The 71646-nt window shown below is 38.8% G+C and overlaps 1 protein-coding gene across 1 annotated transcript; it reads right to left on the bottom strand.

Moving 5' to 3' along the window:
- Positions 1-12557: 12557 nt before the first annotated feature.
- cv-d (vitellogenin-like lipoprotein) lies at positions 12558-62197 on the bottom strand. The gene is made up of 27 exons (XM_089237424.1): positions 61960-62197; positions 42501-42518; positions 39803-39945; positions 39526-39660; positions 39272-39442; positions 38019-38207; positions 37774-37916; positions 35749-35932; positions 35411-35613; positions 35149-35317; positions 34848-35018; positions 34515-34712; positions 32385-32602; positions 30406-30512; positions 26890-27170; positions 25674-25794; positions 25314-25575; positions 24829-25117; positions 24519-24731; positions 24134-24409; positions 23892-24029; positions 23575-23796; positions 21020-21296; positions 19267-19424; positions 18902-19147; positions 15339-15522; positions 12558-13123 (listed from the first exon to the last, which is right to left on the bottom strand). The coding sequence occupies exons 1-27, from the start codon at positions 61994-61996 to the stop codon at positions 12840-12842; spliced, it is 5037 nt and encodes a 1678-aa protein (XP_089093550.1). The 5' UTR covers positions 61997-62197; the 3' UTR covers positions 12558-12839.
- Positions 62198-71646: the final 9449 nt, after the last annotated feature.

Raw genomic sequence — 71646 nt, 5'->3', positions numbered from 1 at the left:
ACGAAAGAAAATCACTGGAAATATGCAAATCAGAATCCTATAAAATGCAGGGTACACTATTAACAATTCATTTCTGAATTTTCTTGTTACTGGCCCTTACATAAAGTTTGCGTTTTCATTGTGATGTTGACCATTGGGGGGGAGAGAGCACTGTAGGTGAAGTTGTTTCATCTCAGCCACGTATGGCCACCTGAAACTATACGAATGTTTCGATTGCAGAAGAGAAGAATTGTAGAAAGGTTCAGGTCCAGAATTCGGGATGCAGAATCGTCGTATTCTCATCTGCTATGATGCTGAAAGTTTTAATTTTCATTCAAGTTAGTCTTTTTCCTGTTTATAACCTGTACCGTGTTTTAAAATATTTATTTTACGCTCTTGTTGTCAATATTCTTCCGCCGATCCCGCATCCATCTTTTGATCGTTTTATATATATATTCCTATGTTTTGTTTATATATACCATTTCCACCTATAATATGTTTCCGATTGAATCGCCCACACCTCTGCCATTTTATGTTACAGGTTGTTCCATCCTATTCATTGCATTTTCCCTCGCTCTCTCCCAGTTCCCACTTGTTCCTTCTTCTCTTGCTTTCCGGATATATCAAATCCTGGTCCTAAAGTTCTCCAGTCGCCCACAACTTCTCAAATACAATCTAGATCCAATTACCGTTCTGAGGTAGCCAAAACACCTGATAATTCAGATTGTTCTATCCTTCTTAATATACAAGATACTCAAATGACTATTCTCAATCAACTGGCACTTACTCACAAAAACAGGATTCTTTTCAGTATCCAACTAAACGGCTTATCTCAACGATTAAGTGCGTCCAGAGGACCTCTCGAACTTGAAAACCCCCTCGACGCTTGAATTATAAATAATTAGTTACTGCTCCGATCTTTTGGACATCAAAATTTCACCTTCCACTATTGACCGTTGCCACAGACTTGGTTCTAGAAGAGACGTCGGATCTAGACTCTCAATAATTAAATTCAATAAATATAAAGTCAAAACCGAAATTCTTAAAAACGCCCCCAAACTAAAAAATAGTAGCATTTCCATTTCCGAGCATTTTTCTCTCGAGACCCGCAGACTGCGGGAACAGATTTGGAGGGCTTTCCAGAAATTCCGCGATGCTGGTTTGGAAGTCAAACTATTTCATAAATTTGCCCTCATCAATAACAATAAATACATTTGGGATCCCAACACTAATTATATAATATTTCCCGATTTCCAATCTCATTGTAGTCCTACCCCCTCCCCCGGTCTAACTTTCAGCAATCTTCTTCCACCTTCCCTTTAGGCCTCAACCCCCGAACTTCGCCACCTCAAACACCTCAAATTCCCAAGTAGCACCTCAAAAAAATTCCTTAAAATTCGATACTATTAAAACAAAAAGCATTGCCAGCAAAATTCATTCTTTCGAAGCTATATTGTTAGTTCATAATCCCAATTTTCTTGCTGTTACTGAAGCCTGGTTATATAGAAATACCAGCAATTCCGGATTCTTACCGCCTAACTACCTTACGTTTCCTAAAGATAGAAACACCCGGGGGGGGGGGGAGAACGTTGACCTCGTCTTTAACAGCTCCATTCCTCTTCTTGACATTGTTGGTGCTGAGTGGCGTTGCCCAAACTGCACTCCTATTTCAATATTTTCTCTTTATTTACTCCCCGACCCCAGATCTTTACTGTTCGAATCGGAATTACTTTTAGATAGATTTTATAATTCGCACCTCCTAATCATAGCTGGTGACTGGAATCTACCTGGAATTGATTGGCACAAAATTGAGTCCCTCTCGGGTAACCATTTTATTAATAACTAGCTATAATACCCGGCAATGCCCGAATTTTCTTCAATGAGGCTTTCTGGATCACGTGATATATCTCCCTCTTTCTTTGAGGAACATACAAACTATGTCTAAGTTAACCAATATGGCGACTTTCATGAAATAAACAAATCTAGAGAGAGATTTAAAGAAACGTGGAAATGAATATATATTTTTTCTTTTTTTAAGAGATGCCAGGTATTGAGATCCCCCCCCCCTCCCCCACTTGAACTTCAAGTTATGAATCTGCCTATTTCTGCTTCAAAAAATGCTTAGTTAAAACTGTGGAATTTCTTCGATGTACTTTACGGGCCCATAATTAATTTTAAAACATCCTATATACAGTCGAATCCCGTTTTAACGAATACCGTTAAAGCGAAAATCTCGTTTTAACGAACACTTTTCTAATCCCCCAAATAAGTTTATATAGGAACAATGCAAGGTAACCTAGAATTCCTTTATAACGAAATTTCGATATAACGAAGTGATTCCTCCGGTCACTTGGAGTTCGTTATAACGGGATTCGACTGTATATCAGTTTATGCAGTTAAATATTAAAAGACAATACTGAGGCATTAATTTTCATGCTTGAGAAGATACAAATAAAAAGTTGAAATCAATGTTATTGCATGGATATCCAACTCAAAAGTAGAGATCCGATTAATTACTTCATGTTTAACCTCCTGGGCTTCGTATATCTATAAACGAACTCAATGTTTCGAAAATCGAGAATTCAATACAATTTTTAAAATTATTGATGAGGCAGGAAATTCCCACTAAATTTCCGCATTTCTACAGTAAAATCGGCCATTTTAACATTGATTTATACATATGTGAATCACCCTTTTTTTTACCTTCAAAGCGATGCTGATGATGATGTCTATTCAAAAAGCCTCATTACTGGGAGTATTGAAAATTGGGACAAACCATTGTAAAGGCATATACACGTCTTAAACGCATTGCTAGGGAACCACGGTAACCAAAGTAAACGTTCCGAAAGTGATTGTTGAATGCCCAGATACTATTGTTGCCTGACAGTTTTCTAACCATTTAGGGCATTTGCCCTGCTGATGAACTTTTAAAGTAGCCTATATTTAAATCCCGGTCCTGTTTGGTATATATGCAAAATTTGGTGATGATCGATCAAAAATTGTAGATTTGAATAGAGAACACACAGACAGAAGTAAAATTTTATATATATATATATATAGATTCTCATTTTCTTTTTCTTGATCAGGAGCTGAATGGACGACCACCCTCAACTTTGGCTCGTAGACTTTGGTACAAAATATGTTTTTAGAGGTTCGCACCGCAGCTCTGGGAACTGCTGTTGTTGAATCGGACCTCGAACTGGTAACTGTTTTGTCTGTGTTATCCAATTCATGTTTCCTCGCCTGTGTTTTGAACATTGTGTGATCGCGTTATTTCGGTTATCACCACTGGACAAATTCTGTGGACGAACATTAACCTTCTTTTGGGCGTGTTTGCATTTTGTGAGGCCATCAACTGTGTAAATACCTATTATATTTATATAATTTTGTTTTGTGATGTGTATAGCATAAACAGAATCCGACCAGCCGCCAAGAAAATCGGGGGCATGGTCGGTCGCTCTTTGTTTCTCGCGTGTTGATTTGAGTTTTAATTTACTTGTATCCTACTACCTACTGTAGCAGAATGCCTCCGCGCGAAACTTCGACGTCATTGAATGGTTTTTTTTGCAGTATATTCAATGACTGTAGGTGAAATGGACGACTTCAATGACGTCACAAGCTTCGCGCGGAGGCTTTCAGCTATAGAAGGTGTTGCCTATACCAAACAGCAGGATTTCAAGGTAAATGATAGGGTTACTCTACTCTTTTCAGAAACTGTTGGAAAATTATCTTTGTTTTAATGCTGTGAACATTAACTGTTTTTTTTTTTCATTTGTATCTAATAATACAGTTGAATCATGCTCATATCCGCAGTTGGAAATGGATGTGCTTGAGAAAGATTCAAGTTGAATGTGGGGATTATGTGCTGATTATTTATTGTGCTGCATCTTGTACGGCATTGTCATATAATCATTAGTTTTTTAGTGTGTGTATTGTTTTTTCGTGATAATCGCTCTTATTTTGGCTAGTAATTTCGTTATGTTTGACACCCATATTTTTTGAGTGCGTCATCTTTCCGGGCCGCCTGGTTGGGCATTTTGCTTGTTGTGGCATATTTAGCGCGAAATTTTTGTGCGTCGCGTATTGCGTTTCATTACGGTAGTGTAACTCGTATAGCGTATTGGGGGGGGGGGGGTGTTGTGGAAATCGCGTGTAGCACTTCAGTATGTAAATGATTGTTGGGTGTCGTGGTTCATTACGTATTGTATCTCGTTACTAAGCGGTATTCTAAAACTCTTGTGCATTGCGCGTATAGTACTTTATAACGTATTCTTGGATGTCGTATCATTTTTGTGCGTCGCGTATTGCGTTTCATTACGGTATTGTTAGATGTTCTTCGTTCATTACGTATTGTAACTCGTATTGGGCGGTGTTGTGGAAATGTGCATCGCGTGTAGCACTTCATTACGTATTGTACCTCGTTACTAAGCGGTATTCTAAAACTGTTGTGCATTGCGCGTATAGTACTTTATTACGTATTCTTGGATGTCGTTGGGTATCGTCGTTATTGATAATTCTTATCGTGTAGCATCGCGTATTGTGTATTTCGTACTGGGCGGTAATATGTGCAATTGCTGCGCATCGCGTATAGCGGTTTATTACGTGTTGTATTGCATCACATATTGTGGTAGGTATTGTAATTCTACAGTGTTTCGTCGCGTATTGTGGTGTATCTCGTACTGGGTGGTGGTGTGGACTTCATTCGCATCTCGTAGTGAGCGTTACTACGTATTGTTGGGTGTCGTTGTTCATTATTATAAGTCTTGTATCTCGAATTGTATTGCATCGCGTACTATGGTCTAACTCGTATTGAATTCTGTTGTTATGCGTATTGGGTGTTGTGTATAGGAATGTAATGCATACTGCAGTTTATTGATCATTGCATGTTGGAATATAACGTGAATTGCGTTGCGAGATGCAGTCCATGTTGCGGCGGGGGGGGGGGGGGGGAGGCAAGTCAATGTGAATTATTTGTTGTGGTGTAATATATTTTGTATATTCTAATGATATTCTATATATCATTTTCTCACCAAATACCACAGAATTATCTCTAAAGAGGGGAATCGAAATCTGAATGTGCGGCCTGTAAAATGTTGAAATGTACTTACAGTATTTGTTATGCGCGACAAGAATATGAGATGAACCTACACAAATTTTTGTAACAGTTATAATAAGTTATACATATTATCGTTGTCCACGACTTCAGTAAATATTACCAATTCAACTGAACCACGATGAAAAACGTCAGCGGCGTATTTACGGGTGGGCTTAGCGGGCTATAGCCCAAGGCAGAAAGTTCAGAGGGGTGGCAAATTTGAGGAATGAGTGGCCGAGAAAATTAGTAAAATATGAGAAGGGCTGCATAATTTGTATAACCCTAAATAAAGCTGCTTCTGCCCAGACAGCTAGGGACTAGATCAGTGAGCGACTAAAAAGTGATTATGGGAGTTTGCAAGCACGTGAGTAAGCAAAAGAGTGACTTGGAGTTTGAGCAAGCATGTGAATGCCCAAAAAAAAAAAAGATTCACAGAGCGAAGGACCTGGTCAGTGAATGACCTAGAGCTACTTCTGTGTATTAGCCGCTCCATTATTAATTGAATTAATTAGTTAGTTATTACATTAATTTCGTCACTAGAAATAAGAAGTTTGTTAATCAAGAAATCTGCTGTTGGAACCGATAGTTCAAATAATGATCACAAATTTAATTTTTTTTCACGGTACTTTTACCTTGTCGCGGGCCACATAAAATCACTTCACGGGCCAGATGTTGGCCACCCCTAACCTAGAACGTAACCCAGAGCAGTGGTTTTCAACCTTTGGAATCCCGCGGACCGGTAAATCTCTTTTGTGTAAGTGAAAGGTCCGGCCATACACACAACTAACGAGCAATTAATGAGAAAAATGAAAGAATCACGTGGCCTGGCGATTGAAAACACCTAGAGATTGTGAAAGTATGTGAATGACCAAAACAGTGACCTAGAACATGTGTAAACGTATAAATGATCGTAAGAGTGACCTAGAGAGTGTGAAAGTATGTGAATGTACAAAAAATGATATAGAGCATGTTTAAATGATCAAAAGAGTCACCCATAATGCAAGCATGGGCGGAGATACGCGTGGAGGGCATTTCCCCCTAGCGTCAAAGGTGGAGTCGACTGATCTAATGTAAATATAAAATGACCTCCCCCCCCCCCCCCCGACTTCCAAGTCTATCTCCACCTATGAATGCACGGAACCATGTCAGTGAGCAACCAAAAGAGTGACCAAAGCAATGTGCTAGCATGTGTGAGTGACCAAAATAGTGCGCAAGCATGTGAATGACTAAAAGAGTGGCAAAGAGAGTTTGAGTGACCTAGAGACACAGTTGTACTTGCAGGAGTGGAGGTAAGCGGGTTATCAGGCAGGGTGGCGAATTCGAGGAAGAGTAGACTAGAATGGGACAAGGGCGGCTAAATTCATGTAGCCCACAGGCGGCAAAACGATAAATGCGCCTCTGGAAAAACCTGAACACATTTTTGAAAGTAGGGACAGAAAAATTACTTGAATATCCTTTAAAATGCGGATCATGCGGTCACCATAGCGAGAAGGCCTTTCAACTCGTATACTTTACATTGTATGGTGAAATAAGTGTACAAAATAGAATTTAAAAAGTAAATAAAACGGTGTCCAAAAAAGTACACAACGTCAAAAAAGAGGATTACGGTTCTTACAAAAAGAAGTGAAATCCTATCAAAAACATTTCGCGTAAAAACTGAAGCTTCAGAGAGAGACAGGTTCTCGAGATTCTATAGCCGTAAAAAGTTGTGATATCTGATCTAGAGCCAAGTCAAATGCTGTTATTAACTGTGACGCTTCGATTCATAAATCACCCCAAGCCTGCACACCTTTAGTTGAAGAACAGATACAGATAGATTAACGTCCTCTATGCCTGCTTAGGGCTCCAGGACAGCTTTAGTTCATAACGTCAGAGTGCAAAGAACATTTTGAGACTTAGCAATTACGCAGCACGAGAATGTGTCGGCCGTGGTTAAGTTTTATTATTCACGCCAATAATCAAATACTGTTTATGTAAGGATATCTCTCTGGGCGGTCATGTCTGTCTGTCCGTCCGTGAGGATATCTGTACTTTTAGCGTTGACTTAATTTCACACAACATAGTAAGATGCAATGTGTGCTGCAGTGGCGGATTACCGCACAGGCGCATGAGGCGCGTGCCTGGGGCCTCGGCAGAGCGGGGGGCCTCCAAATAGTTGTGTGCTTCATCCTACATATGAATTTACATGCGCATCAACAAATCTCTTGAACTAAGTACAGTATCTGCTCTCCCTTTTTTTTTCAACCGCAATTTTTTTTTATTTTTTATTTTTGTTATTTTTTGTATACTGTACGTATGAGTTATGGAAGAAAAACGGGAACTGAAAGAAAAGAACAATTTACAAGACGCAGCTCTCAAGGGCCAGTTCTTCCCCGACAAAGAAAGAAGAGACATTGTAAAGCGATCATTCAGGGAGGGTCATTTTCAAACAGTAAACCGGCCTTGGGCACAAGCAGGAGGAGGGATGAGAACAGCAGGTCCTAATGTCTGTCCGAAATGAAAATTGTAGTGAAGGCATAAACAGATGTCTCATTCCACAGTATTAAATGCTTTCATGGGCGCCGATAATACGACAGCTTTGGTGTAAGCTTTTGTATACAGTATAATGGATGGCTATCGGCAAGCGGCGACATCGACAGGAAGAGACACTCGTACTAATTAAAATGAATGTAGTAGAGCTCTTATTGTGATTTTGTCTCCCACTTGTTTGAATGAAATACTATAAGCTGGTTCAAACAACATATACATTTGCAATCTATGACTGGAATCATACGACCATATGACAAAAAAAAAAGTGGGGTTTGAAATGAATGCTGAATGACATGCATTCTGAATCACGTGATTTTTCTGTTTCTCTTTTAACACTCCCTCCCCGGCTGAAAAAAATCAAGGGGGTTTCTTTTCCTTCTTTCTAAAAAAAAAGAGCTACATTTTTGGATTGATCAAGGAGGCTTGGGTAGACAACATCTTTGTGTCAGACCGAAAAGTGTTTATTGTTAATGTAATTGTAATGTGTGTTATTGTAATGAAAAAAAATTCCATGCCGATCCTCAAGATTTCCTTTAGGATTTAGATGGCAGAATCTCCAAAAATAACGGTAAGCAAAACTAAAAATATAAAAATTATCTGATAAATTTTTATTTGAGCATTTCAATTCAACTACAGTAGTCTCTGGAGAATTCGGTCGTGCTCTAATCCAGCACGTCCAGTAGTCCAGGATATTTAGGTGGTGTGGTGTCACTTTTCTCCTGATGCCCTAACCCCCTTAACACGTTCTAATATTTCTTAATTGCTGATCAAGTCCTGACTATGTCTTTGCACGAAATTTCATATATTATTTCAATGGGTTTCTTCAAAGTTAATCCAGCAATTTTGGTAAAATCTGGCACACCGTGGTGTAATACGTACCGGATTAGCGAGAGTCTACTGCAGGGGTCTTCAACCTTTGAGGCATAGCAGGCCATATTGAAACATTTTATAAAGTACGCGGGCCACAATGTTATACTGTGGCATTTTTCGTTATTAAACGAAACGGGGGGGGGGGCATAATATAGAAGATTTTTATTCACTCTGAATACAAATAATGCAAAGGCAAAGGCCACAACAGGCAGAGTGCCCAACGAGGTGGCTGAAAGAGAAAATAATAATAATCAATATAATAATAGTAAAAATAAAATAGAATAAACAAATAAAAATAATAATTTCTAAAAAAATTTTTTTAAATAATTTCTTTCATTGACAATAATTTTAATTCATTCTGAAATAATTTCTTCCATTAAAAATATAATTCTTATATTTACTCCGATATAATTTCTTCCCTCTATTCCCTCTATTGAAGAAATGTTTTTCTATTAAATATTATCAGTATCTTTATATCAAATCAAATATATTATATTTGAGATATTATCAAATCTTTATTAATCAGTAATATTAAATTATTAAAACTATGACGGATCTCCATTTTTGCCGTGTGGCTGAAGGCACCAGGACGGACATCTTAGATTACTAAAAATATGATGCAGAATTTTACTGTGATTTTTTTTTTTTTAATGGGAGTGTGATTATTTTTCATCTAGTACCAGAGAATATCATTATATTTCCTTATCTTATTTTTGTGTTTATGGTTTTGGTGATGCAAAAATAAAAAAAAAGTTATGATTTTTCATAATATTGTTCATTTTAGTGAACCATCTCGTTCTTATTAGGGCCAAAAGGGTGCAGTGGTGGATAAACGCAAATTTGTGGGTGGGGGCGGTGGTTGTGACCATGTGTTCAATTTTTCAGGACGGTTCTGATTTCTTTTGGAAAAAATTCTGAATTTTCCCCTTTTTTTAAGCAAATTTATTTTCTTGGTTTGTTATTCAGTCAAAAACGTAGAAAACATTTTTCTTTCCATTTAATTTTTCTGATCTCGGGGGGGGGGGGGGGGGACAGCCCCTACCTTTAATCCGTCCCTGATAGGGGGGCCTCCAGATCAGGTTGCGCCTGGGGCCTCCCAAAATCATGATCCGCCACTGGTGTGCTGCGTAATTGCCAAGTCCCGAAATGTTCTTCAACTAAAGGTGTGCAGGCTTGGGGTGATTTGTGAATCGAAGTGTCACAGTTAATAGCGGTATTAGACTTGGTTTTACATCAGATATCACAACTTTTTACGGCGAAAGAATCTCGAGAGACTTGGCTTCAGTTTTTACATGAAATGTTTTTGATGGGATTCATATTTTCGAAATTCGTCACGCTCTCTTGACAGCATTATTGCTATGAAGATAGCCCTAAGTTGAAAACTTGAATCTCACGATCAAACGCACACAATGGGAACGTAAAGTCGCACAGAAATTCTGCAAGTACGCCAGATTGAAATATTCCACTGTATACGCGAGCAAAATGGCATACGTCTCGAAAACAGTCAGAAACTAGCACAGTGTTGCGTTTCGCGAAAAATGGTAGTTGGAACATTAAAAAAAATTGTCATTTAACCCAGATGGCACCACTTGTATAGAGTAAATAAACCTCCCCCCACACTTGATAGGCATGCAATTTTTCTCCCTCGAAGGAGCTTCAATACGAGGAACATGCTAATATTCGACAGACCGGCGACATGACGGTTAGTGTATGTTGTACTTGTTATATGTGTTTGTCAGAAACGTGTATATATAAGCAATGCGTGCTAAAAAATAATGTCCCTATAAGTTAGTCTCAGTGGCTGTTTCCACCTGCACTAGGAAGACACTCCAACACCCTTTATTGATACAATCTTGAAGGATATAATACACACGCATATATCCCATAGATATTGGAACAGGGATGTTTAGTACATCCTTTCCAACCACTTCCCACATCCGCCTTCGACAAATACGATTCTTTTTTGTTTTATCATTACTGTATATAATAAGTGTGATGAATAATTTTCCATTATTCATTACATTATTTAGATTTTTGTAACATTTTCTTTGTCAAAATGCAGCAACCTTGTTTTATCATTGAAAGTTTTATGAAAACTACTATATTTTCTGTATATATATGTTTTTATTTTCAGAAGCGCGGGGTCTGGTGTGACCGCTTCTGTCGCATACCCCTAAGGGCGGCCCTGGAGTTAACAATCCTCCAAAAGCATTTAAATTGGCTGAAATCGGTTAAAAATGGCAAACGTGTATTTACTTTCGATATTTTAATTTTTCACGAAAATATTTAATTTTTTTTCAAATATTTCGTCGGCTTGGGAGAGTAGGGGGACGCCTCTTCCCAATCAGTTAGAGCGCGGTCACACGGTTATAAATATTCAAATATAGTTAAACTTCGATTAACCGTCAGTTTTTGTTATCCGTCATCGTCTAAAAAAAACATACGGAAAACACAGCCCCAGGTTTTAAGATACAAAAAGATCGGATCACTGCTATGGTCTGCGCAAATGCCAGCGGCAATCGTAGATTGCCCCTGCTTGTGATTGGTAAATCCAAAAAAAACACGTGCTTTCAAAATTTTAAATGTGAACGCATTGTCTGTGAACTATTTATGCCCCAAAAAAAGTGCTTGGATGGACCAAACAATGTCTTCAGAATGGTTCCACAACCTTTTCGTGCCGAAAAGCAGTTGCGGCAGGAAGCACTGATGTTAATGGACAATGCCCTTAACACAGCCCCCTCCTTCTCCCAACGTATACAACTCCACTTATCCAGCCTATGGACCAGGGCATAATTGAAAACATAAAGCGCCGTTACAGGAAAGCTTTTATAGAAGGCTTGCCTTCATCTGATGATGCCATGACCGTCAAAGAATTTTGGAAGAGATACAACATAATACGGACATCATTTTCAACGTCGCCACTGCCTGGACTGACCTCATATTCAAGTTTATATTTAAATACAGAATAAATGTATTATTCACTATTGAAGGATTTTATTTCCATTTTCGTCCCAAGCTCGCAGTGAAATCACGTTACTGTACATGTGTATCAAGAGATTTCTGTTATTCGATTATCCGTCACAGCCCAGGTCCGGACGGTGACGGTTAATCGAAATTTTACTACATAAAAAAATTACTAGTAATTTGAATACTAGTAAATACTACTTAATATTAGTAAAAAAATTACAATTTCGAAAGAAAATACCTTTATATATTATTATAATCCATTTCTGTTAATTCCAATGCTATTTGAAGGGTAAGAACTCAAAATTTCTTTTCAAGAAATTCATTGCTACCCACCCTTTAAGCCATATATGGCAAACCCTTGACCCGCAGACCAAATGTAGCCCTGAAGATTATCTGATGGTGCTTGCCCCCTGAAAGCTAATTTTGTAATAATGAACTAAGCTGCACATTTACAAGTCGCTTAAATGACCCGTGGCACAATTCCCGAGAATTTAAGTGGCCCGTGGCAAATTTTCAGATCACTGAAGCAGGCCTCAAAGATCACTTTCTCCATTCAAAGATCACTTGAGTAACCGGCGACACAGTCCAGAACACTTGATCCGTGGCACATTAAGAGATCCTTGAGTGACATGTGGCACAGTTTTAGAGCACTTAAGTGGCCCCCAGTGCGGTTCTACATCACTCAAGTTATCCGCAGAACATTCCCAGATAATTTAAGTGATCCGTTATGCAGTTCCAGAGCATTTGAGCGGCTCGGAAACATTTTCATAGCACTTGAAGGATCCGTAGAACATTTAGGGATCGCTGAAGTGGCTCTGTAAGGGATTTACCATTAGGGAGAATGTTAGTTCAGGTGCCCAATAACTATAGAAAGGTTTTTCTCGTTTTTGGCGCACCGAATAAGATTCCATTAAGAATATTTCATATTTTCATAAAGGGTGGCTGATGACGCAAGCATCATCCAAACCTCCCTCCCCCTTGTCATCAAAAGTCAGCAAATTGGAATCCCCTCCCTCGATGCTGGCGTAATACTTGAATGACCCCCAACCATATCCACGCGAGCGAAGCCGCGGGTAACAGCTAGTTACTCATAAATTGAAATAAACAGAACGAAATATTAGAAAAAGAATTCATCTTTATTTTGTGTAGCAGTAGAATATTTTGTACCTCCACTTTTATGTACACGCGTAGGCTTAAGAGCGGGCTGCTGGACCCGCGATCACAATATTTTCTCTTTAATAAAGCATCTGTAAAGTTCCAAGATGGAATTCGAAACAGCATATGTGTATATTTGTCAAAAAAGTTGAGACACACACAATTCAAAAAGTTCCATAGGAATAACATCTTTTCCCATTTGTGCGAGATATATAATTGTGTGTATGCTATTTCATTATTGGTTTCATTGCCTGTAACAGCCTTCGGGGAAATCGACTTCCTGGGTGTGGTCCTGGCTCTTGCGCCTGACTTCGTACAGGATCCTGGTCTGCTGCTGTCTCAGGAGCTTCTTCGTCGAGTCGTCTTTGGTCGGGAGACAGTGGTAGCCGATCGTCTTCTTGACGTGGGTCTTGGCGACGCAACCGGGCCTGCATTCGGCCACGGGCTGAGTTGAGAAACAGGTCTGGGGAACTTTACCGGATGCGAGTTGAGTGACGTGGGTCTTCAGGTCCGTACATCCGGCTCCACCTGAAAAATCGGGAAATTCAAAAGCATGTACAAATATGTAATGAGATGGCCTTTATATGAGAGTTGAATATACAATGCTTGGGCAAAAAGAAAAAAAGAATCATATTCTAAATACTTCAATTTCCATTTCAGAAAAATTTAGTTCATATTCCATCCGTGACAAAAAAATTATTGTGCCATTAGATACGCCAGGACAAAAAAATTCGTCCGTAAAAGAGGGTTGACCGTTAATCAGGGGTTTGATACTTTTTTTATACAATGGGAAATTATTTTTTGGCCGCAAGAAAGGGGTACCGTTAAGAGAGGTTTTACTATAATGTTGTTAGCGAGGGCTATGAGCTGGGGAGGGGGAGGGAGACAAAGAGGGCAACTGCTTCGGTTAGCAAACATTAAGAGAGCTTCTTAAAAAACAAATTTTAAGAGGCAACAGAAAAACGTTTTAAAATCATTGAAATTTACACCGCTGTCGATGCAGAGAGCAACAGACCAACAATGATACAATTATTCCGATCATTACACTTCACTCACAATTTGATATACGTATAGATAGCACACTAAATATTTACACACACACGCACCACTAGGTGAATACTGAGGTGGTTTGGTACACACGCACCTTTCCAACGCAACTTAATTGGTAGTAAATTGTATTTGGCGATAGACCGGAGTTGGGCTTGGTTTGAAAGAAAGAGTGGTGTTGGAGACACCACTCTGTCTTGGTGTTCAAGACAGAGCTGAATAAACCCTCGCATAACTTTTACATGGGCTCTATATTGGACACTAAGTTTGTCTTACCTATGTTGGAGTCGGCCCACGTGTCCGAATGCTGTTTCATGCTCCTTGGCCAATACTTCGCAGTGCCAGTCAATAAATATATTTCGATCATGACATCGTCTTCAACCCTTAGGCCGGTATTACGCTATAAAAGTTTTCTAAAAGTTCTTTGACAAAATTTGAAAAATTCAACCAAATAGATTATCGGTTGCATTTGCTCAAATGTAACCTATGAGCTTTATTGGTTGGATTTTTCAAGTTTTATAAAAGGGATTTGATAAAACTTTTAAAGTATAATACCGGCTTTACAGCGGCATCTCGTAAAACTTGGTGGCTTGTATTTCGGCAATTACGGAGATATCTCGCCTTCCTAGAACCCCTTATTTCGGCAATCCCGAGCTCAGTTAGGGGTCATACAAGTATTACGTCAGCATCGGGGGGGGGGGCGGGTGGTTTCTGATTTGCTGACGTTTGGATGATGGGGGTGGGGGGTTTGAAGGTTGCTTACGTCATCAACCACCTTTTTTTTTGAAGATATGATTTATTCTAAGCTGTTGACGAAATTTTGCTGACAAGTGTGCTGTGATTTAGAATGCATTACATGAGAAAAAAAAAAAAGTTGAATATGGTCAGGACCAGCTAAGCAGTATCACAGCTCCCCCCCCCTTCGGGCAAAGTGATTATTCTAGGGGTCATCTACCACGCAAGAAATACGTGCAACTCAATTTACATACTCACTTTCGAAAATTTCACAGATCTAACTAACTTTCCTAAGGCCCTTTCTGCACTTTAAGCTCCCCATCCACACGAGCCATGCCCAGGTGCGTCCTGGCATGGTGCACCCATGAGGTCCCCTACAATATATATTTTATAAAGTTTTATAAAATTAAGCTGATCCCTTGCGAATGCGTGTGGATCACGTTATTATTATTATGCAAATTATCTCTTCATCTTCAGCAGCTTTAGCAAGGACCATGAGTTAAAGTAAGCTCCGTTGAAAAGAAGGGGCGTCTTTTCAAATGTAAAAAAAATCGATAAAAAAGGGGAAAAATTAAGAAATTATCCCTATACGTGTCCTTTTATCACCGTAAATTATGATGAATAGTACTGATTAACTGCAAAATTATGTCGTTATATCCGAGGTTGTTGCGTTTTCATTGACGTTATTGGTTATCATTATTCTCTACATGGGAGTTATTCAGAACCACCAATTATTACATTACAACCGAGGTCGCTATAACCGAGTTCATCTGTACACAGCTATTTATAGATAAAGTTGGTCATTAACTATGCTGAGATTGATTATAACACAGCTGATTTGATTTCATTACTGAGCATGGTGCATTGTTGACTTTTGATCAGCACAACCATTTGGCTATGCAGTGTGGATTTTATCCGATTACAAAGCTTTGAAATATTTGAGATGAATCGCAGATCTTACCTTCACCGTAGCAATGTTGTTCAATCTTGGGAACGGTGCAAGTATCCGACGGGATGGCAAAACTGTAAGCGTAGGCGTCTGTGGATGGCAAGTGGCAACCTTCTGTTGTGTCTTGTCCGTCGTACCTTTGGCCGTTGTAGTTTCCGCAAAGTCCGCACAATTTCGATCGGTAGAAGATCGAGTTCTGTTGAGCAAGAGAGACATAACACAAGAATTAATAACGAACTTCATTCACTAGCATTGCAATGTCCATGCAACAGCAAATGTCCAACTGCTAAAAGATTGCAATTCGGCACACCACAAAATAATTGTGAAATTTTGCGGCAAATACTATAGTCTCTCATACTATAGTCGAATCCCGTTATAACGAACTCCAAGGGAAAAATCACTTCGCTATTAAAGAAATTTCGTTATAACGGAATTCCAGGTTTATACATTGTTCCTATGTTAACTTATATGGTGACTGAATGAATGAATGAACGCCAGACGTTTGCCACTGGACTTATCCCGTTGCCGAGATCTCTTCCAGCCCAGCTTCGTGGCAGAGTCTGGAACACTTTATTTTGTGTAAAAAAAAAAGCAACACATGCAAACTTTTTCAACATATTTTCCCCGGACAATTGGGTACTGTCGCGATTGACAAATTTTGTGGTGATTACAGACGAGATAGGATTAGGAGTTGGAGAAGTTTCGGGGTTTAGTTAAGATGAATGTACACATAACTATGGAGGTATGTTTTAAAAGCAATTGAGTGCCCCCCCCCCCCCATGCCATCTCATCTGTTATCTTACTCTTGCCATATTATATACACAGGATATAAAAAGAAATGAGAATCTTATTGTGAATTATAAAATATCCATCGGAGCGAGTCTCACCTCGCTTAACACCTTATTGGTGAGCAAATGGGTTTGATAACTTGCGGACTAGAAGCCAGCATCAGTTTTATTGGGTTGAGTTCACTCGCTCTGGTGGATTTGATGAAAATATACAAAATACAAATATTGTGTGAGGGAATATACAATTAGGGATCCCCGGGGCCATCTCGCTTAGCACCTTACTCCGTCAGCAACATGAATACGACAATATGAGTACGCACGTGTATTGTGGACATGAAATGCATGAAGAACTTCAATAGAGCAAAGAGAAATACACATATACGCACATTTATATCTATATATATAAAATTGATTTTCTGCCTGCCTGTGACTTGAATGATAGGCTACTTTAAAATTTCGTCAGAACAGGACAAATGCCCCAGATGAGCAAAAAACTGTCGGGCAACAATGATTTTTGGGCCTCAACAATCACTTTCCGAACGTTTACTTTGGTTACCGTGGTTCCCTAGCAATGCGTTTCAGACGTGTTTATGCCTTTACAATGGTTTGTAACTTTTTCAATAGTAGTCAGAATCATCATCAGAATCACTTTGAGGGACAGGCAAAGGATGATCGCCATAGAAATCAGTGTTAAAATTACCAATTTTACTGTATAAATGCGGAAACTTAGTGGGGGTTTCCTGCCACATCAATAATTTTAAAAATGGTATTGAATTCTCGACTTTTGAAGTATTGAGTTCGCTTAGAGATATACGAAGCCCAGGAGATTAAATATGAAGTAATTAGCCGGACATTGTCTTTTCATATTCAACTGCATAAATTTATGCAGTTTAGGATGTTTTAAATTGAATTATGGGTCCGTAAAGTACATCGAAGAAATTCCGCATCTTTAATTCCGCAAGCATTTTTCGAAATAGAAACAGGCAGATAGATAACTTGAAGTTCAGGGGGGGGGGGGGGAATCGAAACACGTAGCGACCCTTTAAAAAAGGAAAAATATTCATTTCTACGTCTCTGAATCTAGATTTCTTTACTTCACGAGTCGCCATATTGGTGAACTTGGACACGGTTTGTATGTCCCTCAAAGAAAAATGGAGATATTACGTGATCCACAAAGCCTCATTGAAGAAAACCCGGGCAGCGCCGGGTATTATAGCTAGTACATATATATATATATAACTGCCAGGTCGAGTCGTCTCGCCCTAAACCTACTTTGGTGAGCAATGTGATCTTGGTTTAAATGGGGGATTGTCTGGAGAGAGCCTTAGCTAAGGATCAACTTCGGTCTTGGTGTTTTGGTTGACTCGATCTGGCTGGTTATATTTATATTTAAAAAAAAATGAATATATATAAAATATAAACTACATGTAATGGTTAAGATGAAATCATTCGTGTCGTCCCGCCTAGCTAGAATAGCGGCATGAAGGACACTTGTGGTTATCACATTTACATCATTGTAACGGGAATGTCATAAAAATTCTTAGTCCGGGTCCCGTTAGTACATGCTATATCATGTATTAGTAGTGGCAGTCATGTGGATATGATTTTTGTTGTTGTTTTTATCCATTTCTGTTTTTTCTCCCCCTTATTTGTGTAACATTTAAAACATTATTTTATAAATCTGGTGGACAGATTTTCTTGTTTTTCGTTATCGTGTATATATCTGACAAGGCTTGTAATCCTTGCTGCTATGTTTTTGTTTTTGATTATTTGAGTGAACCATTGTCTTCTATTGTTTTCGGAATATTTGTACATGTGTAGATGTTCAGTAAATTTTCACTCAGTGGCATAGTGAACAGGAGTACCCACCATACCGCAGGCACATTTGCCTGTTCGGCGGCGTCTCCGTTCGTGTAGATATACATATAGGGAATGGGCCGTGTCCTGTTATGAAGATAGTCACCTCCCTATTCCATTTTAGTGTGATGTGACTCGGGGGACAATTTCGTGCACTTTCCTAGCTGTTGTTCTTTGGTCCCAAATTTGCTGCCATTTCTGGAGGGTTGCTTGTTTAACTTGTCGCTTCAGGAGCGTTAGTGGGAAAGGGCTATCAAGTTTATTGTCACAGTTGATTGCAGCTTTGGCTAGAGAGTCTGCTCTCTCGTTTCCAAGATTACCTTCATGGGCCTTGGTCCAACCTAGGAAAAGTTTTGGGTTATCTAATAGACGCCGCCTCTATACACGTACTATTGCGTTTCTATTTGTTGGATCTAGAAGTGCTTGAAGGGAGGAGCGGCTATCAGTTATTATTAAAACTCGCTCTTCTGCTCCCGTTGCGTATTGTGCAGCTGCTTCTATCGATAACAATTCTGCTTGGAAGTTACTATTGTTTTTATCTAGCGCTGCTTGCCACGTTTGCTTTTCTGTATTGTTTGTGTATACACAATAGGCTGCCCCGACGCCTTCATCGGGTTTGGAGCCATCTGTGTATATGTGGGTGTTTGTTAGTTTTATATCGTGGCCGTCAATCAAATGGTTAATCTGGTGACTGGAAAGTGTTAGTTAAAACGGGATTCGACTGGATTGGGGGGGGGGGTGGTCTTTTTTCCGCCTAAGCTGTTAAACAATTTCAGTGAATTTCATACTACCTAAATTTATCTTCTCTGCAGATCTGAACATTCCCGAAACATACAACAGCAGTTTTTTTATTCGAATTCGTATATAGATGGCGTTTACAAAAATATACAAAAAAAGTATAAGTAAACGTCTTATGAGACGAATGCTTACCACGAGGTAGATTAGCTGCCCGTCGTATTCGACACCGACGCCGTATTTTATTGACTGTAGGTTGTAGAAAGAAGCGATCTTGTAGATGTAGAAATCGGGTTCCTTGCTGTCCGGAGTCTCGTAGAAGTAATAAGGCTCGTTTGTTCCAACGGGGACTTTCTTGCCGTCAACCCTCACGATGAGGTTCGAATCGTCGGACACTGGAAGGATCTCAACCTTGTGTTTGCCCAAAAACACTTTGAGTTGCTAGCGAAGGAGAAAGAAAAAAGTTGAAATTATTGGGCGTTTTGGATTTTCAACATTAAGCTTATTGGATGAGTCGATGATCCAGAAAAGTTTTGGGTATAACAGGTAGATCGGCTTACCCTCTTATATTTCGGGTGGTTGATATTTCCTGTCAACACCATGTAGTTTTGTTGAGGTGAACAGTCTTGGGCTACCACGACGTCACAATCAATAGGTGGCAGTTTGTAGATGAATCGGTCGAAGGTGTAGACCACGTCCTGGTCGAGCAAGCAGTAGTCTGAAAATGAATGACACGAAATATGAATCACCACGTACACTAAAGCCCCGTTTACATGTGCCATAAAATATCCCGGTAAGTTACTCGTAACAGGAATTTTTGCTACAACCCGTTTACATGGCGTCAGGACCGTCATTTCAACTTTTTCCGTGGGGGGGGGGGGGCAAAGCATATGTACTCAATGTATGTATGTATATATATACGGGGTGATTATAAAAAAACTATCCCGACATATGGGCCCCTAACTATCATACCATTCACAGAAACTGGATGAAATTTTGGCATAAGGTATTTTGAGGTATGCGCTCAAGAATGATATGGAAAACAACAATGTCACTCTAACAGTTACGGTTACAGTGAGAACATTTCGAAAATATCAAATGGCAACACCAAGTTTTTTGTATTGGAATGTGATCTCCATTGTGAAAAACCCTAAATAGCGTTGGAATGGCACCTGTAGCACGAAAATCCCCGGAGCTAAGAAAGTAAAAAGGACTTTGCCGTGCACCAGAGCATTAATGTTCGTTTCATTCGTCTGAGTTCCCAGCCTGATTAGTCCTCCACAAGGTCATGTGGAAACACAATAAAATGCTTTATTTTATGCTGCTTCTCTGTCCTTATTGGTTGTCCTCACTTTTAGCCTATCTACCGCCGGTGATTTTCATGCTACAGTTGCCGTTCGAACGCTATGTAGGGTTTTTCACAATGGAGATCACATTCCAATACAAAAAACTTGGGGTTGCCATTTGATATTTTCGAAATTTTCTCACTGTAACCGTAACTGTTAGAGTGACACTGTTGTTTTCCATATCATTCTTGAGCGCATACATCAAAATACCTTATGCCAAAATTTCATTCAGTTTCTGTGAATGGTATGATAGTTAGGGGCCCATATGTCGGGATAGTTTTTTTATAATCACCCTGTATATATATATATATATATATATATATATATATATATATATATATATATATATATATATATATATATATATATATATATATATATATATATTTTTAGTGTATTTTCAAAAGCCTGTCCCCCCGTCCCAAATGACGGGCCTGCATGGCGTGTTTAGTTTATGCCGGTATTGCCATCTCTTCTTTCCGGAAGTCGTCACTGGTTACGCGGGTTGAACGGAAGTAGTTGTTCAAGATGGCTAACGAAGGAGCTTACAGTAGTTTTCGCGGCACAAATGATTATGGGAGAGGAGATCGGAGTCACTCCCCATTGTTCCGCAACAAAGATGGGACTCATCTGACGGATCTTCGTCCCTCTTTGTGGTCATGCTGGTAATAATCACCAAAGCGACCCCCCCCCCCAATCTTGCGCATGTAAACGGGGCTTAAGTTGCACACGGAGAACAGATACATGAATACAGATCAATCCGTCTTTACGCATGGGCCCACCCGGGGACCTCAAGGGAAGAGGGCCTCAGAGAAATCAGAACCGGTTGAAATTTCTGGGCCTCAGAAGAATGAATCACTTGGCCCGGGGGTCCACGATGCTCTTGAGACGGCCCTGAATACAGTACACGTATTTTGGAAGAATCGAGTTTTTGAAGGAAAAAAAATGATAGTAAACTGCCTCTCACGTTTGTTGAAAGACCTCTTGATGTCAACGTCCTGGTAAAATGGTGCAGAGATGAACGGTTCGTAATTTGGAACGTACACGTGAGTGTAATGGCTCTCGCTCTTGGGTTTCCTGACCCGGATGTCCGCGACAGGATAAATAGCGGAGAAGTTAGCCTCGAAGTGCAGTTCGTCTTCTGGGTTGTTGACGCCAATGACGTTGTGATCGGCGTCGTCGTACATCAAGTGCCTCAGGAATCCACCGAGTTTGTAGGTGCAGTTCAAGAACTCCGGCGTGAGCTGTAGGGTTAAAGCGAACACATGAGAACTATCACTTAAAGACAAAGCTATAATACAAAAGAATGTCACACGCAATTTAAAAAATTATGTTGGTAATTAACCATCTTTATGTACACAATCTCTTTAGGCAAAATTTTCGACGAAGCGACGTGTGCAGTTGAACTGGCAGAGATAAATCTCCAAAACTGGTATCATTGTTCATATCTATGAAACGAACGGGAGGGGGGGGGGAGATGAGAGGAGAGCATTGCCATCATTCTTTCTCGCTCTCCCAGCCACACTTTCTCTACGTCAAACAGTCGCATGGCAGGAAACATCAAACGATTACGCTGAGGTAAAGGGGGGAAAAAACAACAAATTTTTCTTTCAAAGGGTTACCAATGGAAGGGGGGGGGAGTGAGAGCTCGAATGTATATTTTTTCCTTATACACAGGGCCGAGGTATCTCGTCCTGATCGTTAAGGTGCTAATATCCAAAGGATCCTAAATCAAAAATTGCTGATTTTCTATATTCTCATAAGGGAAGATATTTTTACTCGTTAATCTACCACGTAACATCCTAAATATTTTTAATTGGACCCCGATGTAACGAGCTCCGATTTAACGAATTCCTCGAATTTCTTAAGAAGTTTCCGTCGTTTATTTGTGCTAATATTGATTCCGATATAACGAGTTTCCTCGATTTAAAGAATAAAAATTTTGGTTTCAGTTGATTCGTTAAATCGGGATTCGACCACATATATTTTTCTTACATGTAAATCGTTTTGAATTTATCGTAAAGAATTCCGTAATATCCGTTGTCATAAGCGAGCGTATCCTATAAACGCTTTCTATTCTATATTTATTTCTTATTAACACTTAAACGACCGCTAACGAGATTTCTCGTGTTTCAATGCTGAGACGTAAAAGACCGGCAACGAGGGAGAGATTTCTCGATTTTTAATTTCATGCACTATTTCAATTCAGAATTGGTGATTTCAATGCCCCGCATCCAATCACTATGCGATACTTGTGAGTCAATCAGGAAGATTCTACGACAAAATAGGAAGAATCGAAATAGGGTGCTGCGTTTTAAAATGTGGTAGTCTGAATATGTGCAAGTCTTCAGACTTGCTAGGTAGTCTGAATGACGTTTATGACAAACAGTGCGGAGGGTTTTCCTAGGAGTAAAACTGCGCTGTGAAAACGCTGATTGGTTAAAAACCTGAAATTCAGGGTTTTTTGACCAATCAGCATTTTTACGTTGCGCGCGCGCTGAAGAAACCTGCTCCTAGGAAAACCCGGCTTAGGAGGTGCTGGTGGAATCCAACTCGACACAGATGCCCGTTCTCCCCTCCCCGTAGTCTTGCCAGCGTGCTCCTTCGTAGTCTTCGAAGTCAAAGAAAAGATAATAACGAACAGAATGCCTCCAAATCGTTCATTACAGCAGTATGTTTTCCACATGACCGCCACCAGAGGGAATAACACATTGCAGGCGAGTCACAAATCAACGGCAGAGTGCAGCATTGTCCACATACACGGTCTACACCGGCGAACTGGTGTAGGAGCGCAAGTTCTTATAACCGTCTCATCTGCATATTTCCACCAAAGTCGCTCGTACGAGCGCTACCTATCGGCTGTTTTTTGAGTTGTTTTTTCCTGTCTTAACAAAATTCCCGTGACTTAGTGATACTAACCCTGCAAACCGTTTTTTACTTAGGATATTTTTCCGGTTTTTATTAATTTTTAAAAGTTTCTACGGACTTTTTGCCCACCCTGTACATTGTAAATAAATAGAATTTGTACGATCAGCTCAAATGACTTCTGTTATTCATCATTAAAGTACATGACATTGCTAATAAGTTTTGCACCTTGCATCGCATAAATCAAACACTTTCTAGAGACAGAAGGCCTCTGCAGTCTGCTTGTGACGCCAGTAAGTAGTCCAGTTTCCCTTAGAATATTCAGGCGGAAAAATTCCCTGTTCGTCCTAGTATAATCGATATGAGGAAAAGAAATGATCGGGGCGATTTCTATGCCCTACATCCAATCACTATGCGGTATTTGTGAGCCAATCAGGAAGATTTTACTCCAAAATAAGAAGAAACGGAATAGGATGCTGCGTTTTAAAATGCTTGCTAGGTAGTCTGAATGACGTTTATGGCAACAGTGCAGAGGCTTTCTATCTCTAGGAGGTGCTGGTAAAACGCGATGTCTATTAGATTTTGGTTTTTGTTCTCTCTGTGTGTGTGCCACTGTGATCATAATGTTTGGAGATCTTAAAAAAACAAGCTACTTACTTTCTCATGTTTCACGTGGAAAGTGTACTTATGCACATTGTACGACAGGTATATGTAATCGATGCAGCTCTTCGGGTAGATCTGGCCTTGTTGCTGGTCCTTGCGGCACTGTTGGTAGAAATGTGCGTATGGATTGTAGTGCTCCACAGTGTCGGGCTGCTCCCGATTGCGCTCCAACTCTACCTGTTCGTCGGTCGTGCTGAACTGGCTCTGGACTACGATCTGCAACGTACCACGAGAAGGGAAAAAAGTTTTAAATTTTTCTTTACGGTTAGAAAATTAGTCGACAAGTACGCCATATTATGATTCATTTATACCTTCTGGTCGGAGTGACAGTCTTTTCCGAAGTGGACCTTGATTTTGCCTTCGGCGGTACGATCGATTCCAACGCTGTCCATTGAGTACATCTTCTCGAGATCGTAGTCTGGGTATTTCAGGAAAGCACTACCGCAGATCTATAAACGAAAAAATTGATGTTAAATGTAGTTTCTTGCAGTACATGCAGAAAAAAATAAAAGGCACGTCGCATGAGGAGAGAAATTTTTTTTCGAATACTTGCCCTGAAGTTCTCGGTCTCGCTGCTGGTCATTGGGGTTCTTCGGTAGTACAAGTTCAGCTTGTGATAGAACCTGGTGAAGTCACTCGAGTAGACGATTTCACCTTCGATTTTCCTCTCTTTGGATCCTCTGGCTATGATCTGTCCTTCAAGTATTGAGGTCAAAAACGCCTTGCCGGATTTCGAGTGACCGTATTCCTTGAATTCGGGATCTGCGAGGGGTGATGCAGGTCTCTGGGCATCTTCTCTGTAACATGAGAACTGGAAAGAATTCTCAACCTATAAAAAAAATGAGATGAATGAAAATTATGAATTGGATCTGCATATTTTGTAATTTTCTTTTTTCCCATGGGTAATTCAGTTAGACTATTTGGTAAATCGAACCCACCTCAGTGGTGGCATCCTTGTCAGCAGCCTGCAGGACAACGTCATAGTGGTAGGGTTCGAACTGCGGGTTCGCGTAGAGGTAATAGAACTTTTCTCTGAAGTCCTTTCGCGTCATGAAGTTGAACCAAGATCCGAGGTCATTCCACTCGTTGTCGTAGTCCTTCGTGATATGAAATCCCAAACCTAAGGCATCGTGGAAGAACTTCCTCTCGATCTTTGAAAGCAGAGAAAACAAAAGATTGTCACTACAACGACAATACTGTAAGTAGTTAATGTAGGATTGAAGCGACGTGATCTCTTCCCATTCTCACCTGTTTCTTGTGTCCCACTCGGCGAACCGGCAGGTAACGTTCTTCGGAGTCGACTGGGACGTGGTTGTTGTACTGATCGATGAACGTGAAGGGTTCGTAGTGGAAGTGGTAGATTTCGTGGGGAACGACCGGCCGCCACTTGGTGGTCAGCTTAGTGGTCTGCAAGTCCAGCTTGAAGTCGATCTTCGTTGGCAATGAAACCGTGCTGCGCCTGTTTATTCCAGCACCGAATGTCATCATCTCGAAGGGGACCACAGCACCGATAGATGCGTACAGATTCTTGTCGGCTCTGATCGGATGAAAAACAAAATTATAGAAATATCAGAGTCGCGGCTGAGTTTTTTCTCCGGTTGGAAAATCAGGCAATCTATCGAAGCTGTCATTTTTCAGACTGAAAATCGGTCGAAAAATCGTTATAGGCGAATCAATGTTACTACTACTAATAATTGAGTCGTACAAAAAGATTTAGGAATGTTCACACTCACATGATGTGCCCATCGATGTTTACTTCGACGTCGGTGGGTAGTTTGTTCTGTCTGTCCTCCCCGAAGAAGGATGGGTTGACTTTGAACTCGAGGTTGTTGTTCTTGTGGTAGAAATACATGGGCTGTTTGTAATCGAATATGATCGGAAGACCAGCTTCACTCGGGATCAAATACAACTTGTCGATGGCGAGGAAGAACCTTTGGTAATGGAATTGCGGCAGCTTGCTGTACCTGGCCGGGTAGTTCGGGATTGAAAAACCGCCTGGGGATAAATTTCAAAGGATTATCATATTAGGGCTCTTAAGAATTAGTTTTCCATAAAAATGCCCTTGTGACTGTGCGATGTTTCTCAATACTCACCCTCTTTGAAGAAACTCTCGAAGGTTGACTCGTTGAAATACAAGAAAGAGATGTGGTTACCCATGTACTTGAAGAAAATCTCTCCACGAATCTCTGGATAAGCTTGAGTCTTGACCTGAAGCTGTAAAGTATGGCTTATTAGTAAACTGTATAAGGGGTCATTCAAGTATTATTTCAGCATCAATGGGGGGAAAGGTTTCCGATTTGCTGACTTTTGATGACGGGCGGGGGAGGGGGGGTTTGAATAATGCTTACGTCACCAACCACCCTTTATAAAAACATGAAATATTCTCAATGGCATCTTACTTAGTGCGCCAGAAACGAGGAAAGACCTTTCGTTAGTTTGCGAGCACCTGAACTAACGTTCTTTCTGTTGTTAAGTCCTCTACAGCAGTGGTTCTCAACCTTCAGAAGCCCGTGGCTTGGTTCAATTCTTTATTTGCTTACAAGCACGACTAATGGGAAATGAATGGGGGGTGGAAGAGAGAGTATGGAACGATGAATCACTCGCGGCCCGGTTTGATTGATGTCAGAACCGAATGTTTTGTGAATCCAAGTGATCTGAAAATGTATCCGGGCCGCATAAGTGATCTGGAACTGTGCCACGCATCACTCAAGTGATCCGGACTCCTGCCATGGATTACTTAAATAATTTTGGAATGTGCCGCGGGTAGCTTGAGTGATGTAAAACCGCACTGGGGGCCGCTTTAGTGCTGTATAACTGTGCCACGTGTCACTCAAGGGATGTCTAAATGTGCCACTGATTGCTCAAGTGTTCTGTAACTGTGCCGTGGGGGTCATTGAATTAAGTGATCAGTGAATGTGTCACGGGCCTACTTGAGTGATCTAAAAATATGCCGCAAGTCGCTTAAATGCAATGGAATTGTGCCACGGGTCACTTAAGCGATCTGTAAATGTGCCGCTCAGTTCATTTTTACAAAATTAGGTTTGAGGTTGCAGGCCACATCAGAAATTTTGAGTTTTCAACTGAATTTCAACTGAAAATCGGACGAAAAATCGTTATATGCGAATCAACGCCTGAAATCAAGGTGCGTTATAGGCAATCGAAATGCGTAGGGCCCTGAAAATTTTCGTTATATGTAAAAATCTGGTCACATCCGTAAATTCGTTACAAGCGAGTCCGACTGTATTTACGTACCGTCGTCATACTAATTGATTTTTAAGCAGTATCTTCACAGGGCTTTCCCCGGCTTACCTTCTCCTGGATCTCCTTGCGTTCTTTCTCGACGTTTCCGATGTCCCTCTTGGACCTCTTCTTGAAAAGATCGAACACGGACCTCTTGCCATACGCTCCTCTGGGTCCGAAGATTCTATCGACAAACTTTTCGAGTCCGTATTGCTTGAAGCCGACGCCAAAGGTATCCAGTGACTTGCCACCGAGGAAATCGTTGACTCCTAGGTACACAGTCCTGGGAATGTAACCGGTGTCGCTGGCGAAGTATGCGAATTTTGTATTTCCTCCAAAGTTGTAATCCTCTACAACAATTCAAGAATAAAATGTCGTCGGATCATCAGAACATGATTTATATTTAAGACTAGCTATAATACCCGGCGCTGCCCGGGTTTTCCTCAATGAGGCTTTTTGGATGACGTGATATCTCCCTCTTTCTTTGAGGGACATACAACACAGGGCCGTCATTTCAACTTTTTCCCGGGGGGGGGGCAAAGCACAAGTACTCAATGTATATATATATATTTGTGTGTATATATATATATATATATATATATATATATATATACAGTGTATTTTCAAAAGCCAGGGGAGGGGGCCCCAAATGACGGGCCTGACATACAAATTGTGTCCACGTTAACCAATATATGGTGACTTCCTGCGTGACTCATAAAATAAACAAATCTAGATTTAAAGAAACGTAGAAATAAAAATATTTTCTTTCCTTTTTTTAAGGGGCACTAGGTATTTCGATCCCCTTCCCGAACTTCAAGTTATCTATTTCTGCCTATTTCAGCTCCCAAAAATGCTTAATTAAAGCTGTGGAATTTCTTCGATGTACTTTATGGGCCCATAATTAATTTTAAAACAACCTAAACTATATGTGAATTTATGCAGTTGAATATGAAAAGCCACAATACGGAGACATTAATTTTCATGCTTGAGAAGATATAAATAAACGGTTGAAATATCAATGGTTATTGCATGGATATATATCCAACTCAAAAGTAGGTCCGGGGCTAATTACTTCCTATTTAATCTCCTGGACTTCGTGTATCTCTAAGCGAACTCAATATTTAAAAAATCGAGAATTCAATACAATTTTTAAAATTATTGATGTGGTGGAAAACCGCATCAAATTTCCGCATTTCTACAGTAAAATCGGCAATTTGAACACTGATTTCTTTGGGGGATCATCCTTTGCCTGACCCTCAAAGTGATGCTGGTAATGATTATAGCACCTATTCAAAAAGTCTCATCACTGGGAGGATGGAAAAAGTCGCAAACCATTATAAAGGCATAAACACGTCTGAAACGCATCGCTAGGGAACCACGGTAACCAAAGTAAACGTTCGGAAAGTGATTGTTGAGGCCCAAAAACCATTGTTGCCGGACAGTTTTTTTGCCCATTTGGGGCATTTGCCCTGGTCTGACGAAATTTTAAAGTAGCCTATCGTTCAAGTCGGGTCCCATTGGGTATATATATGCAAAATTTGGCGACGATAGATCTAAAATTGTAGATTTGTATAGAGAACATACACACACAGACACACACACACAGAAAATCAATTTTATATATCTATCTTCTATATATATAAAATTGATTTTCTGTGTGTCTGTGTGTGTGTGTGTATGTTCTCTATACAAATCTACAATTTTAGATCTATCGTCGCCAAATTTTGCATATATATACCCAATGGGACCCGACTTGAACGATAGGCTACTTTAAAATTTCGTCAGACCAGGGCAAATGCCCCAAATGGGCAAAAAACTGTCCGGCAACAATGGTTTTTGGGCCTCAACAATCACTTTCCGAACGTTTACTTTGGTTACCGTGGTTCCCTAGCGATGCGTTTAAGACGTGTATATGCCTTTACAATGGTTTGTCACTTCTTTAATCCTGATAGTATATGTATAATAGTTTATGCCTTTATAATGGTTTGCCAATACTTTCAATACTACACAATACTACTATTGAATACAATCACATTTCAATACTCTCAGTAATGAGGCTTTTTGAATAGACGTCATAATCATCATCAGTATCTGTTTGAGGGTCAGGAAAAGGGTGAGACTCATAGAAATCACTGTTAAAATTGCCGCTTTTACTGTAGAAATGCTGATATTTGGTGGGGTTTTCCGTCACATCAATATTTTTAAAAATTGTATAGCATTCCCGATTTCTGAAATATTGTGTTTGCTTAGAGGTACACAAAGCCCAGGAGATTGAATATGAAGTAATTAGCCGGACCTACTTTTGAGTTGGGTATTCATGTAATAACATTGATTTCAACTTTTTATTTATATCTTCTCAAGCATGAAAAATTAATGTCTTCCGTATTATCTTTTGATATTAAACTGCATCAATTCATATAGTTCAGGTTGTTTTAAAATTAATTATGGGCCCGTAAAAAGTACATCGAAAAAATTCCACAGCTTTAATTAAGCATTTTTTGAAAGCTGAGCAGGCAGATAATTAACTTGAAGTTCAAGAGGGGGAGGGAATACCTAGCGCCCCTTAAAAAAAGGAAAAAAAAAATATTTTTTTATTTCTATGTTTCTTTAAATCTAGATTTGTTCATTTCATGAGTCGCGCAGGAAGTCGCCATATTGGTTTACTTAGACACGGTTTGCGTGTCCCTCAAAGAAAGAGGGAGATATCACGTGATCCAAAAAAGCCTCATTGAAGAAAACCCGGGCAGCGCCGGGTATTATAGCTAGTATAGATATAATATGTTGGAAACATCATATTGGAAGAAAATATTGATTTTTATTTAGTTATTTTTAATGAAATCCCTATATTTGTTGTGATTCCAAAACAGCTTTTGTTTTGCTTGCATAACGCCAAGAACCGAAGTTACGTCCACTTTTGTGTTTTGCGTTTTTACATACGCAATAAAATAACATCCGTGAATAAAATATTTTAACGCATTTAACGAAGAATGGTATTTTCGACATTTCACGAGAGTTTGAAACATGATTTCTAAAGCTCTATCCACTTTATCTATTACGAAATTATAATATTATATTGCGCTGTATATATTTTCGAGGTTATGAACCATCGTCTCAGGTCTATCATACATATTCGGTTAATTACACTGTTTTATAGACAAAATTACAATGTGGAATTTCAAAAAATTCACACGTACATTAACAGATTTGAGTATAACTTATGAGCGTATCGTGCAATCCTTTAAAAATTTTGTTTCATAAGAAACCTGCACCTAAATATATTATAATAACAAAACATACCATTCTCATGGCATTTTTTGCAATCGTGTTTGGAATACCAAATGAATTTTGCTTAAAATTTGACATAAAAATGTCTTTTTTCAAGAGATAAGGACAGATAGGTAGTCCTAAAAATGTATCATTGTTTTCACCATTATGGGACACTTTCTACCAAAAAATGTGATTAAAGTTCACTCCTGTACTATTTTAAAGAAAAGTGACAAGAAAGGCAGTCGGATACCTTAAGTGCGACAATCGGAAAATGTTGTTACAATGAAAAATTTGTTATCATCTTCACGTGTTACTTACCATCGTAACCAGACATATAGTGTTGTGTTGAGAAACTGTAATCGTACTCTTCGAATTCGGGGTTGTAACGTCTCAGAGCAGCGAGTGCGTAACGAGCATCATGGGCGCTATCCACGGAAGGAAACGAAAAAAACATTTGTTGAAACATCTAAGTATAATGCCCGAATACAGTGATGTGTGTGTGTGTGTGTGTGCTGAATGTTCTACAATGATAAGCATATACAGGGTGGGCAAAAAGTCTGTAGAAACTTTAAAAATTCATAAAAACCGAAATAAAAAACGGTTCGCAGGGGTAGCACTGGGTTAAGAAACGTCACTGGAATTTTCTTAAGACAGGGGAGGAAAAAAACTCAAAACACAGCCGATAGATAGCGCTGACGTACACAAGTCAAAGAAAAGATACTCAAATAACGAATAGAATGCCTACAAATCGTTTATTGCAGCAGTATGCGTTCCACATGGCCATCACCACCACACATTTCAGGCGAGTCACGAATCCAGCAACGGCAGAGTGCAGCAAGTCCACATACGCGGTTTACAAAGGTGAATTGATTGTGGATTAGGAGCGCAAGTTCTTATAACCGTCTCATTTGCATATTTCCACCGAAGTCGTTCATACCAGCGCCACCTATCGGCTGTTTTTTTTGAATTGTTTCTCCCCGTCTTAAAAAAATTCCCGTGACCTAGCGACGCTGACCCTGCAAACCGTTATTTATTTCGGTTATTTTTCCGGTTTTTATGAATTTTTAAAGTTTCTACGGACTTTTTGCGCACCCTGTACAACACTAGATTTATTTAACCCTTTAAACGGCAATGACGAGATATCTCGCCTCCATAAAAGCCTCTTATTTTAGCATTGACAAGGACCGATATTTTGTAAAGTTTGTTTCTCCATGGAGAACTTTTCTTATACCCCTTAGTTTGCACCTGCTGAAAATCAACTAAAACACTATTTCATAAAAAAGTATATATGACATTTTGAAAGAGTTTGGTGATTTCTAATTTCCGCTTAAAAGGTCAATAGAACTAAAGTAAGAAATGAAAGTAATTCTGGCCATGCTATAAGCTTCATTGCTATGGCGTGTACATGATAAACTCTTACAGATAATGTTAACAAATTCTTTGAAGACTTCTGCCTTAGAATAAGACTTTGAGGTCTCTACCGTTCAGAATTTTATGACGCGTTTTGTTATTAATCACCGATATCAATTAATATTACAATAAGCGGATTTAAAGTAATTATACAATTATTAAAGCTATTAGTTTCAAATTAAGAACTCGCTGAGAGAGTATAATTGAATCCATTAATTGGAAAAGGATGGAACCAAAAACACTCTATAGTTCAGTGTTCTTTAATTGTGCGGGCCCCTGAAATGAAGTAAACAATTTCGCGGGCCATCATCAGTGAGAGAAAGGGTTTGCGACTTTGCGGGGGAAAAAGTAAGTTGGAAAAACTTTCCTAACTGCTTTGACTCTCTTTCACATTTATGCTTTATTTCTACACGTGCGAGAAACAGCGTTGAGGGACCCCCCTACTATTAACTACACAATATAAACAAAACTATGTGTTATGATTCTTTGAAGTAATTTGTTGTTGGTGCAAAACCGGCGTGCAGCGTGGAAACGGTCTCGCCACAGAGAGCAACAGGCCTACAGCGACTAATTATTCAATCATTACACTTCACTCATAGTTAGAAAAACTGGTGGCAGATGGCGGCACTACGCATAACAAGCATTACACAGAAACAAACTTCACGTCAGGTTTCACTACACATACGTACACACATATTCCCGCATGTACCAATTCGTTAGAGGTTCCGCAGAGGAATATGGACAAGGTACATGTGTGGTGTAGTAGTAGTAAGGAAATGAACAATATCTGGTATAATAAGCTGCTAGTCATCTTTGATTTTCACGTGTAACCAAATACAGATTGAGATGATTAAAGCAAAATGCGTGTGTTTTCACGCTGTACTTACAGCTTGTGATCGCAAGGGTGAGTCGAATTCGCCATCGCCCTCAGAGAGCTGTAGACGTATGACCTGACCTGATCGTCAACCTCAGACCTTAGAGCCTTGGCGACGGTTTCCATCTCGTACAGGCCCGGCTTGTACATCATCAAGAGCGTGAAAGCGGCGAGTCTCAGCTCGTAATTCTCGCTCTGGTTGACGTACAACGGAATCAGGAGCTCGCGAACCTGGCAAGAACCAACAAGCACATCCATTAATATATACCAATGGGAAAAAGTAATGTGACAGTCAAGTTTAAATCCATTTTTGATATGTAAACTACATATAAAATACTAATTTTCATGAATTTGAATGACTAATTAGTTAATTAATTACGATTTTTTATTAGCAACGGGATCATTGCGGTTGATTAATGACAAGCTTTCAAATTTATGAAAATTAGAAAATTCGCATTTTTACTCATTTTCACGAAAGCTAGTAAATGTCAGCATTTACCGAAGTGCTTGGTACAAGTCCGAAATGCAAACGTTTTTCGGGCTTTTACCAACTCGTCTTGGTAAAACCTAGGATTTACAACTCTTCGGGCTTTTCCCGTGACATACCTTTCAAACCCGAACATTCATTTTTTGGAACTTTTAACATATTTCTGCGTAATATAAATTTCAGTAAATCTCTATATATTTTTAAAATTTTATTGAGTCTTATCATGATCCTAACCGAACGGTGACCCAGTCCATATTCCAAGGAATTTATAACTGAAAGGTCACCGCCGGATTATGATATCATCTTTCCCCACGGGGCCCCCAAGATCAGCCACGCAGGCAAACAAAGGACTGGACCCCTGCCCGCTAAACGCAATCCCCTCCCCCCACTAGTGTGACCACGAGCACTCCCGACGGCCCACCAACCAGAAGATCATATATTGTGCTAGAGGAAACTAATACAGGCAGGACTCAGCTGTGGGAGTTGAATAGGGTTCACAGGTCCTGAGACATGGTATTGTTACATGCCAATTACAGAAAACTATCGAAGCATAGTTAACACTGGAAAACATTACAACCGTATTTAGGAAAGAGAAAATTCTGTGCAAGACGCAGTAGAATTTTCTCTCTTCTTCGGAGTTCATCACTATGTGGGTGTTCCAGACAGTGTTTTTTTTTTTAAGTTCCATCAGCATTGCATCAAGTTGTGATTGTTCAAGTGCACGTTTTTCGAATCAAATGCTATTCATCTGTAAACTGCAAGGAACGTAAACAGTTTTCAGTTTAAGGATGCAAAAATGCTGCAATTATTAAATACGCAGGGTGCATAACAAACAGAGGGTGTGACATTTTACTGTGAATCGTTGATATTAGAGGCATACTTCCCGTTAGAAAACGTTGTCAAATAACGTGTATTACTCAGATACGTCATTCATGTTGCAAGGGGTTGTGAAGTCATTAAAAAAAATTATACTAGCACCCTGTGTTCAAGAACCCAATTACAAAGTTGTTGCTCCGTCTCTCCAACAACAAAAAAAATATTTCGCATTTTTTTAAGTGCAATATTCACTGAGATATTCGAATTCGAAAAAGTAGACAATTTGGGGGAAAAAAACAGCGCTAAATGCGGGTAAAAGTTTTTCCGGATTTAACGCTGTTTTTTCCCAATTTCGTCAGTGAGTACTGCACTTGGAACCATGGGAATTTTTTTGGCATCGGGAAACACAATGCAACAACTTTCTAACTGGGGTTTGGGACACACGAGGACTGTCTAAAAAGTTAATTTTTTTTATATATTGGTAACTATACAACCCCTGAAAACATAAATGACATATCTGAGTACTACATGTTAGTTGGAAACTTTTTCTAACTGGAAGTATGCGTCTAGGATCAACGGTTCGCCATCAAAATGTCATACCCCGAGTTTGCTATGCACCCATATATATATATATGTACGCCCCATCTATAAATCATTTTAAGAACTTCATCTTAAACAAACAACATTTCAAATAACCACAGGATGGTTGAGCAGGCAACTATGTTCATCATCTGTGGATGACGCGAGCGCTTTGAGAGAGTTCAATATCGTTTGTGCTTAAACTGTGTGGAAGGAATGGGAAAAGACACTAAAAACATTCGAATTGACGCTGCTTCTCACCAGTTCTGGGTATTTGAATCCAATGTTCTTCAAGGCCCAGATCGCAGTGGATCTCAGATACAGAGAGCTTTCGCCATGCCCTTCGACGTACGGTCTAAGATACTTCAGTGATTCCCTTACGCCAATGTTGCCTGCTGCTTTAATGTACGCAACTTTCAGAAATTCTTCGTCCGTTTGTTCGTAGAGGCGAGCAATATGCTGTAAGGGAGAGAAGAAAATATATTAGAATCATGACCACACACACATCACTTTTAAAATATCCTCTCTCGGGTATACAGAGCAGTTCCAGTACTCCTTTTCGTTATCGCAGAAGAAAGTTAATACTGAACTTACGCTGAAGTATTTCACTGGTATGTCATCGGGGCACGTGTAGGCGTCATTACCCAGACCCGATTCCGGCTGATATTTGGCAACGCATCTGTCATAAACAATGTTGGTCAACGTCGAGTAGCACGATGCGTATAAGTTGTTGTCCGACTTGACGAAGGCGTCTTCGCAAAGATCCTGTAGCACAAATTTACCAGTGTTATATACATAACGGGAGAAACATAACGCGTGAGAATCAACAGTCTCGTATGGTTAGACGACCATTCACATTGCGTGTACCACGATGAGAATGTTTTTTTTTTTTTACCTGGATTTCGTCGAGTAAGACTTCTGTCACTTCTTTAACGTGGTGCTGGGCTTGTTGGATGAAGTACAGGGCGGTGTGGCCTGTAACCAACCTCTGTTTGATGAGATATTTCTCGAAGAGCAAAGCTGGGTTCGTTCCAACGCTTACAAGGACGTCATAGAACAGATTCCTGTAGCAAAAACAAAGAGCATAATTCATCACGTGGTCATCCTTGAGATACTCGTGAATACACCGCTAAATCACTCAGTTTTGCGATACTAACCTCTGTCTTACTTTCACTGGCGTAGCCTGTTCGACACTGAACTCCGCATATTCTTTGTACAAAGCTTCAATGTCGGCGTATCCCAGAGTACTCGCAGCTCTTACCAACTCAAGGAAGATGGCAGGGTAGTTCTTGTCCTTGGCTTTTTTGACGTAGCTGTCGTCATCGTAGACTGCAACCAGCTCTGCGACGAGTGCCCTGATCTGGAAGCAAAGAAAGGATATCAATTTTAAGGAAATTCGTATCATCCTTAAAGAACCTTAGAGAGAACTCTCTCCGTATAAGGAAATGAAAAGAGTGATAATAATGTGCTGAAATATTGATATATAAATATGTACCTGTTCCGCTTGAGCTTTGACGCCATAAATGTGGAACAGGTAGTGAGGCTTCTTCAAGTCAACTTGACCCTTGAAATCGGGCTTGAACGAGAATTCGTATCCCAAGCTCGTCAAGGTCTTGACCTCTCCTTGAAGCTCCATCGCTTCGGTGACTGGTCTCTCGTCGACAAGTTCCATAGATCGACTGAAAATTTAAGTTAAGAAGAATTAAAACATTATTCTGACCGTCTCCTGGAGATAAACACGACGCTGAAGTTACGCTAGAGGCAGTGGTGTATTAACAGGGAGGAAGAGTGTGGTAAGTTCAGAGTGGAAAGAATGAGGCGGTAAAATTTGTATAGCCCAATATAAGCCAGCTTCTGTCCAGAGAGCGAGGGACTAGGTTAGTGAGTGATCTTGAGAACTTGCACGCATGTGAGTGCCCAAAAGGGTGACCTAGAGTATATGCAAGCTTGTAAATGGCCAAGCAAGTGAGCAGGTCAGTGATTGACCAAAAGTGTGACGTAGAGCTTGTGCAAGCATAGAACTTCCACCACATAGAAGCTTTTTGAAGCCCAGGGCCCGGCGATGAAGCCAGGGGTCCGACATTATTTATATAATTTTTGTTATACATAAATTTTTATACAAAAACTCGATCAAATAATTAGAAAGTGCTCCGCCCGAAAGTGGATTGGATATAAGGCGGCCAATTCGGGAAATACGTTAGAGGCCAAGAAAATTAGACTAAAACAGGATGTGAGCGGCGAAATCACGAATCCACCTTTGCTCCCGAATAAGGGTAGATCAGGGTCCTGAATAATACAAGTGGGAGGGGAGCCATGAAAAGAAAATACTATTTAAAGGGGGGCCATGGGGGGAAAAAAGGTTAAGAAACACTGGCCTAGAACATGCCCAAGCATGTGAATCACTAAATTCAGCTACACGCTACGCTGACGTGACGTGAGACCACGCGTTAATGCGTGTGATATAAGATTTCACCTACGAGTCTTCTGCAGTTCTGTTCACACTGTGCTGACGTGACGTGGGAATGTGTTGGATTATGAAATCTGAAGTGAAGTGCCTTGTTGAGTGTCAGAAATAAACCGAACCGTTCGGATTTTCGTCAGTCGTGTGACCGCATGTGAAGACGCCATATTTGTTCTTTTTACTTCGTTCGTGTTTCGACGATGAAAGAGGAACTAATCGAACACGTTCGGCCAAATTCTCTGTAGGATCATTCTACCAACACCGTCTATAGCAGAAAGCCTCCGTGCGAAGCTCGTGACGTCATTGAAGACGTCCATTTCACCTGTAGTCATTAGGTATACTGCAGAAAAAAGGTAAAGATTTCGCATACGTCGGCCTGCTACATCCAATGGACGATTTCAATGACGCCAAAGCTTCGCGCAGAGGCTGTCGATCTGCATTTATGGGAATCAGAGCCTCCCTTAAGGGTGTGGGACTGGTGCTTTCGCACCGGGCTCTGCGTTTTTGGGACCCGCATTTACGTCAGCATCTCTTAAAACATCAGACCAGTGTGCACACGTTATAATGTCTGACATGATCCCACGGCGTCTGACCTGACGTGGCTGGCCTTGAGAGTGACACGAGGGTGTGAGAGCATGGAACCGGCCATAAGAGTGACGTAGATAATGTGCAAGCATGTGAGTGACCAAAAGAGTGACTTGGCGTATTTACAGGAAGTGGTCAAGCGGTTATATCACAGGATAGTGAATTCGAGGAATGAGTGGTCAAGAAAATTAGACTAGAATGGCATAAGGGCGGCAATACTTCACTAGGTTCGTGTTCCTGGCTCTGGTTAGATGCTACGTATGAGTAATCACAGAGACGAGTTGAGTTCTAGCATTAATAATTAGACTGGCCAAGCGTCCCGTTATTTTCATGGTCACTTTTTACTTCAGCAAATTACTCAGTGTAAATTCACTTTTTTGTACCGAAGTGATAGATACAGTTTTTTCTCTTGTCTGTTGTTACCGTGTTGACACTGTTGTAAGAGATTTCACGTTCATCGGAATACCCACTTACTTGGCGAAAATGGTTGCAGATTGTCCTTCCAACGGGTACGGTGTGTATGCGGTTTCGCCCTCCGACATGATCTTCTCAATGATATAATGATGGCGATCGCCCCTTATGTCGTATCGGAACATTGCATTGCCGTGGAGAGTGTGCTGCGGGATAGGGAGGATATCAATCAAGAATCCATACTGGAATAATGCTCAATCTTTCAACGCGAAATTTAAGAATCTTGTTGGAAGAAACAAAATACTTACAGCTCTCTCGTGCACGCTGTCGCCGCATTCGTGGCCATAGAAGTTGGAGTAGAAATGGTTGGGTGTGGAACGGCACTTATGGTAGTTCCTAGCCTTGGTGATATTCAGCACGATGTTGTTGTGGGGTGTCAATTCACTAGGTTCGTGTTCGATCACGTACGTCGTCTCGCAATCTCCGAGAATGCCATCCTAGAGGGATGAGAAGTACATTTAAGAGAAGAGTATATAAAGGTATCCAACTACCTTTCTTAGAACTTTTTTGTATGAAATGGTACCGTGGAGTGAACTTTAATAACATTTTTTGGGAGGAAGTGTCTCAAAATTGCAAAGACAATAATACATTTTGAACCATCTGTGCCATTTTGTATCGAAAAGTCATTTTTATGTCAAATTTTAAGCAAAATTCATGTAATATTCGAAACGCGATTGCAAAAACTTCTATGAATGAGAGTTCCTTTGTTTATTTTCACAGTAGATTTAGCTAATAATGATGGACGTTTTGTAACAAAATTCAAAGGATTTTATGATACGCTTACGCACTCAATTTTGTTGTTACAAGTGACACCCAAATTTGTTGATGTACGTGTGAATTTTTAAAAAAATTTCATTCAGTGTAGTTAGGCAAATACATGTGATAGACTTTTTGTTTAAGGTTCATAACCTTAGCAATATATGGCAGAATATTATATTAAAATTGTGTAATGATACAATCAACGAAGTTTTAGAAATCATGTTTCAAACTCAAGTCAAAAATAGCAGTTTTCGTGAAATGCATTTGAGGGCGGTTGGTACACGCAAAAATTTTCCAAAAAACACATTTTCTTCATTTTTAAATACTGCGAAATTTTCTGCGTCTAACTGTGTTTGAGTTTTTTTTTTCTGCCTGTACTAGAAACATTTCTAAAATATTCTAATATATAAACTGCTGGCACAGGCATTACACATAATAATGTTTTCCACTAGTAAAATGCTCTTTTCTCAAAACTAAGTTTTTTATTAGATAAGGAACATTTTTTCCTTATGTAGACACCTTCGTTGTGGGACAGACAATATTTTGTAGTGGTTGTTTTACTGTTTTACCATGACCCTGTACATAATAGACAGAACTGCATACGCAATTGCAGAACTGCTTTCTCTTCATAAAAATTACTATCTGTAGAAACAAGGGGAAATAAAATTTGTAGGTCAATTTAAGTGTTGGTAAATTGAAAAGCCCTTTTCAATAAAATGTAATTTATGAATAAAATTGTCACCTCGTAGTTCTTGTAGTAATGATGGCTGTCCTCAGGCCTGTAGATTTCATTGTCCTTGTCGGAAGGACCAGAATCCTGTTCGTCGAGATTGATCTGGAAAAGTGAGATGACACCTCTCTTGACGTTGATGGCGAACATCGGTTCATCTGCATCGACCTCGAACTTGGTGACCTGGTGGAAAATATGTATTCAGTGTCATGATTATATCACAGTCTTCAATAAGAATGATCTGGCAGTGAATTAAAGATCATTACCAAGCCGTTCTTGAAGTAGACCCTGAATGGATGAGTGAGGTGAGCAGCGATTTGAGGAAGCTCCTTATTAGGGTCAGGGAACGTATTCAAGTCCTCGATTTCGCCATTGACCGTCGAGTACTTCACGTCGTGAATCTGAAAATTTCCAAAAAAAAATACGGCGTGAGTTTTAATCACGGTGATACCATAATATTCGAGAGTAATTTGTGGGAAATCAAAGCGATATCCCCGAAAAGAGCATCGCCGCCGAATGCGAACAAGGTGTCGCACAACTTACCTTGAATACTGCATATTCTCCTTTGGGCTGAATGGTGAGGAGGGTTTCACAAGTGATTCCCGAATACTGTGCTTTCTTGTCTGGAAATCCGCTGAGCAAGTAACCATTGTGCTTATACACGTATTCTCTGCCCGGTATGTAGCCTGAGGAAATTAAAACGTAAATATATCTATTTCTGAAACTTCAAGAAACGAATTAGTTGATATTAAATGTGTGGATTTCCAGGGTGTAACTAAACTGATGGTCAGAATCATATAGTTGAAGAGTTCATCACCCCCCTTCAGGAACTCGCCAAAACAAACAATTTTCATCATTTAATGTGGTGTGGGAAAATCAAGTGGCCTGCCGCGAGAGAACACTGAAGGCGAATAGTAAAAGAGATAAAGAATCTTTATTATCGGAAACTTCGCAACAAATGCTCAACCAAATGAGCAACCACCAGCTGTAATGTAGGCGTTACATCGGCGACGGAGTGAATTGCATATACGTTGGAAGATTCTTGGCATTTCACAAACGTCTGCAGCTGCGACGTTTATTTGGGCGACACGGTCCTCTGGTGACCCAAATGGGCTTTTTCTAAACGACGCTTTTTAGCTGTCCCCAGAGAAAAAAAACTAGGCAAAGCAGATCGGGAGACTAAGCGACGGGCCCACCAGGGCCAATTCATGTGTGCGGAAAGGCGATGTCCACAGAGTTAGAATAATATTATATCTTTAGTCTATGGCGATGTCCAGGTTGTCTCGCTCAATTTTGAGGAAATGTTCTGTTGCGCTCCATCGTGATGGAACCACATAATCGATCGAAGATTTGCTGGCACATTTCACAGTAAATCAGGCAGCACATGCTGAAGGAAGGTTAGCAGCTGAATCATTCACTCCAGAGAAAGTACCTTCTCGCGCCTTGCAGCTTTCTTTCAAACCCCACATTGTATGGTGAAAGTTGTTGGTTTTGGAGAATTCTATCAAACCCCCCCCCCCCCACCACAACAGTTCTAACCATCAATATAGTTACCCGCTGTATACAAGTGCAATATGTACGCATGGTGAAAAGTGGCTGAAACAAAATAGTTTTCGTATGCTACAAAGCAAGCATTCCCGAACTTTTTACATGCACGACATCCTTGGAAATGAGATATTTCAAATCTGACCTAAGACACCCTTGGCAGTAACTGTTGAAAAACCACAACTGTGTGTGTGTGTGTGCGGGAAATGAACCGCTACTGAAAATCGCAGTAAAAGGGAATATCCTAGGATGACGTCACTCCCCGCTTTCCATACGAAGGTTTTCAACAACTGGCTGATGCGAAGATGAATTTCACATCAGCCAGCTGTTGAAAACCTTCGTAAAAGAATATCCGTTGTCAATTTCGCACATCGGCATAAGTGTAACATCAAAATATTTTCAAAAGCCGGAGTGTCTTTAATGGTTATGATTCTTAAATGTCTCGTGTATATTGGCTCTTTTTTTCAAATTATCTTTACTCAATCAAATTCATTCAAATTCCCATTCAAATTCGAGAAAAGCACAATACAACATAATATATAATGCGATATATTTAAGCATATAAAAGTGGCCGATATACGATATATACAACGATATATATGAGTTGCGAAGGGGTAATTATACCAGTACTGACAACCAATCAACGAAACTAATGATCATAGTCAAAGCAATTTTCACAGTCATATACACTGTACATGTTGATAATAGTCATAAACATAAAGTGGCAATTTTAATTCAAGTACCGCATTCGCATATAGTCCCGTGATATACATTTAAAAAAAAGTCTTCAATGTTAGTGATAGCAGCAACGTAACTAAATAATTCCTTTTTAAATTTAGAAGATATAGATTAGAATACGAAGATATATTTGTTAATTCGAATGGCAAGGCATTGTAAATTTTGAGAGCTAAATAGACGAAGTGTTTTTTTTAACTATCTCTTTTCTATGTAAAGGGGGATTTCAAATATTTCACCAGATATCCTCACAGAAATGAATTTTTCAGGAGAGCATAAATTCTTATTTTTATGAAGTGTCAATATCGATTTGTAGACAACTAAGTATCGTAAACCCAAGATGTCTTCGACGGTAGCACCAGAAGTCGAAACCGAATGATTTAAAAGTTTAAGAAATCTATTTTGAGAGGTTATGATAGGAAGTAGGTTGGTTTTATAATCACATCCCCCAAGTTATTATTCCATATGACAATGGAGATTGCATCCATGCGTAGTTTATAATGTTCGTAAAAAGGAAGGATGGACAATTTTATGAAGATGATAGAACCTACAGAGAAAATATCTAAGTTTTTTGGTTAGCATAGCAAACGTGAGATTTCCATTTCCAGTTTGACTCTAACTGGATTCCAAGATATTTCCATTTTACCGAAAATATCTATTTATTTGGTCTGAATGTTTTCTTATTATCAAATATCATGAATGTTTTCTTATTATCAAATATCATGAATGTTTTCTTATTATCAAATATCATGAATGTTTTCTTATTATCAAATATCATGAATGTTTTCTTATTATCAAATATCATGAATGTTTTCTTATTATCAAATATCATGAATGTTTTCTTATTATCAAATATCATGAATGTTTTCTTATTATCAAATATCATGAATGTTTTCTTATTATCAAAACATCATTTGTATTAACATTAAAGCATAAGTAACAAAACACATAATTAACTTACCACTGGCTGCGGCTACAGCTGCAACAGAAAAGGGAAAGGTCAAAATCAATATAAATGATGAAAAACCATGAATCATTCATACATAAATCATACGATAATCATTATTTCGCACACCTAGCAAAATACTGTCACAACTCAGAAACAATCGTGACCATAATATGGACATAAATAATCGTTTAAGTATAGTTAAATGCCTCGACTATTGCAAAATTTAAGCATTCTAAGAGCATTCACTTCCCATTTCAAAGAAATAGTAACTGAAAATTTGTTTTGTTTCTACTGAAAATTAGCATTATTTTTGAGTTGTGGCAGTATTCTTCTGGGTGTGCGATTTCATTTATAAAATTTTAAATTATATCAGCAACTCTTCCATTTGAAACTGTCAATTCACTCCGACTATACGGGGTGTCCTGTAAGTGCTAGCACGGCTTTTATCTCTTCAACCGTCCGTCGTAAAGGTAAAATTCCAATTTTAAAAAATGCTCAAAATGTGTTCAGAAATTACCCCGTACCAGTTCTGAGAGTGAAAATACAGTGTACTACAAAATAAAAAAAATCTAAATTTTTATACGTTCCCCCCGTGTTCTAACTTCCAACTAGAAACTTGTGGCGCTGTCTCTCTTGATGCTAAAAAGGGGGAAAAAATCCATGTTTGTAATGACCCTGTGTGACGAATGCAGAGACATCTATATATATAAAATTGATGTGTATGTTCTCTATACTAATCTACAATTTTAGATCTATCGTCGCCAAATTTTGCATATATATACCCAATGGGACCCGACTTGAACGATAGGCTACTTTAAAATTTCGTCAGAGCAGGGCAAGTGCCCCAAATGGGCAAAAAACTGTCGGGCAACAATGGTTTCTGGGCCTCAACAATCACTTTCCGAACGTTTACTTTGGTTACCGTGGTTCCCTAGCAATGCGTTTCAGACGTGTATATGCCTTTACAATGGTTTGTCACTTTTCTAATCCTGTTACTATATGTATAATCGTTTATGCCTTTGTAATGGTTTGCCCCTTTTTCAACACTATCAGTAATGAGGCTTTTTGAATAGACGTCCTAATCATCCTCAGCATCGCTTTGAGATTCAGGAAAAGGGTGATCCTCATAGGAATCAGTGTTAAAATTGCCGATTTTACTGTAGAAATACGGAAATTTGGTGGGATTTTCCGCCACATCAACAATTTTAAAAATTGTATTGAATTCTTGATTTTTGAGAGTTCGCTTAGAGATATACGAAGCCCAGAAAAAAAATTAAATATGAAGTAATTAGCCGGACGTACTTTTGAGTTGGATATTCATGCAATAACATTGATTTCAAGTTTTATGTTTACATCTTCTCAACCATGAAAATTAATATCTCCGTATTGTCTTTTGATATTCAACTGCATAAATTCACATTTGGGTTAGGTTATTTTAAAATTAATTATGGGCCCGTAAAAATTCATCGAAAAAATTCCACAGCTTTAATTAAGCATTTTTGGAAGCTGGAACAGGCAGAGATGGATAACTTGAAGTTCGGGGGGGTGGGGCATTCGAAATACCTAGCACCCCCTTAAAAAAGGGGAAAAAACTATGCATTTCTATGTTTCTTCTTTAATCTAGATTTATTTCATGAGTCGCGCAGGAAGTCGCCATATTCGTGTACACGGTTTGCATGTCCCTCAAGGAAAGAGGGAGATATCACGTGATCCAAACAGCCTCATTAAAGGAAACCCGGGCAGCGCCGGGTATTATAGCTAGTAACTTATAATTAGGGATACGTAAATTTTGCAAAAATATTTTTTTAAAATCAGAAATTTCACATTTATTCGCAAAAAAAAAAATTCAGATCAGAAATTTCGCATTTTTTTACAATAACGAATTCCAAATGAAAAATTTCACTTTTGTTCACACACAAAGAAAAAATAACTCGAATAAACGAAACGGTTTAAATAAATCAAAAATTTCAACCTTACTTTTCAAATGCTTTTTATAGTAGCATTTTCCGAAATTCAAAAAAGTTGCATATACAGTCGGGTACACTTATAACATAACCGGTGAATAAAAAAATACGGTTGTGAAATCTTCAAAATTTCTCCCATTCATGTCTATACAATTTTTTTTTCTCTGTTATAACATACCCTGCTTAAAAAACACACTGTGACAAAATGGGCTTAACGAAGAAAAAAAAATCCAGATATAACCCTGCAAAAAAAAAGAAGAACCCAGGAAAATATAGTCAAAAACAGCCTTTTATGGACAGCGTTCCTTGTATACGGGTTACTTAAATTTTTTCAATAAACGCGAAAATACATGGATCGAATAGTTACACTTCCAAATCAACAGACATCACTGAATATTATAAATAACAAACTTTAGTGTCACCTGTCGATAATAAATGTAACCGTTATTTTGGCAATAACATTTTTGACATTTAATAAAATCCCATCTTGCTGTGCAGAACTGTATCGTCTATGCTTTTCGGAATTATGGAATTTGTACTTGTTTTTATTACTTTGTGATCTTTTTATTGGTGGTCTCAATTCAAGTTGAGATTGGTGGCTGATTCAAGTGTATTATTGATTGGTGAATTCATCAACATCAGTGGGATTATTTTTTCTGTATTTTTAATTGTACAATACCGTCAACTTCAAAGGGAAAAACCATTAAAGCATAAACTCAAAAAAAAATCATTAAAATTTCAAAAAATATGTGCATGTTGTTGTATATATATATTATCTCGCTTTCTAAATAAATTTCCGAAATTTTCAGATGACAATCAAAAACTATATTCATGCTACATTATATTTCAATTATGTGAGGCATAAGCTTATTTTTTCCACGACAATCCCAATAATGCAAATATATATATGTCATTGCTACGTAATCTAATTTCAACACCTCCCTTATGACGTACACGTCGGTTATTACATACACTTCTCGAATCACCTAGGGGCTATGTTATAACCGAACTCGACCTTATTTATTGCACAACGTCAAAGAGGAAAGAAGTGATGCTTGTGGTTTCCCTTTCAAGCACGCTCACAAGTACTGATCAAAATTACTTTCGCACTTCAAAAAGTGTAAATTACCTAGATTTCGCGAAAAAGTAGTAAAAAAAATCAAATTTCAGCATTTATTCGTCAAAGTTGGCAAATTTCGCATTTATCGCATAATATTTTTATAGAAATTTACGTATCCCTATATATAATACTCGAGTAATGTATTTTTTTCCTACGTCACCGTAGGTGATCTCTAACGTAGGCAAAAACTAAATTTCCTGCAGGTGGCACAGGTTGCAGGACCTGCAAGTCCACCTTCGAGGCGCAAATACCCTTTACACACAATCCCGTCACGATAATAACCGACCATACAATATTGCGTTCACTCCGAAAGAAAGACTCATTGATCACCTGTTTTGTCTGCAAAAGATAAATGTACCAGTACGCACTTGAACGCGTACTGGGTGGTTGGACGTAAAACGTCTTCGCCGATAAGTCAACTCAGAATTTCGAGGTGTAGGATGTTTCCGAGTACGCGCTCCCCCAATTAGAAGATAAACCTATCTCCCGTGGTTACGGTTACAGCAACCAAATTTCGAAAAATTAAATTGATTGAAACACTCATTTTCATGCATTTGAGAAGTGATCTCGGCGCAGTAAAATACCATAAACTGCGTTACCATGATAAAAGCCGGCGCTAGACGCAGACAAAGGGGAAACGTGGAAACAACCAGTACAGATCACACTACTACCACACGTAGGGCAGGAACCCCTTGTTGAGATATATATATATATATATATTTTTTTTTTTTGCGTATGCGTCCTGTGCCAGCGTTTATGGTGCTACGAGTACCGCCGTTCCAACGCCATTCGTGTTTCTTTTTTCATTGCACGATCACTTTGTTTAAAAAATGAGTGCTGCCATTCGAATTTTTCGAAATTTTGTTGCTGAAACCGCAACCACAAAAGAGAGATGACTTTTTTTCTCTCTCCTCATTCTCGAGCACATAGTCTGAAACATTTATATCTCGCATTCCATCCGCATTCGTTGATCTTTGCGGCCACTAGGGGCTCGTGTATCGGCAAAGTTATTTTATGACCGCCTTCTATATGCACTAATCGTACGTGGGATGCTCAGCAATGTTCCGCTATAATCAATTCACACACAGCCCCCCCCCCACTCCTTCCGGCAGTAAAATTGAGGTAAATTGCTTCTGTTGCGAAAGACCAGGAGCTGCGTACAGAGGGGTACAGAGTAAATAACCCCCCCCCCCTCTTTTAGTAAAATTGAGCCTTATTCATTTAATTGCGTAGTTTCTTTTACACAAACGAAGATAAATTTACAAACAATTTGAATTCAAAAAGTGAACATTCTATCTACAAGTGCTTGATGTTCCGACATGAAAAGCTGTCATGGAAATTTGGTTTAATGTCGTTCTTTATTGCTCTTTGATGGGCTTATTAGAACTTACCGTCGATAAGAGCAAAGCGTAAAACTAATGTCTTTTCGAGCAATACCGTTAGGTCTTACTATAAAAACCCAATTATTTTTTAAATGGCTACCTCGGTACACATTACTTTCTAAATCGGTATTTGGACCCACTGCACTCATTCAAGCCTGAAGGTGTGTAACTAAAATGAAACGATCAAGGGATAATGAAGATTCAATTATGACAGATAAGCCGATAGGAAATTTAACATCTTCCGCGTGTAGTTAAATGAAAACTAACCATAGGCTGCAAAAGAAATACACCGCCACCATGGAAAAAGTGGAGTGAAGTGACTGAGAGTACCGTAATGTGTTTACTATCGTCTTGGATGGCCAAAGACTTATTTGAGTTCTCTGAACCTTTTCGTGGACCTGAACACTTTCATAGACTAAAGAAGACTTTCATGGACTGAACACCTTGAACACTTTCGGGGACTGATGAACACTTTGATGGACTGAGCACCTTGAACTTCTTCATGACCATGAAGAACAAACGCCTTAGGATTTTGATTGTGGGTGATATGTTACTGCACGGTAATACCTGTCCACATATCGCATGTGCCTTGGCAAACAAATAATCTTGCAAAATTTTTCAGAGAGGTATTGAAAAACCGGAAGTATACTGAAGAACCATATTTCGAACCCGTGTTTGACTGGTAAATGTGACGTCACTATGAAGTACATTGACTGAAATTGGATTTCTCTGATTTTCCAACCTTGAGAGAGAGAGAGGAGTGAATGGAAGCCTGTCTCCCATTTGAGAAAGTTTTCCCACCGAAAGAAGGCAAAACTTCAATATGATACTAGTAGAACATGAAAAATTCAAGCATTTACCATCTTCACTTCGAAGTATGGGAACAGATAGTAGCACGAGCAAGAACACGAAACAAGTATAACTCTGACAACGTTGGGGAGGAGGTCCCAAATACATTCAGAACACTCATTCCGGCATGCCCCAATTCATTTGAAATTCCGCAGCGGAATGTGGACGAGGCGAATGGTCGGTTAAGTAGCAGTAATGAATCACATTTATGTGCTCTCAGGGCCGGACTTGGGCAGGTGCAAAGGGTACGATCGCACCGAGCCGCAAAATATTAGGTGCCGTATAAAACCAGATTTTAATACATTTATTACGTATTACATTTTGATTTTATCGGCTTAGCAAACTATATCTGCTTACAGATATGCCATATGAAAATATGTGACTTGCGCCTTATGAACAAACCCACATATGGACACGAACCCGTTTCGTTGGATGGGCCTTTATTTTAAGCAAGACCCTCGGCAAAATTTCAGCTGGCTTTTTGTACTGATTATCCAGGAAATTTGTAGTTCGGCTTAAAGAATTTAAAGTATTTGAGATCGATAGCTGGAGCACACATTCTATAATCGTGTCATCCACCTCCTTGTGAGGGCTATGGTCTTAACAGCAGCATGACCACCTCCCCTGTTCTATAGAGTCCTTACTTAACAGACTTGCCTCAGCCATCTCAAGTTAAGAGATTAGTGAATCAATTTCTTTTTTCATTTTTGTCTCGCTAACACGTGAACTTTTTCTCATGCACCTGCCCAACCTAATAGGTCCCATGCGTCAAAACGGCCATGCATGCAAGAACCCCCTCCGGGACAGTGTTATCCACGGGCTTCGAAGCATAGACTTTTGGCGGGGCTCTCAAAAACTAATTTTTGGTGGATGTATTCATAGCAAAAAAGAAAAATAAAATTTTTTCACTGGACCTATGCACATAACTCTGCCCGATCACACCACCCATTGCGGTGGAGGGCATATTTGGGAGCAGGCATACAGATATTTCAGAGGCCCGTAAAACCGTTTTCGCACCGGGCCACTAAATATTCAAGTCCGGCCCTGTCTGCTCTACACACCAAGCATCTGGAAGAATAGAGCTTTTCTCTGGTGAGCTGTGAAGGATTGTTTTCCTTCTCAATTCAATTAAAAATGAATTATTGAAAGCTTTGCAAATTTTTTTACACTGAACGAAACTTACGCAAAACTCTTTATGTATAGTATGAAATAAACACTATCTCTATGCTAATTCCTTGTTTTTATCTTACTAAAAAAATTAGCTCTTCTATGAACTTGATGATCATTTTCAATCATCAAAGACGTGATGAAGTTTTGCTGAAAGAATTTCTGATAAAAAAGATCAGTAGGAAGATGTATCGGAGATATCTAGATGTATTTTAAGAATAGAACCCGTTGAAGGAAGGGTTAAAAAGAAAAAAACTTTGACTTTGGGACCTTGGCATTGAATGTTAATCCTTCGCAACAGTTGTTTTTCTTCTCAGTTTTAGTGCAGATGGTTTCGAAACACGCAGAGAAACCATCATTTCAACCATCCCATATATAGGGTGTCCTGTAAGTGAGGGCGAGTTGAGAAAACAGTTGAAGGTTAATTTTTCTATAATTGATAAATTTATATGACGAAAATGTTGAAATAATTGAAGTTAACATACGGCACAACTACAATTCGACTTGAGTGTTTAATTGAGTGTAATGGTTTTTTTGTATATTTAATTATAGTATGTTGTCACACAGGCCACGAAAGAAAATGCTATTTGAAAATTCATCAACCTCTTTTGAATCCACCTCGACGTATAACACCTTCGAATTCAAAGAATGGTCGTTCTTTGATCCCACAGGCGCCATATAAACCAATAGCACAAGTACAAACTGCACCACCTCGCCCCGTTCACAAAGAAAAAAAGAAACTGATCAACTATAAAGACTGACTGATGGCACAAGAACAATATAATGCCGTGGAAATCGAACGATTTAAATTGAGGACGAGATCGATTATGAATTTTATATCCGATTTATTATTGATTTCAATATGCAATTTAGGATTTTATATTCGAATTAAGATTTAATATGGAATATAGGATTATATGCTTGATTTCCAATTGTATACGTAGAGAGATTTGTATTGATTGAGAGATACTTACGAGATTGTGATCTCGCAACTGATTTTATACTTATTATGATTGTAATGCATGTTTTTTTATAAATAAATTGCCACATGTATCCAGTCTGTGAGGACAATGAGCCGATATTGCCATATGGCGATGTGGCCTGAGTATCTTGACGGTCGTTCTTTGGTTTTAATAGTTAACGGGAGATTATAAGACTGCTTAGGTGGAAAATAACCAGAAAAATATTTCCCAACGAACAGCCTTTTTTATTTCTAGAATTCACAAAACAAGTTCGAATGCGAAACCAATTCCACAAATAACAATGATAACAACCACGATGCATCTCAAACGCATTTTCTTTTCCTTCGTGCTATATCGAGTCATACTAAGCTCTACGAGCGAAATGTCAGGACTTTGGTGGGATTCGAACCGAACTCCGGCGAGTGCATCTTCCCCATGGAATTCGAGACGACCCAAGTTGCAGAGCTCCGAGTTGCTCCTCGTCTGGTCTCCTCTCCAGAGGATAACGTCAATGGCGGCGTGATGCATTGCATTTTGGAAGACGATTGCGCCGAGTGTCCGAAATAGTCATGGATCCGGGGCGACGACGATAGAGCCAGGACGGGCGTCTTGAACGCGTTCGGATAGGACGACGCATCGCCAGAAAAGTCGCTTGTCGATCGGTCTTGGAGACTGCTCGCAAAAGAATCGCTGCTGAATCCCCTGTTCGTGACGTATTCGACGAAAATCGGTTTTTCGAGCTTGTTTCTAGCGTGGAGTCTTATCGAAGCGATGTGCTCGTCGATGTCGCTCATCAGCGACAGCAGATGCCGGGTGTATTCGTCGTTGCGGTTGCATCTGGAACGCATCTTGTCGATCGCTTTCGTCGCGTCGTCCACGAACGCCGTGGCGTCGTCTTTGAATTTGAGGAGCTCGTTCTCGGCGTTCACATCTTGGACACTCGAAATCTTCGCTTCGAATCTATTGTGGACATCGTTGACGAAATTATTTATGGTCACCAACACTTTCCTAAGTTTATCGAAAAACATCTTCATCACAGAAAGTTAATGAAGAAAAATCCTCACTAACGACGACCGTTAACACTTCAAAACACCAAATGAAGCTAGAGCCTTTTAAAAAATCATTGTGGGGGGAAAAAGTGATGTAAAATACATTTCCGCGTTAATGAAAGGCTTTTGAAATTGTTGAATCGGTTTAGAATAAATTAGGATTGCGATCATGGCCGACCAAAACAAGAATCGTAAGTTTTTCTCCATTATCGGATACCGTTGGCACCGAAATTTTCATCCGCTGACGGGGAGTGTCCGTAATAAAGATGGGGGGGGGGGAAAATACATTTAAGCCATTGATAAAGTTCAAAAAAGTTTTTTAACGGGAGGTGTCCGCTTATGGCAAGTGTTTGTTATGGGAGGTGTTAATAACTTACACTTTATCTAAAACGATAACTCCTTCATAACGATACGTTTTTCTGGTCCCTTGAGTATCGTTATACAGGCATTTCACTGTATATTGATCATTGATCATTTTTGTCGCACCACGGTCATTTTCTGCATATGAGGACTAATTAGACCGGGACCTACAATTTATTGCCGATTCCGAACGGCAGTCTTGTTTTTTATACTCGTCGAGGGGTTGGTGCGCTAACCCCTCGATGGGGGGCTCCTTGCAGTAGCAATTTTTTCTGTGGTCATGTCGCCGTTTCTGTTGTACCCCTGCGGCAGGAAAGTTTTCTGACAAGGACGAACCGGGTATCGAACTTGCGACACCTCTGCACATCCTTTGGTACTTTAGGCGAGTATCTTAATTCACTGTATATCGGGTACATTAACTGAATACGTAATATACATGACTGCTCTGTTTTTGGGATGGAATTCTTATAACAGAAAGTTCCAGCTATAGTTTAACAAGCACAATGCATTTTAACAAAACTTTACCACATCTACCGCGCATCTGAGCTGGAAGACATCTTGACAACGAATAAGTCCATTGACAGAGCCTTGGCATTCACTCATTCATTCAGGTCCACCACCAGGGTGGAGCAAACAGGGATCTAGCCCGGGAGGGGGGGGGGAAGTTGAGACGATTTTTATAATTTCTTTGTTTCGCACACTATAAATTCACTATAGTGGGGCAAATGAAAAATCTGATATGAAGCTCTGCTGCAGTATGTGGGGCCATGCATAAGACACATGCACAAAGTCGGATATAACAAAATTTTACAAATTTACATCGCTTAGGACCAATTTTTGTCATGGGTAGTAAGGAGCAGAGGTCCTGATAAAAGTCTTTCGACGAAGCGCTTTGTTTAAGTGCTCTGGGGAGCCTCAAAAGTTTGAGAACCTCCCCCCCATCCCCCCCCGGTTTATAAGGTATTGTTTTGAACATCGTTAAGTTATCAAAAATTGAAATAACGCGATGAAACAGTATAAAGTCCCATCGGATTTGAATATTTTTAAGACGTCTACTTTCATCCATTTTTGTTTAAAATGTTGCCTCGCTGTAATTCATGCATTGCTTTGAAAGTACAAGGCATAAAAACTAATGTAACTTATCATTGAAAACAGGAGAACCATGCTGATGCGTGTGCCATCCGTAAAACTCCACCGTCGAATAAATAAACGGGTTTACGTATCCAAAGAGTCCAAAACATTTGTCACCGTCGAATCATCTCAACGCGTTTGCGGGCATGCAATTGGCACAGCCTTCTCCCGTCTCTTATTATTATTATTATTATTTTAACAATAACATTAACCGTTCATCGTCCAATGTATATTTGAAAATACATGATAGATACATGGTCGAAACCCCCCGCCCCCATTATACAATTTATATTCTCATTTTGTTTTTGGTATTTTAAAAAGCACATATATTTTAGCGTAATTTCAGTATAAAGTACATTGAACAATGAAGCACCAGACACACCTCACTTCATCTGTCTCAGAGAGATATCGAAGTGTTCCCGAAGGAAGGATGTGTCCGGAAATTTCATTAAACAACAAGTAACAAAGAGCCGCTTCCGACAAAAGTGTAAAATAATACAGCTAGCTATGTAAGTAAACAATCCTTGTGTGTTTTTACCCAGAAAGAGTAGATTCCTTTCCGGTGCCATTTTTTGAGAGCTGCTGAAATTTTCCTTGAGATTTATAAAATCGCTTCAAATTGCAGGAATTTGAAACAAAATTCAATATAACCACTATTCAACTTCGCTGAGCAAGATTTTGTCTTTTTTTTTTATAGACAACAATAAAATCAAGCCAACTGTATATTGTATATGCCCTTGATTAAGCATCTTAGCTAATCAGAAAATCCACTCTAATTAATTAAATTGCTGTGTGTGTTGATAGATTGTTTCGATTGAAAATATTCTAACAGCACCCACTTACATCCGTATCTGTGAAACAAAAAGTCCAATGCATTTTTATGGATGTGAACCAAACCATAGAGGGTTAATTTACTTGACATAAAGTCTTTTCGAACATCTATACTGAACATACTACTACTATTCGACCGTATATGAACCTCGTACACATTCCTTTGCGGATATTCTAAGGAATTGCGTACATACGCAGAAACGTGTGTGCGCGTGCGTGCGGTAAAGTAAATGCACGGCACTAAAATATTCATGTCGTCAGAAATACGCTTGTTTCGTGTTCTTGCAGCTGCTGCCATAAGTGAAGATGAACGTTAACGATGGACTAATTCCGTTATCACCATTTTTTCTCTATCGATGACGATTCGCTAAATAAACATTAAGGAATATATTTGTGGTTTATTTTCATACTAGCAAAAATACCCTGCGCTTTCTCCGGGTTTTCTTCAATTACTGGGACGATTATAAAGGAAAATCCCCATTATAAAGGAATAAACTGCTATAATGGCAGCATTAAAGATGTGACAAACCATTGTAAAGGCCTATATTCACGTCTGAAACGCATTGTTGGAAACCACGGTAACCAAAGTAAACATTCCGAAAGTGACTGTTGGGGCCCAGGAACCATTGTTGCTTTGACGGTTTTTCACCCATTTCGGGCATTTTCCCAGCTTTGACGAACTTTTAAAGTAGCCTACGGTTCAATCCCGGTCCTGTTTGGTATATATATATACGTTACGGTAAAAGCCCGAAGAGTGGTAAAACCTAGGTTTTACCGGTAAATCCTAGGTTTTACCAAGTCGAGTTGGTAAAAGCCCGAAATACTCTTGAAAACGTATTCATTTCGGGCTTTTACCAAGCCGTTTGGTAAAAGCTGACATTTAGTGACTTTCATGAAAATTACTAAAAAATTGCGAATTTTCTTAAATTTGAAAGCTTTCAATATCAATCACAACGATCCTGATGCTAATTAAGATCATAATTAATTAACTAATTAGTGATTCTAATTAGTGAAAATTACTAAAAAATTTCGAATTTTTTAATTTTCTCAAATTTGAAAGCTTTTTATTTATCAATCACAATGATTCCGATGCTAATTAAGACCATAATTAATTAACTAATTAATGATTCAAATTCGTGAAAATTACTAGAAAATTGCGAATTTTATAATTTTCTCAAATTTGAAAGCTTTTCATTTATTTCACAGTGATCCTGTGCTAATTAAGATAATAATTAATTCACTAATTAGTCATTCTAATTAGTGGAAATTACTAAAAAATTGCGAATTTTCTAATTTTTATAAATTTGAAAGCTTTATTTAACAATCACAACGATCCTGATGCTAATTAAGATCATAATTAATTAACTAATTAGTCATTCTAATTAGTGAAAATTACTAGAAAATTGCGAATTTTATCATTTTTCAAATTTGAAAGCTTTTTATTTATTTCACGATGATCCTGTGCTAATTAAGATCATAATTAATTAACTAATTAGTCATTCTAATTAGTGAAAATTACTAAAAAATGCGAATTTTATCAATTTTTCAAATTTGAAAGCTTTTTATTTATCAATCACAATGATCCCGGTGCCAATTAAGATCATAATTAATTAACTAATTAGTGATTCAAATCCATGAAAATTACTAGAAAATTGCGAATTTTATAATTTTCTCAAATTTGAAAGCTTTTCATTTATTTCACGATGATCCTGTACTAATTAAGATCATAATTAATTAACTAATTAGTCATTCTAATTAGTGAAAATTACTAAAAAAATGCGAATTTTATCATTTTTTCAAATTTGAAAGCTTTTTATTTATTTCACGATGATCCTGTGCTAATTAAGATCATAATTAATTAACTAATTAGTCATTCTAATTAGTGGAAATTACTAAAAAATTTCGAATTTTCTAATTTTCATAAATTTGAAAGCTTTATCAATCACAACGACCCTTATGCTAATTAAGATCATAATTAATTAACTAATTAATGATTCAAATTCGTGGAAATTACTAAAAATTGCGAATTTTATCATTTTTTTTAAATTTCAAAGCTTTTCATTTATTAATCACAACGATCCCGATGCTAATTTTTTTTTTTTTGCTGTCCAGCGCTTCCCCCATACGTTAGACGTATGGTTAGACGTAATAAAGTATAAGTGAGAAGCAAAAAAAAAAAAAAAATTAATTGCTCGAGCTGATAACAGAAAAACAGCACATGAAGTTTCAAAACACATAATATAGAAAACTGGAATGCATTAAACATGTAAAAAATTTAATTTAATTGTAAGAACCGTCAGAATGAAAAACATTTTTATGGGTTGTTTTTTTTCAGCCATCTGCTTCAATACAAATACAAAACCACAACAGGCAAAATGCCCAATGAAGTGCTGAAGAAAAAAATCATTTTTTTTTTCGTTGTGCATTCTACCTGTTGTGTTCTTGTATTTGTCATGCAGAAAACTTCTCTGTTCGCAACCCATGAAATTGTTCTCATTAAAAATAAAATTCTCATCACAGTGACCTCCTGTGGGGCAGTGGGAAACATGGATCTAGATCATAGTTTCCCAACCTTTGTCCCATCACCCCCTTCTTCAGAAATTTTTTCCTCTATGGCCCCCCCGCCCCCAACGCAATCTAACCCATAGGATTCTATGTTATACCCGTGGCTTCAACCCCCCCCCCCCCGCCAGAACATTCTATCGCCCACAGGGGACGTTAAGAATCATTGATCTAAATCATAGGTTCCCAACCTTTTTGGAATTAGCGCCCTCCCCCCCAGTAAACTATATTGTACATAATATATTGAAAACAAGGACAAGTTTTTAAATTAATTTATTGATTTCATTGGTGTTTACAATACCAACCTCTAATACAACATGCATAGATGCACTTGGTCCAGTTCACTGTTGCACGCGCCCAGGAAATGCGTGCAGATCTACATGGCCTTGAATTTTCTGCAGTGCTCAGAAGTGCAGCACCTTGTCCTAAACGCCAACTCAATAGCATCGTTTGTATGGGAAATGAAAAAATAAGAGAGAAATCCTGCACCCACCACAGCCAAGTTTTTCGCTGAACCTTTTCCAAACAAACATAATTTGGCGGGAAAACTAGCAACTCTGTTTGCGAAAAATCGCAAAGGATTATAGGAAAAGGGTATGCGCAGCGAAACTCCCCAAGAGGATGTAAATCAACACTAGCTATAGAAGGTGTTGATGTAAATATAGTATTTCTTCCTCCTTTCTTTACTTTTCTCCCTACGAGTGGAAAAAAGTCAAATCGACGCCAGAACTGTTAATGCTATCGCAATATTGCACATGTAAACCGGGCTAATATGACTTGAACACCAAATGAACACAAAATGCCCCCCCCCCACACCCACCCACAGACTTCTCAGCGCCCACCGGTGGGCGTTAGCGCTCAAGTTGGGAAACAATGATCTAGTTAAAAAAATATTGGCGACAGCGTCCATCACGAGATGGCGCTGCCCCATCATGAAGCAGAAACGCGCATGTGCAGATGTGGTGGCGGGAATGTGCGTCCCGCCGTCTTAATTTCTTCGAGTACTCTGAATCTCTGAGGAAAATGGATACTATGCAAAAAAAGTTTTACGATCTTCTAAATCAGTCAGTTGAAAATAAGGATGTTAACAACTTTTATTTGACGAATGAGAAATATAATTCAGTGTTGCATGAAGTGAAAGAAGCTAAAAGAGCAAAAGTTAAACAAACTGTCCACTACAGACGTTTGAAACGTTATGATGTTCTTAGCATAGGAGGAGAAGATAAGCTTATAGTGCCTCTGTCCGCAGAAAATAAAGAAATCATCTACTACGTGACTTTCGATGAACTGTTCAAAGTTATAGATGAAGCTCATATCGCAGTTGGCCACGGCGGCAGAACCCGAATGATCAAAGAACTGAACCGTAAGTACAAGAACGTGACTGTAGAGTCAATTGTAACGTATTTACGAATTTGTGAACCATGTCAAAAAAAACAAAAACGTTTGAGAAAAGGTCTTGTTGTTAAGCCCATTCTACATGATGAGATGAACTCAAGATGCCAAATTGATTTGATTGACATGCAGTCGAATCCAGACGGTGAAATGAAATTCATTTTTGTTTATCAAGACCATTTAACGAAGTTCGTTCTTCTCCGACCCTTAAAAAACAAAAAAGCTGAGGAAGTTGCTCATCATCTGTTGGATATTTTCACAACTTTTGGTGCACCAAACATTCTTCACTCCGACAACGGAAGAGAATTTTGTAACCAGATAATAAATAGTTTGTGTGCAATGTGGAAGGATCTGAAAATAGTGCACGGTAAACCGCGACACAGTGAGTCACAAGGTTCTGTTGAGCGTGCCAACCAAGATGTTGAGAACATGTTGGCTACATGGATGGAGAGGAACGACTCAACAAAGTGGTCGGACGGTTTGAGATTCATTCAAGCGATGAAAAATAGAGCCTATCACGACGGCATCAAATGTTCTCCTTATGAAGCCATGTTTGGAGTTTCTATGAAACTGGGAATCGCAAGCTGTGCTATCCCACAAAAGTTCACAAGCAATCTGACAACCGAAGAAGATTTAGAAAAAATCATTGTAGATTGTGAACAAAAGAGTGACGAAGAAAATGTTGAAGACGGAAATGAACCAGCATGTAATGAAACAGAAACTGTAACCACGGAAGTGAGCGCATCTCCGAATGACAAAACTGAAAAAGAAGAAACCCCTAACACAGCAATTCCAGCTGTTGACCGAGCTGAAAAAGTAAAAAGGTTCCGGGAGATCGCAAGAGACGGGCTTGCGAAACAAGCGAAAAAAATGAAAGAAACGTCCTCCAAAATGCTCCAAAAGCCAACACTCGGACAAAATGTGACATTGAAGGTGCCGGACATTGATAGAGCGAAGATGGATCCGAAATCTATAATAGCTGTAATTACAGCCGTTATAGATGGAGAATTTTATGAGCTGGGCACCAAGAAGGGAAAGCTGAAAGCGTTATATACCAGGAATCAATTCACATTATGCCGAGAAAATTTTCTAAGCATTGAAGAAATTGGAGATGAGAGAGTAAGTGTTCGTGAAGTAGTGAAAAAACTTTCTTTAGTTGGTGGACAAGGTTTTAAAAAATGCAACTGTGTAAAAAAGTGCACCTCGAAAACGTGCTTATGTAGATCGGCCAATTTACTGTGCAACAGCAAGTGCCACAACAGCCAACCTTGCTGCAATAAATGAGTAAATATTTCGATGAATGCGATTCTATGGCAGAGACAGTTTCTCAGTAAGTTTTTCAGACAGTTTCTCAGTCAGGGAAATTAAATAATTTATCTTAAAAGTGATAGTCTTCTACACCTATTCTATGATCCGAAAATGTTTTTACGCCGGTGTACCATATAATGTTTAGCTATAAAATCTAATATTTCATATTTCCCCCTTCTTTTTCTTGTATCAGTTTTTCCTGTTACCTCTTGGTGTTTTTCTCTATTGTTTTCTGACAGTGCCGTCTTAATTCATTTGCCCACCCGGCAACGACTCGGGGGCCTCAAGAGGAAAGGGGCCTCACAAAAATGAGACTTGGTTGAAATTTTCAAGAATTTGCCAGGTAGGGGGCCCCCATGATGCTCCTAAGACGACCCGTTTTCTGTACTGTAAAGTTACAAGCAAGGCCGTCTTAAAAGCATTGTGGGCCTCAGGATAAAGTGATTTTTCTGAGGCTCCATAACTGAATAGAAATACTTGTCTATCAATTCATATGCTTAAACTCGCTAACTTTTTTACCATATACCAATTTTATGAGACCCCTGTTTTGCACTTGAGGCCGCCCCAGGCAGTGCACTGCTGGTGGTCCCATGTATTAAGACGGCAACACCTGTAAGTAAGCCCGAAATGAGAACATTTGTTATAATTTACGTCATCATCACCAACTAATTACAGTCCACCCATTCATAATGAAGCAGAAAACAGCGAAAACATTCATAATACGCGAAGTTTGTTGGAACAGTACCGTTTTGAAACAAATGCGTTCTAGCGAAATGAGAATTTTTTATTTTAAATGCATGATACGCACTTAACAATCTTAGCGTTCTTAAAACAAATATAGGTTTAATCAATTTTATTTGTTTACAATATTTGTCAATCGTTTTTTTTTTTTTTTCTCAGTACAGTCGACCCGTTTGTAATGAAGTCGGGAAATTGATCAAATGTATTCGTTGTACATTAGCTTCGTTATATTCATACCGACCTAGAAAATGATGCGTTAAGCAAGATAAAAAAAAACAGACAGGACTCAACGGAAACAATAAAAACGGTTAACCAAAGAAGTATTTTAAGTAAATACCAAATTTTGAAGTAGTATTTGAAGTAAATACCAAAAAAACAACCTGATGTAACGTTTCCTAGTACAAAAAAAGAAGAAAATGGCCATTATCAACTGCACCTAAGCGTTGTACAGAGTAAATTGTCAGATAAGAAGGTTCAGGTAAGAATACAAAGACATTTGTAGACAATTCCTGTTTAAAAAACGCTTGAAAATGTATAAAATATTGGCTTACTTCGCTGAAATCGTTTTTCGTTGATGCAAAATAACACAGATAACTAAGTCGAAAATTATGTTTAGCACAATTTGTTGAAGGCCTCAAACTTATCGGGGCCATAAGGAAGGGGAAAGAGGAGACAGCGCGATTGGTCTGGGACATTTTGGGAAACTTCTTCGACCAGACGGTAGCTCCACCAAACCTGAAATACAGCTGAAATTTCTCGGAAATTTCATTTGTCTATAAAAAACTAACACAGTTGTTGAGATTGAGAAGACGAGATCGCTCTCTGTCATTTATAAGACATTCCTGGTTTTAGCGTTTCTACCTGTTCTGTGAAATAAATGTGTGACGTCCAGCATTTTGTTTCATTCTCTCCTCATTTCAAGGACTTGTGAGAGAAATTATCCGGAAGACTAATAGGGAATTCACGGAGCATATGAAAAAACCTCTTAGTAGATGAAAATTCGTAATATCTATGCTCGCTATAAAGTGAGTCCGTATGCTTCACCAAATTTTTCATACGTGCGCTCGATGATGTTTTTCAATAATTTCATGATTCTTAGTAAATAACTACTTAATTAATTATGATTTTCATCATCCAGATCATTGTGATTAATGAATCACAAATTTTTAAGTATATTAAAATTGGAAAATTCGCAGTTTTACTAAATTTCACTATTTTGAATGACTAATTAGTTAATTAATTATTATCTTAATTAGCATCAGGATCGTTGTGATTGATAAATGACAAGCTTTCAAATTTATGAAAATTAAAAACTTCGCATTCTTACTAATTTTCGTGAATTTGCATGACTAATTAGTTAATTAATTAGGATTGGGATCATTGCTATTAATAAATGGCAAGCTTTCAATTTTATAAAAAGTAAAAAATTCGCATTCTTAGTAATTTTCACGAGTTTGAATGAATAATTAGTTAATTAACTAGTTATCTTAATTAGCATCGGGATCATTGTGATTGATAAATAAAAAGCTTTCAAATTTGAGAAAATTAAAAAATTCGCAATTTTTTAGTAATTTTCACTAATTAGAATGACTAATTAGTTAATTAATTATGATCTTAATTATCACAGGATCATCGTGAAATAAATGAAAAGCTTTCAAATTTGAGAAAATTATAAAATTCGCAATTTTCTAGTAATTTTCATGAATTAGAATGACTAATTAGTTAATTAATTATGATCTTAATTAGCATCAGGATCGTTGTGATTGATAAATAAAGCTTTCAAATTTATAAAAATTAGAAAATTCGCAATTTTTTAGTAATTTCCACTAATTAGAATGACTAATTAGTGAATTAATTATTATCTTAATTAGCACAGGATCACTGTGAAATAAATGAAAAGCTTTCAAATTTGAGAAAATTATAAAATTCGCAATTTTCTAGTGATTTTCACGAATTTGAATCATTAATTAGTTAATTAATTATGGTCTTAATTAGCATCGGAATCATTGTGATTGATAAATAAAAAGCTTTCAAATTTGAGAAAATTAAAAAATTCGAAATTTTTTAGTAATTTTCACTAATTAGAATCACTAATTAGTTAATTAATTATGATCTTAATTAGCATCAGGATCGTTGTGATTGATATTGAAAGCTTTCAAATTTAAGAAAATTCGCAATTTTTTAGTAATTTTCATGAAAGTCACTAAATGTCAGCTTTTACCAAACGGCTTGGTAAAAGCCCGAAATGAATACGTTTTCAAGAGTATTTCGGGCTTTTACCAACTCGACTTGGTAAAACCTAGGATTTACCGGTAAAACCTAGGTTTTACCACTCTTCGGGCTTTTACCGTAACATATATATTTATATGCAAAATTTGGCTACGATCGGTCTGAAACTATAGATTTGTATAAAGAAACAGACATACATGCTTTCACATTTATATATAAGATTAGTGACTGCAATCAGTGCATCATTATTAAATTAAAATCATTAAATGCTTATTATTTTTCAGTCTGATCCGGAAATATCTCTATTTTTCCAACTAAACAACACGGATTAATTTTTTATTCAGAATAGACATTATTCATAATCTATAAAGCCGATTATTATTGATGAAGAAAAATACTGTCCCACAGAGGAGGGGAAACTTACCCACGAGAGCCAACGAGAGAAGAGCCCGGCTGAACATGATGAAGCCCAACTCGGGCCCCTGACCTCTCCCCAACGTTTTTATACTCGATTTTCGGCCGGCTTGGACTTTGCAGTCTCGTGTTCTCTCCTATTGAAATAAGGAAGCAGCTACAAGGAAAAAAAAAACCCTAAAAGAAAGAGAATCGCGTAATCTCATATGCGGTCCAGAATATGAGAGAAAACGAAGAGATATAGAGGAGGGCGGCGGTCAACAATATATCAGTATCAAGATCCAATATTGACCTCGGCCTGATCTTAAGAAAGAGAAGAATTAAGAAAAGATTGTTACTCTCTCTCCTAATAAGTAAAAAAATTCTGATAACGGGATAAGTTGGTTTGTGATCTCTCTCTCGTCTTATCTTTCTAGTATTTCGCTAAACGTAAAATTCATACACAAACGAATAATAAGAATTATGTATTCCTCTACTGCCGGCGTTACACTATGAACGTTTTATAAAAGTTATTTTATGAAACTTGTGAAAAATGCAAACAATAAGTTTATAGGTTACATTTGAACAAGTACATATACAAACGCAAAGGCCTCAAGAGGCAAATCGCTTAACGAGGTGTCCGCAAAAAGAGATGCCCATAGAAACTATGGATGTCAAATGTAAACAGAACACAGCACCACCAAACACCAATAATTGATACTATACCAATACACTAAAAAGATTGTGGCTCTCTTATCTGAGTATGGATATCTTCTGGATTTATCCCAATATGTTTATCCTACTTCTTTTTAAACGTGTTAATTGCGTAAGTAGTCACGACCCCCGGTGATAAGCTATTCTATTTATTAACTACCTCATTGGAGAAAAACTCCCTGCGACACCACAACCTGAAATTGAATCCCTTACCAAACGATACTATTCTTCACCAAACATCAACTCTGGCCATATCACTATATTTCAATTCACTGACATTAATGAGATGGCTTGAGAAATGAAGGTGCTGTCTATGGGTTGTCGCCTCAAGTTCGTTAGGGAGAATATCTTATCTATATCCTCTCTCGGGTTTGAACCCGGGACTGTGACAGCAACCTTCAAGGTGGCAGACGAGCATCTTACCACCACGCCACTTGGGCGCTACCATACAGTTCTGGTGGCCTCTTGTCAAGCAGTTGATTGACGATGTATTCATGACGTCCATCCTATCCATTCAGTTGAAATTTTTGAACACTTCGATTATGTCTCCCCGACACCTGCGTTCATCCAATGTAAACATATTCAAAAAGGAAAGTCTGTCTTCATAACTCAAGCCCTGTGTGCCAATAAAGACGCACGTAGCTCTTCTCTGCACCCCTTCAACCAAGTCTATGTCCCTGTGTAGGTATGGTCTCCAAAACCTTACAGCATACTCCAGTCCAGGACGAACTAAGCCTCGGAGAAGCGGAAGAATGACTTTAGGAGAACGCGAAGAGACCTTTTTGAAAATGAGACCAAGCATTCTATTCGATTTTTTGACCACCGCTGAACAATGTTCAGAAAACCTAAGCCACTCGTCAATGAAAATTCCCAAATCGGTGACCCTATTTGCATCCGTGATAGTGACACCATTCAACTCGTAAGAGAACCGTTGGTTGTTCGAACCAAAATGAGCGACCATGCACTTATCAATGCTAAATGTCATGCTCCATTCATTTGCCCATGCTGCAATCCTGTTTAAATTGATCTGGAGCAACTCCCTATTGCTTTTATTCTCGACTCCCCCCCCCATTAGCTTCACTCATCCGTCATTTGCTAACAAGTTGGCGGTTTTACGACAGTACTTCATTCGAAGGTTTTAACAGCTGGCTGATGGGAAGATATATTTAAGAAAGAGAGAAAATTCTATTGTCTTTGTGGGGAATCGAACCCACATCCTCTCTCTCTCTCTCTTGCCGGGAGAGCGCCATAGGAAGACTTAGGTTTGATTCCCATCTCAAGGGCAGTTGAATTTTCTCTCTTTCCGAAATTCACCTTCGCATCAGCCAGCTGTTAAAAACCTTCGTATGGATAGCGGAAAGTGACATCATACTTGATTCCCCCGAACAAAATTCCGAGTAAATTTTTGTTTAGAAAAGCGACATCTGACGTCAAGACGAGTAATACCATACTATTTAATGCCAAATTAGCAATATTCTTCCAAAATAATTTGTACAAAAAAAGAGGAAAATAATAGTCAATATTTTATATTAAAAACCATATTCATTTTTATTTTTATTTTATAAACGTCGTTGAATATAATCACGCCTAAAATATACTTATAAACACATTTTTAATTAGTACAGCTCTTACTCAAATAACTAAAGTATAGTGAAATACGCAAAATTTGATTTCAAATTTGGGATATTTTAATAAAGACATCATTTTGCAAGTTGCAAACGAGTGCAAAAGATTCTACAGGGTTCGTAGAAGAACATATCACAAAAGTATACCCTCATAAATAAAAACGGAGTGTATATTTTTCTCTGAAAAATCGTACAATTTGGCATTTTATTGACTAGTTTTTTTTTTACAGTCATTGCTACAGATATTGGCCCACACGGATTTCAAGGTCGACAAAAGTTCATTCCTGTACTTTGAGGAAGGGGGCGAATTGTTGCAGGCGTCTCTTCACGATGGCCCACAGATTTTCTATTGGGATAAAATCGAGGGAATTTGCACACACAGAGAGGCCAGTGAATCACTTTAACTTCATTTTCTTTAAGGCAATTCTTTGTCGTCTTTGAAGTATGGCTAGATATATAATCTTGTTGAATGTGAGAAATCGTCTTCAAATACGTCTTCGGATGATGGTAGCCTTTATAATATGCGCAAGAATTTACCGTTGCATTCAAAATTCAAAGCTTGCCTGGGCCCCTCAGTGATCATATAGCCCCACACCATAACAAAGGTAGCGAATTTCACTGAGCGTTTCAATCATTGTTGAGTGAATGTTTCGGATTTGCAACGCCAAACGCGGAGGAGTTGATGACCGTGGGACACAAATAACATTGACCCGTCACTAAAAAAGTATTGTTCCGGATAATTTTTCACAAGACTTCGATGTTGCAAAATAAGAAGCGGTTCGACGGACAAACACAGATTTATTCACAGAACAGCAATTTACACGTATTTACAGGCTAATCAGAGAGCTAACAACTTTCTCGCAAAGTTTAAACGCAACTAACTTCAGCAATAGAGTTTGTCTCTTTTAGCCTGTCTAGCCTCTCTCAGTCTGCCATCTTGTGAGCGCCACGGTATTTATAACCCGGATAGAAACATCGAGATAAAGAACATTCCACAACATTCTATTTCACAGTTTCCTAGTCGGCGGCGCTACCGTATGGAAGGGCGGGACTTTCTAGATCTTTCTCTACACGCCCCGCCAGTTCTCCGCCAATCGCATGTCGCTGCGCTTAGACCGAAACCGGTATCGACTGATTTCGACATTTTGAGAGCCATCGAACGAATCGCGCCATCTATCGTCGAAAGTTCGTAACAGTATATTTTACCCAGTCTCGCTGACCCGATGCAAGCATGTATTTGTGCACAATCGGACTGTAGCAGTTTTTTGCTTTGGAGTGTGAAGTGGCCTTTTTCTTAGGCACACGCGATTGAAATCCAAATTTGCGCATTCGTCTGAGTGCGGCTGAGGATGATGCGCTCACTCCTATCTCTTTCCACTCTCTGTGAATAAATCGCCAACTTCTAAAGCGGTTTTTCTGCACGATTTTCTTCAACAGCCTATCTTGACGATTTGGAGTCGCTGGCTTAAGACCACGATTATTCTGATACTGCTGTTGCTCAAAATATTACTTCCCCTTGCTGGGAGAACATCTTGCTCTTTTCGGGTGATTTCCTGTTGAGTTAGGTCTTCTTCCCGTATCGTTACTATGAAAAGGTTTGGTAGAAATCGGAACGTCTTTCTTTTTATGCCCATTTTCAAATAACTAAAATCTGTTTGCTACCAGGTATTTGTAGTAGTAGCACATGAGCAATAGAAAATGTTATGCTAATTTTGCCCTAGACGAGCACAAACAACATAGAACCCTTCGAAATATACTTTCACCGCTTATGCGAAAGCTATTTCACCCGGAATGAGAATTCCGATTACGAACAAACACGCGATATTTCAGCATATTCGGCAAACGAGATGATGCGTTTTCCAATGGTCCAAGAATGTCTTGGTCCGGTAAAACGTTATTTAGGTCCGACCACAAATTACTGTATAAATTTTTGTACATAATTTCTATAGGATATCCAACGGTCACTGCTAGAATCATGCACAAAGAGCAAACTATAATAACGTTGAAATTCCATCTAAATTTCAAAATCATCTTCATTTCTTAAGCTTTTTTCTAATGAAAATGAAATTATAATTATTATTTACACAGGGTGTCCCCTGTAATTGCACCTAATGCGTCCGTCGCAGCGGTTTGGTTCCAATTTAAGAAATGCTCGAAATGTGTGCAGAAATCATGGACGGATCGAGGCAGCATCATGCACTGCGATTTAAATCGCATCCCTGATATTCAATGGTTTTTCGCAAATTTCGCCGACCCCCTATTTTCGTTAAGTCAAGCCGGAACATATCATTTTTATACTTGTTTGAAACTGATGTTTTAAGATCCAAAACCGACTCTGATGGGTACTTCGGTACGATAATTTTTGTCTCAATTCCTTCTCTTCCCTTTTCACACAACACCAATAAAACCATCCCTAAATTCTTCACCCGCTTGCACTGAGCCGCAAAAGCAGGGATGATAGGAAGATCTCTAGAAGCTTCGGCACTCCCTGATATAGTGTTTTTATGGTACTATTCTGTTAAAGGTTCTCCCCTTGCCACGATACATGAAATTTGGCGAGAAATGCTCTGTTGGCGCAAAAGCAATATTCCCAAACAATTCGTTTCAGACATGTATATTGTGTATGCCTTTATAATGGTTTGTCACTTTTTCAATCCTCCCAGAAATTGGAGAAAACCCGGGAAGCGACGGGTATTTTTGCCGGTACAACATAAATTCAGATAATCGGTCTTCATGTTCCGAGACCCAGTCGCGAGTTCATGTAAAATCACTCTTCTACGGGCAAATAATTTTCCATTCAAGGAACAATTAGGGATTTCGTAGGCTGCACAGTGGTGGTCGGGTGAAGTTGGTTTTATGTGGTTTCCGATTTAGATTCGATATTCCAACTGGAAGGGGAAAAAAATCTCTCCAGAAAAAGCAATCAGACCCAACTACATTTAATTTCACACAGTAACTCGCAATAACAATTTTCCAATTTCTAGCTTCGGACCTTTATGATGATGATGGCACTCTTTTTGGAAACCTAATGTAGCGAATCTCGAAACAATCTGTTTGGCACGCATCATATACACGGCGCTTTCCAGCATACATCGATTTGTGAGAAGTTTATCGGAGGTATATTCAACATAGGCATGAGTGGGTTTTTTTAAAGAAGGAATAAAAGTCGTCTACTTGGCTCCCACTTTTCATACAGAGCAAAGGTTGTCAGCCCCAGAACTACCGAAGTGAGCTTTATGACCGCTATTGCAAAAATGCACGGTACATCTGTAAATGTAGATTTATTTTGTATTAAAACGAACTAGGGTTGCCTCACGACGACTGATTCACACTCTACTCTCCTACTCAGTGGTTTCGATAAGGCAAAACAATGAAGGGCTATTAGGGATGCCTGAAATCTGGCATGACTCAATAAAGCACGCGGGGAAAGTTACACATGCATTGCTTTTTCCGTTCATGAATATTTTTGAAGGCACGCTTTATATAAACTCTTGGAGCTCAAGTTACTTGATTCCTTAGGGTTCCGCTACCTATGGTCACCCCATCTCAGCTAAAGCACCAAAGAAAACTTCAAGTATGAAGCTGATACTTAATTTACTAGCAGCTAAAACGTGAGGTATCGTTGCAATTTTGTCACTTTTGCTTTCAAGTGGTTGCATCAGGCAAACCCTTTTCTCACTAAAAATTGCCCAAATAATTTTCAAAACAAGGGTTCTGTCTGATGCAATACGTGATCTCAAAGTAAACTAAACACTCTGTCGTTTTTACTCATTTTCCCGGGATTTTACATATTTTTTTTACTAGCACCGAGTGAAGGAGAAAGAGCAACTTGACTCGTTCAAGTCAACTCATCTCTAAAGTTGAGGCTACTCGAGTTGTAGTTGGGTATCTCCGTGTGAAGAGTCCCCAAGGTCACTGTACAATATTTACTCCCCCCCCCCCCCCCACCATACAGTTGATTCTTTGGCACATCGACTTGGGCATAAAGGCCGCGAAATGCATGGTCGAAATTTTCGTTCTGAATTTCCGTGATCGTACGCATAATGAAAGGAGCGGAATTTGATACACGCGACGAGAATTCATTGAGAGTTGTTGATGGTCAAGGTGATCGGTCAGTAAAAATAAGCGGATAACTCAAAGATAAAACAGCAAGAAAGAGAGATAAAAGGACGAAAACCAAACAGAGAAATGGCGACAGCTTAGAGATAAGTTATACAATATTGATAACACAGTCGTGTTTCAAACTCGCAACATTAGATTGAATTAATTTTTTTAATATCCAAAAATTGTAAGACAATAAATAGATTATTTCAATACATTCTACCACCCTTTTAGAAATTAACCAATCTTTTTCTTTGAAACACCCCGTATGTCTGCTTCAGCCTGGAATGTAACGAATCGTGTACGATTATGTTTCCTACCTTTAGAAGAAAGAAAATCAATAATCTTATTTAATAAGAAATGCGTTCATAGTACAGTGGAACCTCGGACACTCTCGATAGCGGACAGTATAATCGGGCAAACTAATTTTTTTTTCGATTTGGGGTACACATATATATATAGTATATACAGGTTTGGACAAAATAATATGAACACCTGGGAAAAAAACAACACTCGAGGGAACCTGTCTTATACTCCCGCCCTCTAGTGTGGAAGAGTGCCACCTAGCGAGCGGGAATGCGCACTAATAAGTCTAGTCGTAGCAGTGATAGCGTTCGGGTGCGATAATTATTGGGGCGTTAAAACTTCGTTATGGCTGACATCACAGATTTCGAAAGAGGCATGATTGCTAGAGCCCGTCTTGCCGGGGCCACAGTAACGAAATGGGCCACCCTTGTTGGTGTCGGGAGAAGTACCGTGTCGATGGTAATGACGGCCTATAGCAAACAGGGAAAGACATCATCTGCCTAGCATAACAGTGGCCGAAAGTCGAAGATGACTGATAGAGACAGAAGGGTTTTGAAGCGGATTGTGGCCAGAAAGCACAAGACCACAGCTTCCCAGATAACATCTGAGATTGACACACATCTACAGGAAGGCGTATCGACGAAAACTATCCGCCGTGAACTGCATGCAGCGAACATACACGGTGGAGCGGCTATTCCAAAATCATTGGTGACACCATGCAATGCCTTGAAACGACGAACACGGTGTCACGAACATAAGAATTGGACACAACAACAATGGGAGAATGCCATCTGGTCAGACGAATCGTCGTTCACATTATTCCAGACTAACGGACGTGTTTACGTTTGGAGAACGCCAATACAAGCCTATGACGTTGATTGTCTCCTTCCTACTGTTAAGCATGGAGGGGGATCAGTGATGCTGTGGGGCGCGATGTCTCACCGTGGTCTCGGCCCACTTGTTGTCCTGTATGGGCGGGTTAATGCAGCGATTTATGTCAGTGTTCTGGCCGACCATCTTCATCCAATGGTGCAATATTTGTTCCCTGATTTTCGACCTGTGTTCCAAGAAGATAATTCGCCCGTTCACACTGCTGGAATTGTCGGAGACTGACTTGATGAACACCATGATGAACTGCAACACCTCGTGTGGCCAGCTCGGTCCCCTTACCTTAATATAATTGAACCTTTTGTGGGGTATTATGCAGGCCAAAATGTGCAGTAGGTTTCCACCTCCAAAGACACGTTCTGAATTAGTAGCCTTTTTGTAGGAGGAGTGGCTATGTATCCCTGTGACTGTTGTGGATGACTTGTATTTGTCCATCCCACGACGGATACAATCTTTAATTAATGAAAAAGGAGGGCCAACAACCTATTAATAAATATTTTTCACAGGTGTTCATATTATTTTGTCCAACCCCTGTATGTGCAAGCTCATAGAGAGATAAGAACATGTTTCTTTCTTTCTTTCTTTTTTGAGTGACTAATAAAGATTTGAAGCATTATATAACCTTGGGAAGAGTCCCACGGTTCAAAAAGAAGTTTTTGTCAATGGCTTTTGGAGCCATACCCTTATCAAGTTTTCCAACTTTGTTTGGGAATTATGCCTAATCAGCGGTAAAAGTGATAAATGTAATGAAATTTAATCAAACTTTTTTTTATCGAGGTGATTAGTGATTCCATATAATCACCAGCGTATCACTTTTACAGTAACATATGCATTTCAATATTAAAATGTATCGAAACCAATTGCGAGTGAAGTCAAACGTCTAACTCCGCGTTGAGCCAAGGCAGCCGGAGAAAGCAGAAATGAAGCCAAACGTCACACAACTGTAACGTCGTATAAACGGTGTTTCACTTATCACACCTCCCCCATTAGCGGACAAAAATTTTGGTCAAAAGGGTTCCCGTTATCGGGAGGTTCTACCATGTATTTAAAGTCTGGTTAGGCAAGGAAATTTTCGAACAGCGGTCGAAATGCCCCCTTGGTAGTTCTAGGTAGAAGTATCTTTTAAAACTCCACGGAAGGACTTGAAATTCTTTTAAGTCAATAAGTTGATATTTGCTTCCAAGTATTCCTTTCTATGAATTAGGTATAGTCATGGCGGGAAATTTTAAAATTTTGAAAAAAAAAAAAAAGATAGAGTATCTATCTATGTTTGAAAAACGGTCAGCATGGCCGCAAAGTTTAATGTTTTCAACCTTTCAATGTTCAAAACCTTTCAGACTTTGCGAGCCAAATTAACAACTTCCATGAAGCACGCGGGTGAAAAAGTCAAATTGCGAATTCGGGGAATTGTATAAGATTTTATTTAGAAAATTCAGAAAACATCAATTCCGAAATTATACCCTTCATTAATCCCTGTCCCATGAACCACATGTAACTCACATAACGTGACACTGTAAGCCACATTTGGATCGTGGGGCAGGAAATGTGTTAAATCTGAAATTTTCTAAAAGAATATATACGTAATAGCATTGGTTTTTTCCCCAAGTTTTGGAATTATTATTATTTTATAAATATTTCTTATACCAGTTAATGGAATCACGTATTTGCCTTTCTTTCAATCATTCTAACTTCTTTCATTAAGATGTTTTTAGGACTTCCGTAATTATCTGCCTTTTTTTCGGCAGGTCACAATCAGTTCATAATCTGTCCTGATACCATTGTGTATGTTACACTTTCATTTAATGGAAATGTTTTTGTTTTTTTTCGAATACGTGGAAGCGTTTATTCGGATAAACATGCAGGAATGTAAAATTATGTATTTATAAACCCTTAATTCTTTCTAGAACTCGCTTTACTTGAGGTCAACAACGTTGACTTCTTATCTCTCGGACCACAAATGCATGCTCTTCTCTTCCTCATTTGACTGGTGAAGATACATTCATCCTATTTATGAAATCCACGAATTACTCTCGTTTAGGACACAGCAGTGGGACAATCAGTAAAAGATTTTTCCAGAAGCAATC

The sequence above is a fragment of the Pholcus phalangioides genome, unplaced genomic scaffold (genome assembly GCF_987345545.1).
Source record: "Pholcus phalangioides strain wild (caught in Gottingen) unplaced genomic scaffold, Ppha-v1.0 ptg000010l_1, whole genome shotgun sequence".
Lineage (NCBI taxonomy): Eukaryota > Metazoa > Arthropoda > Arachnida > Araneae > Pholcidae > Pholcus > Pholcus phalangioides.
This window is presented reverse-complemented; position numbering and strand designations above follow the sequence as displayed.

Coding starts and splice junctions, on each gene's coding strand:
- cv-d (XM_089237424.1), bottom strand. CDS start 61,996: ATGTTCAGCCGGGCTCTTCTCTCGTTGGCTCTCGTGG. Junction 30,513..32,384: donor CACCCTTGCGATCACAAGCT/GTAAGTACAGCG, acceptor TTCCGTGGATAG/CGCCCATGATGCTCGTTACG. Junction 25,795..26,889: donor GCAAGGAGATCCAGGAGAAG/GTAAGCCGGGGA, acceptor CATACTTTACAG/CTTCAGGTCAAGACTCAAGC.